Source organism: Bos mutus, chromosome 14 (assembly GCF_027580195.1).
Source record: "Bos mutus isolate GX-2022 chromosome 14, NWIPB_WYAK_1.1, whole genome shotgun sequence".
Taxonomy (NCBI): Eukaryota; Metazoa; Chordata; class Mammalia; order Artiodactyla; family Bovidae; genus Bos; species Bos mutus.
In genome coordinates this window covers 46,333,536-46,405,624 of record NC_091630.1, presented here as the reverse complement: position 1 = coordinate 46,405,624, position 72,089 = coordinate 46,333,536, and positions in this window count along the sequence as shown.

Below are 72,089 nucleotides of genomic sequence, written 5' to 3'. Positions count from 1 at the left end.
CAATTTGAATAAAATTATATGTAAAAATGAAGTTTTTATATCATCCAATTCATGATGGGAACTAGGTCAGATGCTGTCTATGGGGTTGCACAGAGTCGGACACGACCGAAGTGACTTAGCAGCAGCAACATCAAATATAAAATGAGAACTTACATTCCTTAGAGTTGAAACACAAACTAGCCTTTGAAGTATTACTTAGTATTATCATTATGTTAATTTCTTATATCAGAAAACTTGAGTCACCTAACATCTGAAATGTTAGGACATTTAAAAATCTTAAAGTTATAAGATAGTGAATAAAAATCATGCTTACCTTTATTCATGGAAATTGATGTCTTGTACCTGATGTTACCCAGGTAAAGAGCTGTTCCTTTTCTCACAGAGTCCGTAGGTTGCACCCGCTTTTATAGTCATATATAATTACACAAGGGGTGGTTCATTCTAGGAGTCAATATTGTGTCTTTTTATTGGACTACCTTATATAAATGATGAGTGAACACAAAGTTTTCATACTTTGAGCTTTGAAATTTGATTACTGGCTACTGAAAAGGAGTCACCTGATTTATTATTGCTTAAAGTTTATCTCACTTACTCTTATAATGTAATATCACAAATCAAACTAGTTAAAAGTGGTACCCTCAGGAGAGTTGTTTAGCTTCTGTGGGAAACTAATCACCATCCTTCTAGTGAATAAAAGATGGATCACCAAGAAAAGTATATAAAAGTTTGCAGCATTGTCATTCACATATAAAATGTGCTATATACCAGTAAAATGGGGACAAAACTGAGTTGTTCAAGAGAAAATTATCCAAAATAGAATATGACAAATGCCTCATGCCATAAGCATATATTTGAGTCTGCCATTATTTTAAGAAAAATAAATTTCTTAAGAAAGTAATTAACAAGATACTTTGTGAAAGCTGTAATATCTTTTAAGTTACACTAGCTTTGTACATCAAATATGACAACTTGATTGGAGATGGTCCATCTGATATGTCCTTTGTTTTCTGTTTCTAATGCATTTTCATTGTCAGTCAATTATTAACTTAGAAACATTTTTTTGAGCAGAAATTATATACTAGGTAGTATATTAAGATATCCTAAGGAGCTGAGATCTCCTCAAGAAAATTGGAGATATCAAGGGAACATTTCATGCAAGGATGGGCACAATAAAGGACAGAAACAGTAAGGACTTAACAGAGATTAAGAAGAGATGACAAGAATACACAGAAGAAATATTTTTTAAAAAGGTCTTAATGACCAGGATAATCATGATGGTGTGGTCACTCACCTAGAGCCAGACTCCTGGAATCTGAAGTCAGGTGGGCCTTTGGAAGCATTACTATGAACAAAGCTAGTAGAAGTGATGGAATTCCAACTGAGCTAAAAATTGTAAGATGATGCTTTTAAAGTGCTGCATTAATATGTCAGCAAATCTGGAAAACTCAGCAGTGGCCACAGGACTGGAAAATGTCAGTTTTCATTCCAATCCCAAACAAGGGCAATGCCAAAGAATGTTCAAACTACCACACAATTGCACTTCTTTCACAGGTTAGCAAGGTTATGCTCAAAATCCTTCAAACTTTGCTTCAGCACTACATGAACCAAGAACTTCCAGATGTTCAAGCTGGATTTAGAAAAGGCAGAGGAACCAGAGATCAAATTGCCACATCTGTTGGATCTAGAGAAGCAAGGAAATTCCAGAAGTATATCTACTTCTGTTTCACTGACTACGCTAAAGCCTTTGACTGTGTGGATCATAACAAACTATAGAACATTCTTAAAGAGATGGGAATACCAGACCGCCTTACCTGTCTCCTGAGAAACCTGTATACAGGTCAAGAAGCAACAGGTAGAACCAGACATGGAACAACAATGGTTCCAATTTGAGAAAAGAGTAAGACAAGGCTGTGTGTATATTGTCACCCTGTTTATTTAACTTATATGCAGAGTACATCATATGAAATCCTGGCCTGGATAAATCACAAGCTGGAAGCAAAATTGCCTGGAGAAATATCAACAACCTCAGATATGCAGATGATACCACTTTGATAGCAGAAAGCAAAGAGAAACTAAAGAGCCTTTTGATGAGGGTGAAAGAAGAGAGTGAAAAAGTTGGTTTAAAACTCGACATCCAGAAAACTAAGATTGTTGCTTCCGGTCCCATCATTTCATGGCAAATAGAAGGATGAAAAGTGGCAGTGACAAATTTTATTTTCTTGAGCTCCAAAATCACTGCAGGTGATAACTGCAGCTATGAAATTAAGATGCTTGCTCCTTGGAATAAAAGGTATCATAAACCCTGAGAGCATATCTGTGTAGTTAATGCTATGGTTTTTCCAGTAGTCATGTATGGATGTGGAGAAGGCAATGGCACCCCACTCCAGTACTCTTGCCTGGAAAATCCCATGGACAGAGGAGCCTGGTAGGCTGCAGTCCATGGAGTCGCTAAGAGTTGGACACAACTGAGTGACTTCACTTTCACTTTTCACTTTTATCCATTGGAGAAGGAAATAGCAACCCACTCCATGGGGTCACGAAGAGTTGGACATGACTTAGCGACTTCACTTTCACTTTTCACTTTCATTCATTGGAGAAGGAAATGGCAACCCACTCCAGTGTTCTTGACTGGAGAATCCCAGGGACGGCAGAGCCTGGTGGGCTGCCATCTATGGGGTCTCACAGAGTCGGACACGACTGAAGTGACTTAGCAGCAGCAGCAGCAGCAGCATGTATGGATGTGAGAGTTGGACCATAAGGAAGTTTGAGCAATGAAAAATTGATGCTTTCGAATTGTGGTGTTGGAGAAGACTCTTGAGAGTCCCTTGGACTGCAAGAAGATCAAGCCAGTCAATCCTAAAGGAAATCAATCCTGAATGTTCACTGAAAAGACTGATGCTGAAGTTTAAACTCCAATACTTTGGCCACCTGATGCGAGACATCCACTCATTAGAAAAGACCCTGATGGTGGGAAAGATTGATGGCAAAAGAAGAAGAGGATGACAGAGAATGAGATGGTTAGATGGCATCACTGACGCAATGGACATGAATTTGAGCAAACTGTGGGAGATAGTTAAGGACAAAGAAGCTTGGCATGCTGCAGTCCATGGGGTCACAAAGTCAGACATGACTTAGAGATTGAACAACAATTACAGAGGGGAAGAAAAGAAGTAACTGTTTTTCACATTTAATTGTTTTGGTGTTGTTTTTCTGTGGACTTTCCAGGGATGAAATGAATATAGTAATTTCATTTTAGAAATTAAAACAACTATAGACCAATATAGTTGTTGTTGTTCAGTCACTAAGTCATGTCTGACTCTTTGAGACCATATACAGAACATTACAAAGGTTGGTCTATGGCCCCAGTAGGAAATAAGCAAACTCATGGCCAAAATGCCATCCACCCATAGAAGATCCCCCACATGCTCTATTAATCCAGGCTTTTCCAGGCCAGAAGATCAAAGGTCATGCAATGACATGGAAGTTGAAGTAAGAAAACCAAAGTCTGAGTCCCAGCATGCCATCTGGCAATTCCGTAATCCTCGGTTGGTAATTTGTCTGATTTTCTGACTTCTTATGAATAGAAGTAAAGCGAGCCCCACTAGCATTCTGTTGAAAGCAAATTAGACAGTGTATGAGAAAATGTTCTCAAACTACACAATTCTGTGCAGCCTAATCTGCGTTTTATGAGCAGCATTACAAAAATGCTTATTTATTATGCTGATCATCTTTTTAGTAATAGGAGAAAGCATTAGGAGTTCAATACAAGGCAGACCATTATGAACCTTTCAGATGGAGAAACATTTAATCTTGAACTCCTCTGGACTCTTCTAAAGTCAAAGGTGCTTTATTGAGGTTCTTGGGAATAAGATAAACCATTGAGGGAAATGACTATAATATTTTTAATTGAATCACTCTAACAAAAGGGAAGCAATACCTTATGCTTTTTATTCCAGAGTCACAAGTTATTTATCACAATTACCAGATGGTCTACACTAGATGGATGGCTAACATTTATTGATGATCACAATGAGCCAGATTTCATACTTATTATCTCATTTCAGTACTTTAGATTTATTATGTCATTGAATTCTCATGACTGCTTATGAAAATAGGTCCTTAATTTTTTCCCATTTTACAAATGAGAAAGCTTAGGCATAGAACGGGAGACTGCCTTTCCCAAAGTCCATAAGATGTTATGGAAAAAAACAAACAAACTTTCTGGCCAATCCAATATATGACTTTTAAGGACTATTAGGGACAGAGATGGGCTTCCCAGGTGGCGCTAGTGGTAAAGAACCTGCCTCTCAAAGGAGGAGATGTAAGGGACACAGGTTCTATCCCTGGGTAGGGAAGATCCCCAGGAGGAGGGCATGGCAACCCACTCCAGTATTCTTGTCCAGAGAATCCCATGGACGGAGGAGACTGGCGGGAGAGGAGTCCATATGGTCTCAAAGAATGAGATACAGCTGAAGCAACTTAGCATGCATGCACGCAGGGATAGATATTCCTTGGCATCCTTACTGCCAACTCCAACATTTAATAATCTCCACGCATCAACAAGTTGCCTCACCACCTCCTTTCATCCCACTAATCATGCAATTGTTATTTTCAGCTGTAAACACTGAAATTTCGTAGTCTGATTCATCTTGACTCAGCTCAATAAAAACTTCCCAGACAAATTGCTTGCCCAAGAGCCAATCCTTCCAGATATAAATTTCCTGTGTTGTGGTTTAAGAAAATGAAACAAAGTAAAATTACGTTCTTGCTTGGGAAGGCACAGAATCAATCCAAGTTAGGGTTAATATTGGACAAATTGTGTACCATCCTCGTTGGGAGGGTTCAAGCACAGACCCAAGGGAGATAACCAGTTAATCTCTAAAAAATATCAAAATAAGAGTCAAGGTGAACATCATTACCCTCTTTCCTTATAAATCACTTAATAGATGAACAACGAGGTCCTACTGTATACAGCAGAGGACTTCCTTGGTGGCTCAGGCAGTAAAGAATCTGCCTGCAATGCAGTAGACCACCTGCAGTGCAGGAGACCTGGGTTCGATCCCTGGGTCAGAAGATCCCTGAAGAAGGAAATGGCAATCCAATCGAGTATTCTTGCCTGGAGAATCCCATGGACAAAGGAACCTGGTGGGCTGCAGGCCATAGATTTGCAAAAAGTCAGACACAACTGGAGCAACTGACTATGCATGCACGCAACAGGCAGGGGATCATGAGTCTGATTGGGGGCAGTAGAACCGCAAATGGCGGCCCTGTTCATCTCTTCTTATCCCCCAATTGCTTCCCAGTACTATCTTCCTTTCACTTTCTCTCCTGCACCCTGCGTTTCTAGATTTATATGTTTTGTTTTTTTTTTTCCCTCTTGAGAGAGCATTGTTTAATGAGAATTTCATTCACCTTCATGGGAATAATCTGATCCAGTTCCATCCATCTGTTCCAACAAGCAAAACTCTGCTCCCCTATGGACTGCAGTCCCACAAAATGCTGGCCAATCTGGCACCAAGGATGCACTGCATACCTCCGACGTTGATGCTCCCTGTTTGAACTACTAATTTTCTTTCTGTGCAGATGTTAATCTTCCATTAGGATTAATAGAGCAGGTGTTTATATTACCAAATGTTGCCTGCTTATCTGTAAAGTTGCCTCATCACTATTTCACAGGGTTGCTGCCTAAGCCACAAGGGTGTCTAGACACATGAAAAAAATTTAAACATCAGAAAAGCTATCTTAGCAAATGAAATACATATCTGGGGAGAAGATAAGCTCAGATGTGTTTGTTCCGGAATAGTAACCAAGATAAAATCTCCAACTCCACTTGTTGATTTTTCCTTCTTTCAGTGGATTTTTGGGCTATTTTTTGAGTTCTTTGATACATTTTTACAGTGTTGTTTTGATGTCTAGAAAACTTCTTGGTGACTTGGTGTCTGAAGATGAAATATCATCAGAGGTAAATATTTTAATTATTTTTTATGATAGTAATGAAATTGCGTTCATCTATTAGTACTCCTTCCTATCCATTCTTTGTAGTGCTGTAGGATTGAAAATGTCTGCTCAAATATTATCTACCTCTCAACTCATGCTTGACCTAGAACAAGTTTACTAAAGTGACATGACTCATAAACCTTCCATAAAACAGATAGACAAATAAAGTATACTGTTGTGTCTGTGCATGAAAAGTTTTAATAAAAAAGTTGTTTTTGGTTTTCTTTCTTTTCATGTTGGTTTTTGTTGTTCTACATCTGGTGTATAACATATGTTGACACATGCAAGGTTGGAAACCTCGTGTGAGGACTTTGTTCAAAATGGTGCATTGAAGAAAACCATGATGCAACCCAGGACATTCCATTCCATCTTCTTCTTTGATAATACTGAGTTTTGTTTGATAAGCCCCAGAGACTAAACCATAATTGGTCTAATTATGACTATTCTTTGGAAAGACTGATGCTGAAGCTGAAACTCTAATACTCTGGCCACCTTGATACGAAGAACTGACTCATTAGAAAATCCCCTGATGCTGGGAAAGATTGAAGGCAGGAGGACAAGGGGACAACAGAGGATGAGATGGTTGGATGGCATCACCAACTCGATGGACATGAGTTTAAGCAAGCTCCGGGAGTTGGTGACGGACAGGGAAACTTGACATGCTGCAATCCATGGGGTCACAAAGAGTCGGACACGACTGAGTGACTGAACTGAACTGAACAGATAATCCTGTTCTACTTTGCCAGTGATTGGTTTGGGTATGAACAACTAGAACTTGAGACATGAGAAGGTTGGCTGGGGGTGGTGGGCTTCTGAGAATAACTTTACTCTTTGTTTGAAGAAGGACCATATGAAAGGCCCTTTTCTTTCTGCCTACCTCCTTTTGTTAGCTTGGGACATGAATAGTCCAAAGGATGAACAGAATCTGTGTCTGTGACATGATCATTGAGCTACTGAAGCAACTTTGAAATTGGTCTACTCTGTACTTTTTGTTAGTATAACAATAAAGACCTTTTCCCTTGCAGTTAAAAACAGTACTTCTCTTTAGATTCTTGGATCCAGTATCAATGTTGGCAGAAGAGGTTTCTGAACACTAACAAACAGCTCTCCAGACACCATTGGGGTGCCCTACAAGTCAATCTACTGGGAGTAGCACGAGACTCCACGGGCTGGGCACTCAGTCCCACAGTACCCCTCCACCCCCATTTCAGATGCCAGTAGCAAGCCTGGGCTGTCACTGGTGCTTCTGACCCACTGGCTACAGATTGGAGGTCCCAATGACCCTCTTGTTGGACTTCAGATGACAGTTACAAGTCCAGCTTGTTACCTGTCCTTCCATCTGGCTATAAATCAGAGGTTCTTACTACCTCCTCCTTGGGTTCAATTAATTTGTTAGAGTGGCTCACAGAACTCAGAGAAAAAATTTACTTACTGGATGACCAGTTTATTATCAAAGGATATAAGTCAGGAACATCTGGATGAAGACAGGCAAAGCCAAGGTTATGGGGAAAGGGCATGAAGCTTCTATGCGCTCTCTAGATTCTCCACAGATCTTTATGTGTACACCAGTATGGAAGTACTCCAAACCCTCTCCTTTGGGGTTTTAATGGAAACTCCATCACATAAGTATGATTGATGAAATCACTGGCTACTGGCCATTGAACTTGACCTCCCCTCCTCTTCCTAAGGGTCAGTGGGTGGAACTGAAAGTTTTAACGCTCTAATAATGTGGTTGTCTCCAATGAACACCATCCCCCATCCTTAAGTTACCTACCCACTTCCCCAAAACCACATTAACAATACAAAAGATACCTCTGTGGGTCTCAACATGTAGGGAATTCCAATGGTTTTAGGAGCTCTCTGCCAGAAAAGAGGACAAAGACCAAATATACATATATAATATACATATATATATAATAAATCATAGTATCACATCTCCCAATACATAGCATCTCCCAATTTCTCACAAAAGACACAGGAAGAATACTAGTAACTCATTCTAAAAACAAAAGAACAGCATCAAAAAGCCCTTATCATTATCATCCCCCCGTATTAAAAATGACACAAATTTAGAAGATGCCTCTTGGGTGCTGGAAGAAGAAGAATTAAAATTTTAAAAGAGATTAGCTCCCAAATTTTGACTTCATTTTTTATTTGGGACAGGAGAACTCACCCATATTGTCAAGAATAAAATCAACCGGCTGGAGTTTCTTCCATGCCCTACTTATTTTTTGCCGGGGCCAATTACGATGAGGGAAGAGTCAGTATTGACAACTCTGCCAAAGCACTCTTCTGCTTTTGTCACCACAAAAGTTTACTCATGGAAACATTATCTAGCAAAGCATCACTGTATTTCCAGGGCTTAGACCAGCTTCCTTATTGATGACTCAGAGCTCCCAATATCAAGACCTGTGGAGTAAATACAGGTCATGGTAATATAAATACCTTTTGCCATCATTAAGGAGAGTATATTTGGTGTAAACATCCTGTACTCAAGAACCACCATAATTCCTTTATACAAATGTCCAAAGCACAGCAATAAACATGTCCCATGTATTATTATATGTCACTTGAATCCACAAAGCTAACTTGCAGGCAGAGTCTTTACCATCTGAGCCACCAGGGAAGCCCTATAATTTTCTACAGAAAGCAAAAATTTCATTTTCTGCCTTGATTATCCTCTGAACCCTCTTCTAATTGTAAGTTCAAATATTGATTTTTAAAAAGCAATTTCTTCTAATTTATTTGCTCACATGCATCATTCTGAAAAACAGAATATTGTAAAAGATAGTTAACAAAACTATAAAAGTCTATCATAGAGACCCATAGGAAAGGGGGATATTTTTAACATAGAGTTTGAATATGTGTATTTATGTGTGTGTGGGTTTGTGTATCTAATATTCAGGAAACATTGTCATTTATTCATCAAACAAACCATTAGTAACAACTAAGCTTGCTTTTAGGTATATAGATGATGGTGCATGCATGCTAAGTCACTTCAGTCATGTCTGACTCTTTGTGACCTGCTGTAGCCCACCAGGCTCTGTCCATGGCATTCTCCAGGCAAGAATATTGGAGTGGATTGCATTCTCTTCTCCAGGGGATCTTCCTGGACCAGGGATCAAACCCGTGTCCTTTATGCCTGCTACATTGGCAGGCGAGTTCTTTACCACTAGCATCACCTGGAAAGCCCCATAGATGATGGTAGGGTTGAACTAATAGATGGAAAAAAAAAAAAAATCAGGAAAACAATGTGAGAATCAGATCCCATTTGAAATGGACTTCATTCAAGAAGAGTGAATTTCAAGTACGATGAACTTCTCTAGCTCTAAAACGAATTGTGTATATGCCCTGTTTGAAAACTTGAATGCTGATTTTTTTTATAATATCAAGGAATTATTGCCAATTTTTCAGTATGATAATGTTACCATAACTCTGTTTTTATTTTTTTAATTTAAATTTATTTATTTTATTAGAGGCTAATTACTTTACAATATTGTATTGGCTTTTCCATACATCAACATGAATCTGCCACAGGTGTACACGTGTTCCCAATCCTGAACCCCTCTCCCACCTTCCTCCCCATACCATCCCTCTGGGTCATCCCTGTGCACCAGCCCCAAGCTTCCTGTATCCTGCATTGAACCTGGACTGGTGATTCATTTCTTATATGATATTATACATGTTTCAATGCCATTCATCCCAAATCATCCCCCCCCTGCTCCCACAGAGTCCAAAAGACTGTTCTATACATCTGTGTCTCTTTTGCTGTCTCGCATACAGGGTTATTGTTACCATCTTTCTAAATTTCATATATATGTGTTAGTATACTGTATTGGTGTTTTTCTTTCTGGATTACTTCACTCTGTATAATCAGCTCCAGTTTCATCCACCTCATTAGAACTGATTCGAATGTATTCTTTTTAATAGCTGAGTAATACTCCATTGTGTATATGTACCACAGCTTTCTTATCCATTCATCTGCTGATGGACATCTAGGTTGCTTCCATGTCCTGGCTATTATAAACAGTGCTTCGATGAACATTGGGGTACACTTGTCTCTTTCAATTCTGGTTTCCTCGGTGTGTATGCCCAGCAGTGGGATTGCTGGGTCATATGGCAGTTCTATTTCCAGTTTTTTAAGGAATCTCCACACTGTTCTCCATAGTGGCTGTACTAGTTTGCATTCCCACCAACAGTGTAAGAGGGTTCTCTTTTCTCCACATCCTCTCCAGCATTTCAGCTCTGTTTTTAAAAGAGTCATGTGATTTAGAGATATTAACTAAAATATTTACAGATGAAATAAATGATATAATGTCTGGAATTAGCTTCAAAGCAATATGGGAAGTGGGAAGTAGGAGTATCTTTGAAACAAAATTAATCATAAACTGATCATTGTAGCTGAGTATGATTACATGGATACATGATGGTTCATTATACTGTTTGGTCTACTCTTAAAAAACTTGGTAAGGGAAATCTCATTTTCCTTGACTTGAACACACTTGAGAAACTGGCATCCAAAAGGAAAAACACAATATTACCAGAACCTCAGGAGACCCCACTTGGGTCTCTTTTTACTATTGGAACACCTCTCCCCATGCCCACTCTCCCAAGGGTGATCACCATCCTGGCTTCTCACATCGTATCTTTGCTAATTTATGTAATTTATATAAATGGAACACTTCTATGTACCTTGGTTTTTAATTCAATATTAGGAGGATTTTTCAATATTTGGGAATTAATTTGGAATTTTTTAAGTAGTTGTAAATCACTCATTCTCATGGCTGTACAAATACATTCCAATGTGTGAGCATACCAACATTTACTAATCCATTCTACTATTGAGTGACATTTGAAATTTTCAGGTTTTTTACTGTTACAAACTAGTGCCACTGTGATAGTTCTATGCCAAGTCCTCTGAGGAACGTATATTCATATTTTTGTTGTTGATTGTATTTGTTGTTGTTGAGAAGGATTGGGCTATAGGATGTGTATCGTTCATTTATAACAGATAGCACTAGATGGCCTACCAAAGGGATTATACCAACTGATATTCACACCTGCATTGTCTAAGTATTCCACTTTATCCACATTTTTGCCAACACTTGATATTTTCTGTCTTTCTTCACTTTTTATTTCTGATGGGAATATTGTGATATATTGTGGTTGAATTTGCAATTCCTTAAAAACAATGCAGTTGAGGGTCTTATTATATGTTTATTGCTTATTTGGATATCCTCTTTTTGTGATGTATATGTTAAAATATTTTATAAATATTTTTGTATGTCTATGTTTTTCTTATTGATTGATAAGAGCTCTTTGTATGTTCTGGTATAAAGTTTTTTTTTTTCCAGGTATATATCTTCCCCCACTCTATGGGTTGTTTTTACACTCTTTTGGAGGTGTTGTTTGGGATTCCCAGGTGGCTCCGTGGTAAAGAATCCACCTGCTAATGCAGGAGACGCTAGAGACATAGGTTCAACCCCTGGGTTGGGAAGATCTCCTGGAGAAAAGCATGGCAGCCCACTCCAGAATTCTTGCTGGGAAAGTCCCATGGGCAGAGGAGTCTGGCAGGCTACAGTCCATGGGGTCCCAAAGAAGTTGGACACAATTTAGCTACTAAACAACAACAACAACAGGATTAGAAGGCACTCTAGGAGTCAAGAGATGTTCTCTTGGGATGGGTTTAAAAAAGCAGGAAGCTGGAGGCCAGGTCTGCACCTGTGACCCTATCGTCGTATCCAGAGACTCTCAGTGTTCTGGCTTGTTCAAACTACAAAGGTCATTTGGATAAGGATGTCTTCATCTTACATGATTACAGAATCCTTCTGGGAATGCTTCTTATGAAAGTTAATATTTTTTCTCCTAAAGCATTGGAACAGGATTGAATATATCAAGAAGGGACTTCTGCTTCTAGCGTCTTAGAAGTTTGGGTTTGCCTCAAATGACACGATGTACCAATAGTGGCTCACAGTGAGCTCCATTAGCCGGGATTTGTCGATTAACTTCTGAGGACCTTGGGCAATCTCCTCTCCTTTATCAATGATGTTGAACTCTGTTAGGAGAACCCTTTACATTTTGCTGCTGTTGTTGTTTACTTGCTAAGTTGTATTCAACTCTTTTGTGATCCCGTGGACTGTACCCCCAGGCTCATCTGTCTACGGGATTCTCCAGGTAAGAATACTGGAGTGGGTTGCCATTCCCTTCACTGCTGCATCAGTTTCCAATTACTGAAGCTCTTCGCCTACTGCTCCCCACCACTCTCAAGTATCTACATTATTACAGTTCAACAGGTCAACGGGGTTGAGGTTTTCCTCAGCACTTCTCTGAACAAGAAACTTCAATTCACTATAAGAAGGTTAATAATATTAAAACTGTGCTCTCAGAGAGCACTATTCATTTTCCAGAGGCTTAATGCTGCCCATCAGGGTTCTCACTAGATGGAGATGAGGTTTTTAAAACTCATTAGCTTTCCAACAGCATACCCTGCTTTCTTGGGTTCAGATCATTTGCACACTTTTCCTCTGGGAGTGGCACCCGTTACCAGGGAATCAGCTATCAGCTGAGTTCCTGAAATGAAGCCCATTAGAAAAAATGTTCTCTCAGTCCACTTTGATCTCAGGTCCAACTCTTTACAGAAATTTCCATTTAAGCTTTTCTCAGATAAAATTTCTATCAATTTTTAGTTAGAAAGGCACGTCATCGAGACGTTCAGTCACACAAATTAGGTTATATTGGAGAGCAATGAGAATAAAAGGGTTTGGGGGGTAGAAGTTAATAATATATTTTTAGGATCCAGAATTTATGACTGTCTTATTGGAGGAGATAAGTTTATATTTGAGGTTTCTTTGGGGCTCAGATGGTAAAGAATAAAAGATCTGCCTGCAATGCCGGAGACCTAGGTTTGATCCCTGGGTTGGGAAGATCCTCTGAGAAGGAAATGGCAACCCACTCCAGTATTCTTGCCTGGAGAAGCCCATGGACAGAGGGTAGCCTAGTGGGCTACAATCCATGGGGTCACATAGAGATGGACATGACTGAGTGACTAACACACAAATTTATATTTTAAACAGTGTAACTAAGGATTTTTATAAAATCTGAATTAAATGTTTTGTTTTGACTTCCAGTTATCATTCATCTTCATATATCATGCCATTTATTGAATAGAGAAGTCATTTCATCATGCTGAATAACTGAGGAATAACATATATCAAGAGCTTCCCCCATGGCTTGATCCAGACACATTCATATAAGGGGCTCTCATTACTTTGAAAACATTCTATGCAAACCCATTTAATAACAAAACAGTGGATTCTAATGAACAGATTCAGATTGAATAATCTTTCCATCAAAATCTTAATAATTTTTGCTCTCTACTTCTATAATTGCATTTGACATCTCTTTGCATTAATAAAGCAAATTATTTCCTGCCATAGTTTCATTAGCATTTAAGTCCAGAAGCCCCTTCTAACTGGAGTTAAATGATGCTGTTGAAATAGAGGGCTGTTTTGGAGCATAAAAAGAAGCCCTTTTATCTGGCAAGATCAAATATCACAAATGGGAAGTTTTTATCACCCGGGTGCCTCTTGAACCCAGAAGAGTAGCTATGACTTCTAAAGTGTTTCATAAAACATCTTCCAGAAAGTCACTGAAAAAATAGAAGAAAACAAGTAGGAAAATGACTATTTCATAATAAAACTATCCCTAAATAAATGAATAAATATTCTTCCACATATATATGGAGGCAAGTTCCCAGGTGGCTCAGTGGTTGAAGAATCCACCTGCCAATGCAGGAGACACAGGAGATGCAGGTTTGATACCTGGGTTGGGAAGATACCCTGGCCCTTCATCAATGGAAGAGGTATACGTAAATGAGTTATTTTAATTGTACAATAATAAATTAACTTTATTATCATTATGTTTCCAGGGGATAGGGCTTCACTGGGCAGGAAGTAGGGACCCCAGGGAATGGACCTCTATATGGGGAGGAGGAGGACAGAACTGCTGTGGTTGGGTCTGCCAAAACCTGGAGGTATAAAACCCATCATAAATTCAAAGGAGGCAGCCCATGACTTGGCTCTGTGATTCAGGGTCTTTTTTTCCATTCAGCATATTATTAAAGAAAAGCTTCAAATATGATGTATGTGTCCCCTTAATGTCCAGCTCAGTAGTTAATTATTAATATATGTATTGTCCCCAAATGCCTCCCAGTGAGCCCTGTACATAATAGTTGCTCAAGAGACAGTTGTTTAATTTCCTGGATCTGATTCGTGGCACCCCCAGTGGGAATGTAGTTAAAATGTCTCTCCATGAGACACACCATTTAATTGACCAACCCCCTGGCCCACAGAATCTTGAAAATGAATATCTTTAATAGTGCTTAGAACATACTACAGCAACAGCAAGAAGCATTGAGAGTGACTGATCCCATTCATGGAATAAGATTGATGGACAGTTTTCTATGCAGTTATCTACATTATAGAAGGAGATTAGGTAGACAGGTAGGCATGCGTGTGTAGAAATAAAACAATAAAAATTAATGAAAGCCTAATTACCTACTCTTTTTCCTTCTCTCCACCTATCCTGTTCTAGGAATACAATCATTGTAAGTTCAATACAGCAGTGTTCCAGTGTTAGTCAGTCACTCAGTTGTGTCCGACTCTTCGTGACCCAATGGACTTGAGCCCACCAGCTCCTCTGTCCACGGGATTCTCCAGACAAAAACACTGGAATAGGTTGTTATTCCCTTTTCCAGGGGCTCTTCCCGACCCAGGGATTGGATCCAGATCTCCCACATTGTAGGCAGATTCTTTACTGTCTGAACCACCAGAGAAGCCTGGTAATGAGTTTTAATTCTTCTTAAGGAACTGGCTCAATGGTTCTAGTAGTTTGCTAGGGCTACCATAGCAAAGTACCACAAACCGTGTGACCTAAACAGCAGAAATGTATTGCCTCACAGTTCTGGAGGTTAGTAGTCCAAGATGAAGTGTTCAGCAGGGTTGGTTCCCTCTGAAGGTTGTGATGGAGAATCTGCCTCAGGTCTCTGTCATGGTTCCTGGTGGTTTGCCTGCAATCTTTGGTGTTCCTTGGCTGATAGAAGCCTTGTCCCCATCTCTGCTTCCCTTGTCACATGGTGTTCTCCCTGCATGCATCTGTCTCCGGGTCCCAACTTCCCCTTTTGATAAGGACACCAGTCATTGAATTAGGGACCCATCCTACTCATCGTAACTACGTAATTATTGGGTTGGCCAAAACGTTCGTTTGGGTTTTTCTGTAAGATGTTATGATATCTCTTACAAAGTGAAAAGAAAGTGAAGTCGCTCAGTCGTGTCCGACTCTTTGCGACCCCATGGACTGTAGCCTATCAGGCTCCTCTGTCCATGGGATTTTCCAGGCAAGAGTGCTGGAGTGGATTGTCATTTCCTTCTCCAGGGGATCTTCCTGACCCAGGAATCGAACCTGGGTCTCCCGCATTGCAGGCAGACGCTTTACCGTCTGAGCCATCTCTTATAAGCAGAATTGAAAAAGAAATGATATAAATGAACTTATTTACAAAACAGAAACAGACAAACAGACTTAGAGAATTAACTTAGGGTTACCAGAAGGGAAGGGTGGGGGAAAAGGGATAGTTAGGGAGTTTGGAATGAACATATACACACTGCTATATTTAAAATGGAAAACCAGCAAGGACCTGCTCTATAGCTTATGAACTCTGCTCAACGTATGTGGCAGCCTAGATGGAAGGGGAGTTTGGGGGAGAATGGATACATGTATATGTATGGCTGAGTTGCTCTGCTGTGCACTTGAAACCGTCACAACATTGTTGATCAGCTATACTCCAAAAAACAAAAAAAAAGTTTAAAAAGGTTATTTATCAATAAATAACCTTTGGATATAATTTTTTCCTGACTAAAGTCTGTATTTAGCAACTTACTTTAAAAGCTATTTGTCTTTAACTTCTGTTGAAAATATGTTCATCTGTATAAAAAAAAGTCTTGTTCTGATTTTGTTATTGCCATTACCATAGACTCTGTCAAAAAATATGACGATTTGTCCCTACACTAAAAAGTCACTAAAATTGCCCCAAATTTTTCTTTTGGAATCTCACATGAGAGTCTGGTTTTTTAAACAATCTTTATTGGAATATAGCTGATTTACAACGTCGTGTTAGTTTCAGGTATACAGCTAAGTGAATCAGTTACACATATACGTATTTCTTGTTATTGTTTTTAGTCACTTAGTCATATCCGACTCTTTGTAGCCCCATGGACTGTAGCCCACCTGGCTCCTCTGTCCATGAAATTCTCTAGGCAAGAATACTGGAATGGGTTGCCTTTTCCCTCTCTAGGGATCTTCTTGACCCAGGGATCCAACCAGTGTCTCCTACATTGGCAGGTGGATTGGATTGTTTACCACTAAACTACCTGGGAAGCCAACATATATGTAGAGCCACGCTTTTTCTCCCTCCCCCCCCTTTTTTCATATAGGCCACTACAGAGTACTGAACAGAGTTCCCTGGGCTGTACAGCAGGTTCTTATTATTTATCTATTTTATATCTAGTAGTGTGTAATGTCAATCCCAATCTCCCAATTTATCCCTCCCCCTGCTTATTCCCTGGTAACCGCAACTTTGTTTTCCACATCTGTGACTACTTCTGTTTTATAAATAAATTCACTTGTACCCTTTTTTAAGCTTCCACATATAAGTAATACTATATGATATTCATCTTTCTCTGATTTACTTCATTCAGTATGACAATTTCTAGTTGCATCCATGTTGCTGCAAATAGCATTATTTTATTCTTTTTAATGGCTGAGTAATATTCCATTGTATATATGTACCACATCTTCTTTATCCACTCCTCTGTTGATGAACATGTAGTTTTCTTCCATAACCTAAATGTAAGGCCAGACACTATAAAATGCTTAGAGGAAAACATAGGCAGAACACTGTTTGACATAAATCACAGAAGGACCCTTTTTGAGCCACCTCCTGCTGCTGCTGCTGCTAAGTCACTTCAGTCGTGGCCGACTCTGTGTGACCCCATAGACAGCAGCCCACCAGGCTCCCCCGTCCCTGGGATTCTCCAGGCAAGAACACTGGAGTGGGTTGCCATTTCCTTCTCCAATGCATGCAAGTGAAAAGTGAAAGTTAAGATGCTCAGTCGTATCCGACCCTCAGCAACCCCATGGACTGCAGCCTTCCAGGCTCCTCCATCCATGGGACTTTCCAGGCTAGAGTACTGGAGTGGGGTGCCATTGCCTTCTCCGAGCCACCTCCTAGAGTAGTGAAAATAAAACCAAAGAAAACAACAACAACAACAATGGGATCTAATTAAACTTAAAAACTTTTGCACAGCAAACGAAACTATAAGCCAAACAAAAAGACAACCCTCAGAATGGGAGAAAATATTTACAAATGAATCGACCAACATGGGATTAATCTCCAAAATACACAAACAGCTCATGCTGCTCAAGATCAAAACGCAAATCATCCAATTAAAAAACGGGCAGAAGATCTAACAGATATTTATCCAAAGACATACAGGTGGCTAAAAAGCACATGAAAAGATGCTCAATATCATAATTCTTTAGAGAAAGTAAAATCAAAACTATAATGAGGTATCACCTCACACCAGTCAGAATGGCCATCATCAAAAAATAATCTACAAACAGTAAATGCTGGAGAGAGTGTGGAGAAAAGGGAACCCTCCTATACTGTTGGTGTGAATGTAAATTGGTACAGCCACTATGGAGGACAGTATGGAGGTTCCTTAAAAAACTAAAAACAGAACTACCATATGACCCAGCAATCCCACTCCTGGGCATAAACCCAGAGAAACTCATAGTTCCAAAAGATGCATATAGCCTAGCATTCATTGCAGCACTATTTACAATGGCCAGGACATGGAAGAATCTCATTTTTTTCTGCCTTTTTCCTAGACGTTGTATCTTTGCATATATCCTTACTAACCTATTCTTGCTTTGTACATACTTTAACTATTTTGCTTCTTTTAATCTCCTGTAGAAACCAGGCACTCACACTTCTTTGATTCCTCTGCAAATAAGCAGAAATGGGACTAAACACCACAGGTGAAATATTCATGAGTACTGGTGTTTGGATGCTGTGACACTTATTTGGGTTTCTTAGATTCTCTCAGTACTTTTTCTCAGCTTATTTTGTGTCTGTTAGTTGTGTCCCCAGAAATTTGAGGTTTCCAAACATCTCAGTTGTCCGTAGGCAAGGCACCATCCTATGAATCAACAATAACAAGTGCACTTTAACTTACATGATCACTTTTTCTCTGAATCCAGCTCTTATGTCAGGCTTTCCTAAGAATACTGTCTCTAATTCCAAACAGTTCAGTCTTGTTGAACTACATAAGGCACCCTAATGAAAAATACTGAGAACATTTACAAAGAAGTAGACATTTCAAGACCATAATAGAATGTTTCAGTTGGGTTCAGTTGCTCAGTAACGTCCGACTCTTTGCGACCCCAAGAATCGCAGCAAATCACAGCACGCCAGGCCTCCCTGTCCATCACCAACTCACGTAGTTCACTCAAACTCATATCCATGGAGTTGGTGATGCCATCCAGCCATCTCATCCTCTGTCATCCCCTTCTCCTCCTGCCCCCAATCCCTCCCAGCATCAGAGTTTTTTCCCAATGAGTCAACTCTTCGCGTGAGGTGGCCAAAGTATTGGAGTTTCAGCTTTAGCATCAGTCCTTCCAATGAACACCCAGGATTGATCTCCTTTAGAATGGACTGGTTGGATCTCCTTGCAATCCAAGGGACACTCAAGAGTCTTCTCCAACACCACAGCTCAAAAGCATCAATTCTTCGGCTCTCAGCTTTCTTCACAGTCCAACTCTCACATCCATACATGACCACCGGAAAAACCATAGCCTTGACTAGATGGACTTTTGTTGGCAAAGTAATGTCTCTGCTTTTTAACATGCTATCTAGTTTGGTCATAACTTTCCTTCCAATGAATAAGCGTCTTTTAATTTCATGGCTGCAATCACCATCTTCAGTGATTTTGGAGCCCAAAAAATGTTTACAGGGTATTAAATAGGGTGGCACATGGGTGAAATTAACCAGGAAAGAAGTACCTGTCCCCAGGGAACTGAAGAGAAAGCAAGATGAGAGCCCTCTCTGGGGAGCAGGGAATCAGATGAAATTATGTAAATGAAAAGAGCTCTTGGTAGTGGGCCAGGAGGAATGAAAGCAGAGAGCCTAAGACTGAGTCCTAAGAAATGCACCTTGGTAAGGGTTGGGGAGAATATTAGGGGAGGAACCACAGCGCCTGAAGTATAATACTGTATCATTAATTGCTTCTCAATAAAGAGTCTATGGAAACTTCCCTGACAGTCCAGTGGTTAAGACTTCGCTTTCCAATGCAGGGTGTGCAGGTTCGATCCCTGGTCAGGGAGCTAAGATCCCAAGTGGCTCATGGCCAAAAAACCAGAACACAAACATCAGAAGCAATATTATAACAAATTCAGTGAAGAGTTTTAAAATGGCCCACATTAAAAAAATGTTTTAAAAATGTGTATTTTGTAACAGATATGTATACCATTATATAATTGATAAACAACAAGGGCCTACTGGGTAGCACAGAGAACTATATTCACTATCTTGTAATAACCTATAATGGAAAAGAATTGGAAAAAAAGATATATAGATATAAATATATAACTGAATCAATTTGCCATATACCTGAAGTTAACACCTTGTATAAATCAACTAGAGTTCAATTAAAAAAAAAAAAAAGAATCTCTCTGTTTATATTCATTCTCCTAGTAGTGTTTTTTCCCAAACATAGCAGAGTTTCAGTTGCACTTTCATCTCCTCCCCATCATGCTTAGCAGGGGCTACAGTTAATTCTAGTGCTGCTGCTGCTGCTGCTAAGTCGCTTCAGTCATGTCCAACTCTGTGCGACCCCATAGACGGCAGCCCACCAGGCTCCCCTGTCACTGGGATTCTCCAGGCAAGAACACTGGAGTGGGTTGCCATGTCCTTCTCCAATGCATGAAAGTGAAAAGTGAAAGTGAAGTCGCTCAGTCGTGTCTGACTCTTAGCGACCCCATGGACTGCAGCCCACCAGGCTCCTCCATCCATGGGATTTTCCAGGCAAGAGTACTGGAGTGGGTTGCCATTGTCTTCTAGTGCAAGTGGATGCAAATCAGGCAGTGCCCTAAGCCGCCCTGTGTACTCCCTCTCGGCTTCATCTCTCTTCTCATCCCTCCATTCCCACTATCATGGCGTTTAGTTTCCCTGGAGGTTCCCCTGTGGTCAGGGTTCTGCTCCCCTAACCTACACGTCCAGCCTAACACTTCTCAGTTTGTTACTAAGGATACTTCATCACTAAGAATGGTGATATTTCTGCATCCTTGGTGCCCGTGTACCACATTTGGGTAGAACTAGCACTTGGATTTCCCTAGCGGTTCAGACGGTAAAGCGTCTGCCTACAATGTGAGAGACCCAGGTTCAATCCCTGGGTCAGGAAGATCTCCTGGAGAAGGAAATGGCAACCCACTCCAGTATTCTTGCATGGACAATTCCAAGACGGAGAAGCCTGGTAGGCTACAGTCCATGGGGTTGCAAAGAGTCGGACACAACTGAGTGACTTCACTTTCTTTCCTTCATCTTCCCTGGTGGCTCAAATGGTAAAGCATCTGCCTACAAAGTGGGAGACCTGGGTTCAATCCCTGGGTTGGGACGATGCTCCTGAGAAGGAAATGGCAACCCACTCCAGTACTCTTGCCTGGAAAATCCCATGGATGGAGGAACATCGTAGGCTACAGTCCATGGGGTCGCAAAGTGTCGGACACAACTGAGTGACTTTGCTTTCACTTTCAGCACTTGATACCCACAAGCAGAAAGCAGAACTATCTGACCCATCCATATCAACTTTGCAATATTCAATCCATTTAGACCTATAATATCTCTCATAAAGTTCACTTTCACATTTTTATTCCTACTCCCTGTGAAAGAAACTACTGTATACTGCTCTACTGGGCCTCTGGTTTGTGGTTCTGTAGACACACTCATGGAGAAGGCAATGGCACCTGACTCCAGTACTCTTGCCTGGAGAATCCCATGGACGGAGGAGCCTGGTGGGCTACAGTCCATGGGGTTGATAAGAGTTGGACACAACTGAGCGACTTCCCTTTCACTTTTCACTTTCATGCATTGGAGAAGGAAATGGCAACCCACTCCAGTGTTCTTGCCTGGAGAATCCCAGGGATGGGGGAGCCTGGTGAGCTGCTGTCTAGGGGGTCGCACAGAGTCGGACACGACTGACGCGACTTAGCAGCAGCAGACATACTCATCCAAGAAAGAGTTCATGGGGTGATGTTGTTGCACAATTCAATTTCTTTCTAACCTTATTCCAAGTTTATCAGATTTTATTTACCCTTGGAAAAAATGCTTGTTCTTTCTCAACAGATGTATTTTCCTTTTTGCCTCTAACAACTGTGTTTAGTGCTGTAGCAGTGAGAGCATTAAGATTTACAAAATTAAGAAAGCCATTGGCTACATGATCACATTTCATCAGCTGTGTGCTTAACAGATCTTTTGCCAAAATTTCCTTTGAGGATACAATATTTCAACCTGAATTATGAAAAATTCTTTCCTACTTTGGAAATCAACAAGTTACAGCTCTTACTTAATGGAGATTTACAAATAGGATTAATGAAATCCATGTTGTACCTACATCTGTTTCCTTTCAAGCAGATCGCCTCTTTTAAATGTGAAAATGTTGAAATACATTTCTCTTAGACATCATCCAAGGAACGAATTTCAAAAAGTTCAAGTCAGAATTTTTGAATTGAAAATGAGATGAGAAGCTATCTATTCCAACTTTTGGATTTTTTTAGAAAATGAAACAGACAAGTAAATTTAGAAACTTGCACAAAGTACATCACTAGTTGGTAGAAGCACAGGGATTGTTATCCAGATTTCTTAAGTCCAAGTCATATTTACTGCTGGGTTTAATGAGCAAAAGACCGAGTCATGGAAAAACAAGAATGATCAGCACTTAGAGTGCTTAGGGATCATTACGACCACTGACTTGCACACCAGGCAGATACCACATAGAGAAATGAAAGCTTCCTGTGTTCTCTTTCCTTTTCCAGAATTCATGGGAGTTGATATTTACTGGAAAGTCTGAGTTCATCTGCTGCCAATTGAAGCTGTTATTTAATTAGTTACCTGGAATGGCAAGTAAACAAAGGTGTCTCGTAATGGTAGGTGGCAGAAGCAACTAGACTGTAGTCAAGGATATTGAAATTTACTGTTCCAGGTGGGATTCCTGTGGGAGCAAGAATGTTGTGTTTGCAGAGGAATAAAACAAATGGCACCCCCTTGTCAGGAATGGCATTGTTCAGCCACCCAAGCAGAGAATTGCAATGTGTATTTTGACTGAACGGAAGGGGGCAACATCTGGAAAAAGTGTTCCTTGCTTGCCTCTGTAGAGGCTCAGAGATTCCTGGAGTTCACTGGATTTTGAGTGCACACCAGCTTAGTCCCAGGCTGTCTGCTGAGCGTGAATGTATCCAATCTAAATAAGAATATGAAGCTCTAAGTCACTATGGAGATAGGAAGAACTTGGGGATTTCAGCATATTAACCTCTAGGATTCTTCTCTTTCCATCCATAGGGTGGTTAGTTAGAACTGGTTTCCTAGGATTGGGTAGAACCTGAATTTAACCCTATAGGAGCCTGGACTGGCTCAGGTTCAAGGGTTTGATCTTGATCTGGCATATACAGTTGAAATGCATAGTGATCCTAAAAAGGGACACTTGTTGCTAAGTATAAAGAAAGAAGCTGCCATACTTATGTGGGTCTGATTGCTTTTCCATTACTGAAATATAAACTGTTGTTTCACTTTCTCTTCCTCTTGGACTTGAGAAACTGCCACAAATATCATGTGAATAAAATGTTTGTGTGTGTGTGCTCACTCATTCAGTCAGGTCCGATGCTTTGCAACCCCATGGACTGCAGCGTGCCAGGCTCCCCTGTTCATGGAATTTTGGTTTTACAAAGAGCTTGACTGACAACTTGAAACTATCATGTAACTATATGCTATTCAGTTCAGTTCAGTTGCTCAGTCGTGTCCGACTCTTTGCAACCCTATGAATCACAGCACGCCAGGACTCCCTGTCCATCACCAACTCCTGGAGTTCACTCAGACTCACGTCCATCAAGTCAGTGATGCCATCCATCCTCTGTCATCCCCTTCTCCACCTGCCCCCAATCCCTCCCAGCATCAGAGTCTTTTCCAATGAGTCAACTCTTTGCATGAGGTGGCCAAAGTATTGGAGTTTCAGCTTTAGCATCATTCCTTCCAAAGAACACCCAGAGCTGATCTCCTGGTTGGATTTCCTTGCAGTCCAAGGGACTCTCAAGAGTATTCTCCAGCACCACAGTTCAAAAGCATCAATTCTTTGGTGCTCAGCTTTCTTCACAGTCCAACTCTCACATCCATACATGACCACTGGAAAAACCATAGCCTTGACTAGATGGACCTTTGTTGGCACTTAAAACAAAGTAAAAACTTAATTTAAAAAGATTTGAGGGACTTCCCCTCTGGTCCAGTGGTTAAGAATCCACCTGTCAATGCAGGGGACATGAGTTTGACCCCTGGTCTGGAAAGATCCCACATGCCTAGGGAGCCACTAAGCTCCTGTGCCACAACTACCAAGCCTATGTGCCCTGGAGCCTTGCTCTGCAACAAGAGGAGTCACTCCAATGAGAAGTCCACACACTGCAACAATGAGTAGCTCCCACTTGCCACAACTAGAGAAAGCCTGCACAGGGCCATCAAGATCTAGAACAGCCAAAAATAAGCAGATAAATAAATACATTAGAGAATTTGATTAAAAACTTTTCAGCGGAGGAAATTAGCTGCCATTATTTTTTCACATAAAGCAAGCTGAGCACTGAAGAATTGATGCTTTTGAAAAGTGGTGTTGGAGAAGACTCTTGAGAGTCCCTTGGAGTGCAAGGAGGTCCAACCAGTCCATCCTAAAGGAGATCAGTCCTGGGTGTTCATTGGAAGGACTGATGCTGAAGCTGAAACTCCAACACTCTGGCCACCTGATGCAAAGAACTAACTCATTTGAAAAGACCCTGATGCTGGGAAAGATTGAGGTGGGAGGAGAAGGGGAGGCAGAGGATGAGATGGTTGGATGGCATCACCGATTCAATGGACATGAGTTTGAGTAAACTCTGGGAGTTGGTGATGGACAAGGAAGCCTGGCGTGCTGCAGTCCATGGGGTTGCAAAGAGTTGGACGCGACTGAGTGACTGAACTGAACTGAACTGATTCTTTTCCATGTTGCTTGATCAACATGACAAATTCTGCTTGTTGCTTCCCAAACACATTCACCCCTTGGTGCTTTGTAATAAGGCCCCAGTATTAACTGGGCACAGATAAATAACCTTACTGAAAATATACTTGGTAGAAGCAACCGTTCTCTACAAATTGGGAACTTACACCTTTTCTCTAGTGTTTAGCGGTGTACCTCACTCACTCTTTCACTTGGAAAGAGAATAGCTGATCTCATTGGTGAGCTTAGGGAAAAAGGACAGCAGGCACAGGTCTCTTTTAGGCAAGGCAGTTCCAGCTCTTCCTGAGGTCTGTTTACCATGGTTAACTCTGCCCACAGCAGGAGAGCAATACAGTCACCAAGGGAAAGTCAGTCTCAGCAAGGAAATTATTTGGCAGCCTCCCCTGGTCTTGTATCTCCCATCTAGCTTCATCAATATGTAAACTGATGTTTTTCACCTCCAGTAGTTTGTTTTAGGGCTTCCTGTGGCTCAGCGGTTAAAGCATCTGCCTGGATTTCGGGAGACCCGGGTTTGATCCCTGGGTCAGGAAGATCCCCTGGAGAAGGAAATGGCAACCCACTCCAGTACTCTTGCCTAGAGAATCCCATGGAGGGAGGAGTTTGTTTTATTTCTTAATCAGCTTTAATTTGGGGCAACGGGGCTGACTCACGTCTAGGAATGCTTACTTACCACTCTCAAACTCTAAGAACAAAGGTCAATAAGAGGCTGAGGGGTGGCCCATCACGTTTTGTTAAGATATTTTAGCAGTTCATGTTTATTAACAGCATCATGCTGCAAAGATAACATAACTACATAACTACTACTGGATTACTCCTGACAAAGAGAAAATTCATATTTCTAATTCTTTAAATCGTTTTTAAACAAACTGTTCCATCAGTATTTCATATAATTTCTTTTTATGGTATGGAAAATATTCACCAAAATTTTAAGGATACTTTATAGACATATTGCTTAGTTCCAAAATTATATAGACATAACTTCCAGGGAAAGAATCACAAAGTTTGAAATCATCTAGACCTATTGTGGAAGAACCGCAACCTGGCATAAAAATTGTCTGCATAAATATCCTGTGAGCTGTAACACGGGGTTGTTCACCAAATAATTGTGGACAACTTGGATTTCAAAACATTTTACCACATTCTCTTTTCAAGATACAAAGTTGAAACCATTGGATCTTTCATTAAAAATGAAAAAATGATAAATTTATCAAAATCCACACTCGAAGCTCTTTATTATATTTAAGGACCATTATTCTATTAAAAGAAAATTTCTTATAAATAGTCATCTAAGTTAATTAAATATCCTTATGATAAAGTTGAACATTTTGTATAATTTTTTCTTCAAGTTTGAGATACTGAATACTAATGACTTTCCACTTAATGAATCTTCCGTTTTGTTTGAGGGCTAAGGATTGGGTTTTGATATAAGTGTTATGTTTGCTTTGTTAGGCTGAATTGTGAATTTTACCACTTCATATGTTCCGAAACAATTTAATGGCACATAAATTTTCTAGGAAATATTTAAATAATTCACTTGTAAAAATTGAAAGTATTTTATGTAGGCAATTTGATAAATGTTTAAATTTGATCCTTATTAGTCCATTCATATTAAATACTTCATACTGAAGCAATTTGGTAGTTTTCCAGAAAATATTTATCTTACTGTATTTCCAAATTTTTTAGCATACCAATGGGCACGATATTTTGTAATAGTAGTAACCATAGTAGTGACCTTATTTACATATTTGTCATGCTCTCTTTGTTTTTTTCCATCTTTTCACCATTAGATTTTCCAAAGTTTGCCTGCTTTTTCTCCCCCCAAACCATATTCCATTACTTTCTAAATAATGGGCTCCTAGATTAAGTAATTCCATGATTCTTCCACTACAGTAATTTTTTGGAAATAACCATAAATGTCTGTATTTACATAGGTAGCAATGGCACCCCACTCCAGTACTCTTGCCTGGAAAATCCCATGGACGAAGGAGCCTGGTGGCCTGCAGTCCATGGGGCCGCTAAGAGTCGGGCACGACTGAGCGACTTCACTTTCACTTTTCACCTTCATGCATTGGAGAAGGAAATGGCAACCCACTCCAGTGTTCTTGCCTGGAGAATCCCAGGGATGGGGGAGCCTGGTGAGCTGCTGTCTAGGGGGTCGCACAGAGTTGGACACGACTGAAGCAACTTAGCAGCAGCAGCAGCAGATGTTTTTAAAAAGTTTTCAATAATGTGTACAAGGCAAAGTATTTTACTGTAATATTGTTTTTGTTTGGAGTCTTCAGTGAATCATTAAACTCCCAAACCTCCTCTTTAAAGCAATTCTCAGTCTGAAAGGGAAGACAGACATATAAGCAAAACACTATAATACAGACACAGATAATTAACATATTCACTAATAAATATATTCCCAGATAGATACAGAGGGGATTATAAGAAATTTGGATCTGAGTTCAGTTATTCATGTAGGACTGGGGGAATTAGGGAAATTCCTCCAGTTAGGGAAATTTCCTCCAAGAATTTGAGCTTGATGTTAATAATGTGTAGGAAAATTCAGACAAATCTGGGAAAGGAGAATGTTAAGGCATTCCAGGGAGAGAAGAGAGTATGAACAAAAGCACAGAAATGAGAAAAGGCATGGTGTGTGCTGTGAACTGATGCAGTTGGGGACTGCTAGTGAGAGAGAAGGTCAGCGAGGGAGGCAACCCTAATTCTCTGCTTAGGAGTTGGACTCTATCCTAAGTGACTAGAGGTTTAACCACAAGGAGATTTGAAGTTGGGCAAATTTCCCTTTGGGCTCCATGGAGGATTATTTGAAAGACACAAGGGTGGGAAACAGATTAAGGGGAGCTGAAGAGTGAATGAGAGATGAGAAAGTGTTGATCATGGTTTCAAGAAGTTTGGGGATTGTAAAGAGAGGAGTAAATTGGATGGTGGCTGGTGGGAACAAAGGTTGGGCGGATTTTGTATTTTAGAATGGAAATGTATTTCTCTTCCGACATGCTGAGGAGATGGAACTGACAGTAAAGGGGAGTTTGAAAAGAAAAGAGTTGTTCTTCCCAGATGGCTTCTCCTAGAGTGGAAAGTGGTCCATCCTCTTATCTCCTGTTTGGACTGTGCTTATTCTAGCCCCGCCCCCCACATTCATTCAAGACTTTGAAGCCGGTGCTGTATGTAAGCTTTCTGTAAGTTATGTTTAAAATCAGTCATTCCCAGGATGAAAGTAGATTTATCCTGAAGATATCGATATTTAGATTGTGCTTCTTGCTTCGTGTCAGAAAGAGAAATGGTTAATGAAGGTTGATCATAAACCAGCCTCTTTCAATTGGGGTCATGGAAAGCATGCTTGTAGCTGCAGCACTGATGCCCCCTGCTGGACACCTTCAGAACAAAGCTTTTCCTTTTGCTTTTGTTTTCCTTCTGTCCTTCTGAGCAATAAGATTCAAAATTTAATGTCAGACGCACACACTCACAAAAACACAATTAGACTTTTAGAGTCCCCTGTTTGTTAACCAGGCAGTAACTATTTACCACACAGCCTCATGATTCGGTCATCCAGACTGGCCAGCATCTTCTACTTGGCCAGCATCTCCTGGGTAATGGTTTGATTATTAAAAATAGTATCAATATAATAGCAAATAAGCTATTTAGTGAACTCTTACCTTTTCCTCTAATCCATTACCATAATAAATATTAATTTCCTTATAATACTTTGGTTGTTACTGTTTGCTTCTCAGTAGAAGTTAGCATTACTGCTCTCCAATACGAGGGATGATTTATAAAAAAGCACAAATTTAAGAACATATTTAAAATGTTTGAACTACTTCCCCCCCACCAGTGGAACAGTATTTGGGGGTTCTCTTGACCTCTTATTTTATATTTTGAAAATTTAAACAGTTTAGATCATTGTTTGAATTAGAGATTGTGATTTTTTTTTTCTAAAAGCAAAGTAGCCTTGACACACAATAGGCATCTACTGTTTTATTTGGCAATTTTTGAGAAAGTAAATGCAAAATTTCAAACGCTTAGACTTAGTTCATTTTTCCTAACCCCCAGGTGATGGCAGTGCATCCAGAGTTTATTGTATCGGAACACGGAAGGGAAAAGAACTCACATCCACTTATTCAGTATGGCTAAATACTGTATTTAGTTCCATGTAATTCCGATCTTAAAGGTTTCTAATCCTAATACTGTATTGCTTTGTATTTTGAACAAAGGACTACACAATCACTGTAACCACATCTACAGTTTTTCTACTAGTGAATGGCATTTTGATTAGCACCTGGCTCCTTCCTTGGGCAGTAACAGGCCAAGGAGTCATTTCTAGGTAAGTACCATCCAATGGAACTTTCAACCATTGTGGTACTATTATACCTTGCGGGCTCATTCCCTAAGTCGTGTCTGATTCTTTGTAACCCCATGGATTATTCTTACCCCTGGCAAGAATACTGGAGTGGGTTGCCATTTCCTCCTACAGGGGATCTTTCTGACCCAGGTCTCGAACCCACATCTCCTGTGTCTCCTGCATGGGCAGGTTGGCTCTTTACCACTGAGCCACCTGGGAACCTACTCTGTCCAAAACATGTGGCCTTTGAGCACTTTAAATGCGTTGATGCTGTTCATACCACTAGTAGGTAGCACTCCGGGTAAGTGTGTGATGCTGCTGAGGGACTCAATTTTTAATTTGATTTACTACGAATTAATTTTTATGGTAGTAGCTACCCTCCTGGAGAATACAGTTCTAGATGGCACAAGTGAGTTGATCAAATGATCAAAACTTTTCTCCTGACATCAAACTGACCAATGTTACTTTGAGGTTTAAAGCTTGCTCATGGCAGTCTGTCCAGTATTCTTGCCCAGAGAATCCCATAAACTAAGAGCCTGGTGGGCTATAGTCCATGGGGTTGCAAAAAGCTGGACATGACTGAAGCGACTTAGCAGCAGCAGCAACTATCTTCAGTTCAATTAGTCAGAAAAGACTGCCTCAGAGTTAAACTTTTTTACAATATTCTTTTTTTTAATTGAAGTATAGTTGATTTACAATATTGTGTTAGTTTCAGGTATGTAGCACATTGATTCAGTTATATATAGATATATATTCTTTTTCAAATTCTTTTCCTTTATAGGTTATTACAGAATTTTGAGTATAGTTCCCTGTGATTACAGTAGGCCCTTGTTGGTTATCTAGTCAGTATATAGTAGTGTGTATATATTAAGCCCAAATTCCTAATTTATTCTCCCCACTCTTCTTTGGTAACCTTAGTTTTTTTCAATGTCTGTGAATCTATTTCTGTTTTGTAAATAATTCATTTGTGTCATTTCTTTTAGATTCCACGTATAAGTGATATTATTTGGTATTCGTCTTTCTCCTGACTTACTTAGTATGACATTCTCTAGGTCCATCCCTATTGCAGCATATGGCATCATTTCATTCTCTTTTATGGCTGAGTAATATTTCACTGTAATATACTGCATTCTTTATTTGGGCTTCCCAGCTGGCACTAGTGGTAAGGAACCCTCCCTGCCAATTCAGGAGACATAAGTTCAATCCCTGGGTCAGGAAGATCCCCTGGAGGAGGGCATGGTGACTCACTCCAGTGTTGTAGTCCATTGGGTTGCAGAGTCGTATACAACTGAAGTGACTGGGCATGCCTGCATGTGGGTGTTTAGGTTACTTCCATATCCTGGCTGTTGTAAATAGTGTTGCAGTGAACACTAGGGTGCATGTGTCTTTTCAAATTAGAGTTTTCTCTAGATATATTCCCGGGATTCCCTCTGGTTCTTTCTAAAGCTCACCACCATCATCCCCCAATCCCTGCCTTCCTCCTTGTCTATACTGATGGATTTTCTCTGTTGTTGTTATTGCTGTTTGGTCATTCCATCCATTTGCTGCTTCTGACCATTGACCACTGTGTTCTACACATTCTCCCTGGGCTTTAATTCCCATTTCTCTGCTGTTGATTTCTTAATCTGTAGCAGCATCCCTGACCTGGCTATGCCACTCAGCACAAATCTGATTGCCTAGTGCTATAGTCTCCAGCCTTTTTGGCACCAGGGACTGGTTTCATGGAAGACAATTTTTCCACAGACCAGTGGTGGGAGGGGGTATGGTTTCAGAATGATTCAGGCACATTAGGGTGTGGCTGTAAATATAGATGAAGTTTCCCTCTCTGGCCTACTGCTCACCTCCTGCTCTAGGGCTTGGTTCCTAACAGATCATGAACCAGGATCGGTCCATAGCCTGGTGATTAGGGACCCCTGGCTAGTGGATATCTCTACTTGATGAGCTCTGATAAAGTACTCAAGGCTAAATTTATATTCCACTAAGTGGGCTCTTCAAATAGACTGTATTACAGCCAACCAGTTACCACGGCAGGTACTGGGCTCCTTCACTCTGTTCCATAATGTAATCAATCCCCACGTTCTATTAATTTTAGCTCCTGATAATTTGCAAGCCCAACTCCCTTCTCTCCATCTTTGTAATTACTGCCCTGTTCAATCTTTCATCATCTCTCTCGCACAGCAGCAACCTTCTCAATGGTTTCCTTATTTTGTTCACTTGCAGCGCTTCCTCCACATAACCATGTCTTTTAAAAGACAGCTCTCCATTTTATACTCTCCAGTGTCTCCCGAGTTGCCTAAGGATCAACGCTAAGCCTCTTGCATTGCTCCGTGACCCACTCCACTAACTATCCAGCCCTGACTCCTCTCCTTCTGGCCTCACACTTTGTCCTGCCATGATTGCAATGCTTGTTCCTCCCTGAACACCTTACTGCATTTCCTTTCAAACCTCTCAGGATTTATTCATATTGTTCCCACTCTTGGGACCTTGGTCTGCCACTCCTACCCCCAAACACACATCCCACTTCCTGACTATTTCCTCCTTATTCAGGCACAACTCAGGCACCCTTTCCTCTAAGACACTTCTGTTTTTAATTCCCAGGTTATAACACATCACCCTACTCAGGCTCTTTGTATATCTTTGTCTTCGCAATTGCAATTGTTGGTTTGCTCACTCAGCTGCTTAAAAGCAAGGAATTTATCTTATTCAATGACTGTACCCAGTAGATGCTCAAAAGTTTTATGAAATTAAAAAATATATATTTATTTATTTGGCTGCAACGGGTCCTAGTCAAGGCACATAGGATCCTTGATTTTTGCTGCGTCATGGGGAATCTTTAGTTGTAGCACATGATCCCTTAGTTGCGGCATGTGGGATCCAGTTCCCAGATCAGGGATTGAACCTAGTCATTTAGTTCAGTTGTTCAGTCGTGTCCTACTTTTTGCAACACCATGGACTGCAGCACGCCAGGTTTCCCTGTCCATCACCAACTCCTGGAGCTTGCTCAAACTCATGTCCATTGAGTCAGTGATGCCATCCAACCATCTCATCCTCTGTCAGCCCCTTCTCCTCCTGCCTTTAATCTTTCCCACCATCAGAGTCTTTTCCAATGAGTCAGTTCTTCGCATCAGGTGGCCAAATATTGGAGTTTCAGCTTCAGCATCAGTCCTTCCAATGAATATTCAGGACTGATCTCCTTTAGAATGGACTGGTTGGATCTCCTTGCAGTCCAAGGGACTCTCAGGAGTCTTCTCCAACACCACAGTTCAAAAACTTCAATTCCTCGGTGCTCAGATTGAACCTAGGCCCCCTGTATTGCAAGTGTGAAGTCCCACTGGACCACAAGGGAAGTCCATTTACAAAACTTTTGAATGAAACTCATGATCAAATTATAAGAACTGGTTCTCTCATCATAGCATATAGAAAATAGAGGGTAAGCTTATATGGAAGAAAATTATATGGCAGCTCTGGATAGGACTTTCCTATATTCAGATTGTCCCAACCTCTCTGCCCAACTGCCCAGTCATGACAGATTTCTTTACAAAATCATCCCAAGTGACCTGTAGCTCATCTCAAGTGTCTGCTGTGACAATCAACAGTAAAATCAGTTCTGCCAGATAGTGATGGCAAGGGAGCATCACAGACACTCCCTAGGAGAGAGGAATTGCCAGTGCACGAGACCTAAGAGACCTGGGCTCAATCCCTGGGTCAGGAAATCCCCTGGAGGAGGGCATGGCAACCCAGTCCAGTGTTCTTGCCTGAAGAATCCCATGGACAGAGGAGCCTCTCGGGCTACTGCCCATGGGGTCACAAAGACTCGGATACGGCTGAGCAAATGAGCTCACCCTCATGGCTGCATCTGTAGAGACAGTTCAGTGGTACTCTTGCTATAGATGCCCCCTTTAAGTGATTTGTACAGGGTGGCAAGACAAGGGTTGACATAGCACAATAAGGGTTTATCATGTACAACAAGAAATAAATTAAAGTGTGAGTCCCAGGCCAATCCTTCTCTCATGCAAGAATAATCAAAGAAAGAGAAAAAAAAATTAAGTCTTGTTTAAATGAGGGCTGCTTTCTAAATCACAGCAGATGGTAAACCAAGGGGAAGATGTGACTCATTGTATCTATTTAGAGAAAACCAGTGAACAGACTGTTACCCATCTACTTATGACTTTGTTTGCCTGTGAACTAGCCTCAGATATTTACCAAATTTATCAAACTGTCCCATTGTAAAAATGGCTTAGTAAAGAAAAAGGGCAGGAAATGACTGTTGACCAGTCATTATATTACAGAAAAACATAAGCCCCCACCCCCCACCCCACAAACCAAGACCCATAAAGGAACATATCCACAGATGGGTTCTTTTGCATATTACAAGATGCCCAAGTGCCCTTATGGACCTCAGTTGTCTACAGTGCCCTCATCCACAAAGCCTTATGATTTCCACACCGCGTCAGTCACGGAATTACGCCTCTTCTTTAGTTTCTACCACCGCTCCCAGTACCCTAAGCATTTATGAGATTTATGAATCACACTCAAGACCTGTTGCCCTAAATTTCCTCTTGGACCACTCCCTTTCCAATCCCCCACTTCTTACGCTGTGATGCATCCTGCATCGCAGCTCACCTCCCCATCCGGTGGATGCCAGCAGACCTTGCATTTTGTTTCCCTCCTCACAATTCTGAGGCAGCTATAATGCAGAGCAATTCATCTGTCCCAAGCTCTACTTCAAACTTCCATCACCCGCCAAAGCTTTTAGCATTCTAGTTAGAATACCCACCCTTTTGGGGAATGATTCAATTATTAAACATATTTTTGTGTGTCACTGACATACATTGACATACACAGAGGATTTCTTCATACTGTTTAGTGAGAAACACTGTTAAAATCCACATAGTTGAAATCTGTTTCAAAAAGGTCAGTTTACATTTTTAACCCTACACGGGCTTCCCAGGTGGCTCAGCTGGTAAAGAACCCATCTGCCAATGCAGGAGATGCAAGAGACGTGGGTTCAATCCTGAGGTCAGGAAGATCCTCTGGAGAAGGAAATGGCAACCCACTCCAGTATCCTTGCTGGAGAATTCCACAGACAGATGAGCCTATACAGTTCAGGGAGTAGCAGAGTCGGACATGACTGAATATGCAGTCTCACACACACACATAGATAGAAACTAAGATTTCACATATATACTATTAATCAAAAAATCTTCAAACCTAAAATTGTGTTTTTGTACATCACAGTGGGAAGGATACATACTTGGAGATGAAGATAAGATAAAACTGGAAGAAAATTATATCCTTTTAGGTAACAGAACCTAGAGATGAATGAAAAATAAGACAGGCAAATAGTCTGGAGATTAATCTGATTAAAATAAATATAATTTGGTGTACATAAAGCTTTGTACATAAGGCAGATCTGCTTTGTATATAAGACAAAATATAACAAGCCTTGCACCCAGATAGGTCCCTGGGATACCAACCCCCTATTATGTTTTCTGCTCATTTGAAAATAATACAGAAGTTGCTGAATTCTTTAGCGCCTCAAAACCTGCAAACAAAGCTACACATATAAAGCTCACACATTGTATGCAGTCACCATGCCTCTTTAGATGATATTCTTTGATCTGCAATGGTTCCAGTCTTTCTTTGACTTGATAATTTTGTAGAATCCCTCCTCCATATGAGCTTTAGCTGATGTTTCCTCATCATTTGATGCTAATATACATATTTGCCAGGAAAGTTCAGAAGAGAGTTGTACTGTTTTCAGGGCATTTTAACAAGAGACTCATGATGTGTGACATTACAGGGAAGGTTAACTTTGATTTCTCAGTTAGGGTGGCATCTGCACTTTTGACATGTGCCCATCATTCGATCCCTGGGTTGGGAAAATCCCCTGGAGGAGGGCATAGCAACCCACTCTGCCGGGTCCAGCCCCGGCTGATTCAGGGAGTTCAAAGCGGGGACGGTGTCAGTGAATACACTGGCTTTAATTAAATATTAATTAGAGATATAAAGAGTACTAGAATGAGGATAGCTCAGTAGGAACATTCAGTGGAGAAAAGAGACTGAGTAGCTTGGTTTACACAGGAAACCAATAAAACTTCAAGACAAGAAGCTTGCACCACTTACGTAGGCCACAGGCATCCTTCCGTTCTCCCGAAGGAGAGGAGACACTGAGGCCTCCCCGGTCAGATCTTAGAAGCCCAGGCATAATTAGTAAGCATGGTGGGCTCTGCGCTCCAGATGGAGACTCAGCCAGAGTTTGAGAGAGAGAACAACATGGGGAGACCAGTATTTCGAGGAATTGATCCCAATTCTTTATTTTCCAGAGTCTGTTTTTATACACTGAGGTGTTATACAAAAGTCACGTGGGGACAGCAGTCCTGACTTTTATTAATGTCAGGTGCTTCATACAAATGTATACAGAGGTCTTAGGGGTGTTACATCATCTTCTGGCCAGGGGGGCCTGCTGACAATTTATGACCCTCTCCTTGTGACAGCGGTCAGTCAACACTTATTTCTCCAGGGGTGATTATTCTTAAAACAGACGCCACCCAAATAAAGTTACATTCCTATAGGGTGAGGGTGTAGTGGGTTTTAGTTAAGGAAAGAATTTACTTAGCCTAAGGTCTAACGTGATTTATATCAAAGGTTAATACTTATTTCTTCTATATATTCATTAATGTGTATAAGGGCAGGGGATGTGGAGACTTAGCAGTAAACATTGGCTCAACAAATGAAAAACCCTTCACCAATACAACTTCTAATCAGCCCACTATACTTATACTAATAGTTTTCTAACTTCTCTAAAGAACCTGTTTTTAGAAGGTTTAAAGCATCTCGTGCCTCTCACGGTTGGGAGGCTGTGAGCAATCACATGTGGCCAGACAAGCCTGTCAGGCAGGCTAGAGAACCTTCAGAGGAGTTTGTAAGTTTGAAACACTCCTGTCACACCCAGGAATTATTATTAACTGGAGCTCTAAGTTAACTCCTTCTCTGAAAGAGGTGGTGGGGGACAGCCCCCCATAAAGTCAGAGGTATAGGTGAGAGCACAAAGTAGTAAAGTAGGCAGGCTCTGGTTATGGGGGCAGACGCTCGAGGATTTCCAGGGGGACTCCTGAGGCTTGATCCTGCCTTTGCATATGTCGAGCCTCCTTCCTCATGACCTTTGCCATGGGCGGAGTGCCTCCCACCGGCTCCTGCACCACTCCAGTATTCTCGCCTGGAGAATCCCCATGGACAAAGGAGCCTTGTGGGCTACAGTTCATGGGGTTGCAAAGAGTCAGACGTGACTGAAGTGGCTTAGTATGCACGCACATCATTCTTGAAGATCTTCCTTAATTTCAAGTCCAGTGAGAAATTCCAAGCTCCTCTTGTCCCTTCTCTGCTTCAGTCCCTTAATCAACGACTTTTCTAATAGTGTTTTATAGTGACAAATTGTTTTAAGTTGCCAAGATCTGAGCTTTATGTGCACTCATTGCTACTGGAACCACTCAACCTCTCAATCTCTCTTGAATCTTGCTTCAAGAACTCAGAAGAAAGAGCTAGAAATAAATTATGCATATACACATACATTTCTATGTCTCTGTCCATAACCACCAGTTTATACTGATACCTCTAAATTCCAAACCAATTCCACAAAGTTCCTTCTAGCCGCCCCCCTTTCTGTATTTTTAAATTTTTTATTTATTTTTTATTGAAGAATAATTGCTTTACAGAATCTTGCTGCTTTCTGTCAAACCTCAATGTGAATCAGCCATAGGTATACATATATCCCCTCCCTTTGAACCTCCCTCCCATCTCCGTCCCCATCCCATCCCTCTAGGTTGATACAGAGCCCCTGTTTGAGCTTCCTGAGCCATACAGCAAATTCCCATTGGCTATCTCTTACATATGATAATGTAAGTTTCCATGTTACTCTTTCCATACATCTAACCCTCTCCTCCCCTCTCTCTGTGTCCATAAGTCTGTTTCTCCATTGTTGCTCTGTAAATAAATTCTTCACTATCATTTTTCTAGATTCCAAATATATACATTAGAATATGGTATTTATTTTTCTCTTTCTGACTCACTTCACTCTGTACAATAGGTTCTAGGTCATCCCCTCATTAGAACTGACTCCAATGCATTCCTTTTTATGGCTGAGCAATATTCCATTGTGTATATATACCACAACTTCTTTATCCATTCATCTGTCGATGGACATCCAGGTTGCTTCCATGTTCTAGCTATTGTTAATAGTGCTACACTGAATAATGGGATACGTGTTTCTCTTTCAATTTTGGTTTCCTCAGGGTATATATACACGTAGGAGTGGGATTGCAGGGTCATATGGTGGTTTTATTCCTAGTTTTTCAAGGAATCTCCATACCATCTTCCATAGTGGCTGTGTCAATTTACATTCCCACCAACAGTGCAAGAGCGTTCCCTTTTCTCCACACCCTCTCCAGCATTTATTGTTTGTAGACATTTTGATGAGGGCCATTCTGACCAGTGTGAGGTGATAACTCATTGTAATTTTGATTTGCATTTCTCTAATAATGAGTGATGTTGAGCATGTTTTCATGTGTTTGTTAGCCATCTGTATGTCTTCTTCGGAGAAATGTCTGTTTATGTCTTTTTCCCATTTTTGATTGAGTTGTTTGTTTGTCTGGCATTGAGTTGTATGAGCTGCTTGTATATTTTGGAAATCAATCCTTTGTCAGTTGTTTCACTTGCTATTATTTTCTCCCAGTTTGAGAGTTGTCTTTTCACCTTGCTTATAGTTTCCTTTACAATGCAAAAGCTTTTAAGTTTAATCAGGTCCCACTTGTTTACTTTTGTTTTTATTTCCGTTACTCTAGGAGATGGGTCATAGATGATCTTTCTTTGATTTATGTTATCAAGTGTTCTGCCTATGTTTTCCTCTAAGAGTTTTATAGTTTCTGGTCTTACATTTAGGTCTATCCATTTTGAGTTTATCTTTGTGTATGGTATTAGGAAGTGTTCTAATTTCATTCTTTTGCATGTAGCTGTCCAGTTTTCCCAGCACCATTTATTGAAGAGGCTGTCTTTGCCCCATTGTATATTCTTGCCTCCTTTGTCAAAAATAAGTTACCCATAGGTGCATGGGTTTATTTCTGGGCTTTCTATCTTGTTCCATTGGCCTGTATTTCTGTTTTTGTGCCAGTACCATACTGTCTTGATGACTGTAGCTTTGTATAATCTGAAGTCAGGAAGGCTGATTCCTCTAACTCCATTCTTCTTTCTCAAGACTGCTTTGGCTATTCAGGAATTGTGAAATTTTTTGTTCTTGTCCTGTGAAAAATGCCATTGGTAATTTGATGGGGATTGCATTAAATCTGTAGATTGCATTTGGTAGTATAGTCATTTCCACAATATTGATTCTTTCTACCTAGGAACATGGAATATCTCTCCATCTGTTTATGTCATCTTTGATTTCTTTCATCAGTGTCTTATAATTTTCTGTGTATAGATCTTTTGTCTCCTTAGGTAAGTTTATTCCTAGATATTTAACTCCTTTTGTTGCAATGGTGAATGGGATTGATTCCTTAATTTCTCTTTCTGACTTTTCATTGTTAGTATATAGAAAAGCAAGTGATTTCTGTGTATTGATTTTGTATCCTGCAACTTTGCTAAATTCACTGATTAGCTCTAGTAATTTTTTGATACTATCTTTAGGGTTTTCTATGTAAAGTATCATATCATCTGCAAACAGTGACAGCTTTACTTCTTGTTTTCTGATCTGGATTCCTTTTATTTCTTTTTCTTCTCTGATTTCTGTAGCTAGGACTTCCAGAACTGTGTTGAATAATAGTGGTAAAAGTGAAGACGCCCTTGTCGTGTTCCTGCTCTTAGGGGGAATGCTTTCAGTTTTTCAGCACTGAGAATAATGTTTGCTGTAGGCTTATCATGTATGGCCTTTACTACATTGAGATAGGTTCCTTCTATGCACATTTTTTCAAGAGTTTTAATCATAGATGGGTGCTGAATTTTGTCAAAGGCTTTTTCTGCATCTATTGAGATTATCATATGGTTTTTATCTTTCAATTTGTTAATATGGTGTATCACATTGATTGATTGGCATATATTGAAGAATCCTTGCATCCCTGGAATAAACCCAACTTGATCATAGTGTATGAGCTGCTTTTTGATATGTTGCTGAATTCCCTTTCTGTATTTTAACCCCCTTTTCCAACAATGAGAATTCTGGTGTCCATTTTTATCAGCGCATTTGCTTATTTGCTCAATCACAGAAAAAAGTAAAAGCAGTTTCAATACCACTAATGCACACCATAGGGAAAACAAACCTACCAGGTTAATATTGTTTTAATAACCATAATAGCTCTTGTCTTTAAGGATCTATAGACAAAACTGTTTTCTGTTCAAAATTGCATTTTCCTCCTTCTGGGCAGCTATGTTATTCATCTGAAATAAAATTAGATACATTAGTTTTTGTTTATATTACACTTTCATTCTCTCCTTCATCTTTGATGCTTTTCTTTTGTTATTTTTAGTCTGAAAAACATTAATATGGCTTCAAAAGTCAAACTACACAAAAAGGTCATTACTTCTACATCAAGTCCATCCCATTAACACCTCCCCTGTAGGTAACAAGTCTCATTACTTTTTATTCTTCCTGTTTCCTTTTGCTAATGTAAATACACGCAAGTATTTCTTGTTTCCTTTCACAAAGGACAGTATTTACATGATCCTAGGAGTAGATACCTCCTGGAGTTTTGTGAGCTAGATGTCTCACTTGACTTATCACAGTCCCCATCTTGCCTACTAAGGAAGAAAAAAAAAAAAAAAACAACTCATGCCTGGTTTACAGATGAATGTGTGAAGCATCCAGTAGCCACCAGAAGTGGATACCACAGCCTTGTAATACCACTCAGATGAGGGCCTGAAAGATGGGGCCTAAAAAAATACAAGTTTTGACTTAAACAGTTAGTATTAGTTACTGGGCTTCCCAAGTGGTGCAGTGGTAAAGAATCTGCCTACAATGCAGGAGATGCAGGAGAGACTGGTTCGATCCCTGAGTCAGGAATTTCCCCTGGAGGAGGAAATGGCAACCCACTCCAGTATTCTTGCCTGAAAAATCCCATGGACAGAGGCGCCTGGTGGACTACAGCCCAAAGGGTCACAGAGTCGGACACGACTGACTGACTGAGTAGTACAAGTCAAAGACAGAGAAAACACAGAAGGTGGACAACAGGGGTCCTCCGCTCTAGAGCTGATCTGAATGCCGCATCACTGGCTGCCCAGCTTGCTGGTAGCAGAAACAAATACCACCGTCACCGGAGGCTGATTACTGTGGATCCCTCCTACCTTCCAGGGAACAGTTGCATGCCCTCACTAGATGCTCATTCTGGATAGAGGTTTGCATTTTTGCCCACTACACTTGTCCTAACATCTTCATGTATGGTGCCATGCTTACCGTCCTGTTTTTCCATACAGCATGGCTTCAGAACAAAGAAACTCATTTTATGAAAAGAGAAGAGACACAATGATGCCACAGTCAAATTCTTTATTGCTCTTACCATTCTAGATGAAAGTGAAAGTTTCTCAGTGGTGTCTGACTCCTTGTGACCCCATGGATTATATAGTCCATGAAATTCGCCAGGCCAGAATACTGGAGTAAGTAGCCTTTCCCTTCTTTAGGGGATCTTCCCAACCCAGGAATCGAACATAGGTCTTCCACATTGCAGGTGGATTCTTTACCAGCTGAGCCACAAGGGAAACCCAAGAATACTTACGTGGGTAGCCTATCCCTTCTCCAGCAGATCTTCCTGACCCAGGAATCGAACCAGGATCTCCTGCATTGTAGGCAGATTCTTTACCAACTGAGCTCTCAGAGATAGAATTGGCCTACTGAAACCTCAGCTATAGAGCTAATTTTCTGCAGTTTCTCCACAGTGCCCAATAGGATGTGGTGTGTACATAAAATTGGCAACAACCATTTGATTGTTTCCTCCCACAGTAAGACCAAGCATGAAAACAGGAAGGGTTTATCTAATATACCTAATAACTTAGTCACAAAATTTTTACTTCCCACCTTCATAGCTTTGAACTCTGATACATCCCCTGAGGATGTAACAATTATTTTCCAGTTGGAAACTGGGACGGCCACTTAGTCATTTGTGTGTTATCATTCTGTAGAACAAACAAACAAAGAAAAGAGGAGCTTCCCTGGTGGTCCAGTGTCTAAGACTCTGTGTTTCCAATGCAGGGGGCCAAGGTTCGACCCTGGTCAGGAAACTAATCCACATGCCACAACTGAGAGTTTGCATGCCACAAGGAAGATCAAAGACCCTGCTTGCTTTAACTGAGATCCCACACTGCCAGATAAGTAAAAGAAAAAAAACATTCAATAAAAACAAACAAAAAACACCACACATAGACTTAGAAATGAGATCGCTGTGGTAGCTAATGTTATAGATCCCAAATAGCACGATGAAATTTGTTTGTTGCTGTATAAGGACAGAAAGGGAGGGGTGTGTCTGAAGTCTAGAGGATTCTATGGGATACCCTCTGATATATCCATGACAAGTAAAGAAGACAGTGGCAATTCAATTAAGGTAAAATTATTGAGAACTTAGATCCTTTCCTAGTGGCTCAGATGGTAAAGAATTTGCCTCCAGTGCAGGAGACCTGGGTTCCATCCCTGGGTCGGGAAGATCCCCTGGAGAAGGAAATGGCAACCCACTCCAGCATTTTTGCCTGGAGAATCCCATGAACAGAGAAGCCTGGCGGGCTACAGTTCACGGGGTTGCAAAAAGTCGGACACAACTGAGTGACTAACACTTTCACTTTCACTTAGATCCTTTAAGAATGAAAGTTTGGGGTATTTAGGTAATCCTAACCAGCTGAAGTGTTAACTGGATGCAAATATAACCCAGTGAGTAGTAAGGAAAAGGAAGTTATAAACGTAAAGCTGAAGTTATAGACGTGATTTTTTAGAATTTGCTCATCCACCCTGTCTTAGGGTACCTACCCAGAGGCTTCCCCGGTGGTTCAGATGGTAAAGGAGGATCCCCTGGAGAAGGGAATAGCTACCCACTCCAGTATTCTTGCCTGGAGAATTCCATGGACAGAGGAGTGGTGAGCTACAGTCCATGAGGCCACAGAGTTGGACACGACTGAGAGATTAACATGTTATCCTTCAGTCACTGGTAAGCTTTACTTTTCCTCCCAGCCCTTAGCTCTCTCTGAAATAATATTGTCTATATACTCTTATTTTTTACCGTCTTTCTGTCACTGGGTATAAACTCCATGAGGCCAAGAGATCTGTCTTTGTTCACTGCCCTCTGTCTTATACCAAGAATAGTGAGTGCTTGGCACTTAGTGATAACCTGAGATATGCAGAGGACACCACCCTTATGGCAGAAAGTCAAGAGGAACTAAAAAGCCTCTTGATGAAAGTGAAAGAGGAGAGTGAAAAAGTTGGCTTAAAGCTCAACATTCAGAAAACTAAGATCATGGCATCTGGTCCCATCACTTCATGGGAAATAGATGGAGGAACAGTGGAAACAGTGTCAGACTATTTATTTGGGCTCCAAAATCACTGCAGATGGTGATTGCAGCCACGAAATTAAAAGATGCTTACTCCTTTTAAGCAAAGTTATGACCAATCTAGATAGCATATTCAAAAGCAGAGACATTACTTTGCCAACAAAGGTCCATCTAGTCAAGGCTATGGTTTTTCCTGTGGTCATGTATGGATGTGAGAGTTGGACTGTGAAGAAAGCTGAGCACCGAAGAATTGATGCTTTTGAACTGTGGTGTTGGAGAAGACTCTTGAAAGTCCCTTGGACTGCAAGGAGATCCAACCAGTCCATTCTGGAGGAGATCAGTCCTGGGTGTTCACTGGAAGGACTGATGCTAAAGCTGAAACTCCAGTACTTTGGCCACCTCATGCGAAGAGTTGACTCATTGGAAAAGACCCTGATTCTGGAAGGGATTGGGGGCAGGAGGAGAAGGGGACGACAGAGGATGAGATGGCTGGATGGCATCACCGACTCGATGGATATGAGTTTAAGTGAACTCCGGGAGTTGGTGATGGGCAAGGAGGCCTGGCGTGCTGCGATTCATGGGGTCGCAAAGAGTCGGACACGACTGAGCAACTGAACTGAACCGGCACTTAGTGAGTCTCAGGAAACATTTATTAAATCAATGTGTTGGTTCATATCTTTTCCTTATCATGTCTTCCGTATTTTTATCTCTGCAATTTTTAGGTTTAATGTAGAACAAAAAGGCTGACTCTCTCCTAGACAACAGGAGTTCTTCCTGCCTGATTGCTGATTGTCTTTCAGCTGAGACACTTTTTTTTTTTTTTTTCCCCCTGCATTCGAACTTGAACTTAAACATCAGCTCTTTGTTGATCTCGAGCCTGCTGGCCTTTGACTGGAACTTCACTTTTGACTCACCTGAGACACCAACATGCTGACTGCAGTTCCGTGATCATCATGTGAGGCTATTTTTATAACATATATATATATATAACGAAAAAAAAGTATAATGTATATATATGAAAACAAACACATCTTATTGATCTTAAACGTATCTTAAACACATCTTAAAACCACTAGACCATCAGGTATGACCTACATCAAATCCCTTATGATTATACAGTGGGGGTGACAAACAGATTCAAGGGGTTAGATCTGATAGACAGAGTCCCTGAAGATCTGTGGATGGAGGTTCATAACATTATACAGGAGGTGGTAACCAAAACCATGCCAAGGAAAAAGAAACGCAAGAAGGCAAATGGTTGCCTGAGAAGGCCTTCCAAATAGCTGAGAAAAGAAGACTCATACCCAGAGGCTCACAATTCTTTTCTGTAAATGACATGGAGATAAACACTATGCAGGTCAACAGACTATCTCATAAGGGAGTGGTTGGTCAATATCCGCAGAGGATGATTACAGATGTTTTTATTCTAGTTACTCCTGCTGTTAAGACATGTACCTCAAAGATCCTATGAATCTTGGCTCACTACATCCATTCACATGTGGAAACAAAGGTCAATCCACTCAAGTTAAACTGAATAGCATTTCAATAGTACTTTGCAAACCAAGTACCTTCTGTCACGCATCCCCATTTGATAGACTCTCAGTGTAAACGCTGTCAGCCCCGAGGATACCTTTCTTTACACATGTTGCCATTGCAATTACAGTGTTTATCATTCCATCTTTGAACTGTATTTTCTAAAAATGAGTTGGTTTTGCTTTGATGAGTTAGTTTCAATAAAGAATAAATTTCTCTCTCATGTTTGAATTACTTAAGTCATTTTTCCCCACTAAAAATTTCTAGATAGTATGCATGTTTAACATTTCAAAACAGTTTTGATGATGTTTAAAGGAGTTTCAGTTGTAGAATATTGAGAAATTGACACAAGAAACAATTTTGTGGGATTTTTTTTTTGTTTTCTTATACCTAAGAGGATTCTAAAATATTAATACATATTCTTTTCTCTGTACTAACTAGATGTTTATTGGAAGATGAGAGAATAAATTATAACTCGGTTTCTTCCAGCTGCCTTGTATTTTATTTATACAGTTTTATTGATTGTAAGTCTGAATTTCAAAGAGAGAGAAAAGCCCGACAAAGTTAATGTCAATTAAAAGTTCTTTCTGTTCTGCCTTTGCCACTCTCCTTTGGCATCACTCTTTATATCTATTTTCTTCTGATAATAGAGACTAATCTCAGCCTTTTTCACATCTCAGTGTTTGCTGGCACAAAGTAAGTGCTCAATAATGATTTTTGATGATCACAATTACGTTTTACTTAAGTTACATAAGAACTGCACGTGTCAATGTCTTATAAAAAGGTAATCAATCAATCATCAATATGGATTTTACTTGCCTGCCAAAATTGATACTATTCTGAGTAATTCTCCTTGTTTTGTGCCTAGAGATTTTGGTGACTTTTGTTTGTGTGTTTGCTGAAAAGGTAGTGTCCTCGCTCTCCTGGTTAGACACCTGTATTTTTACATTAGTATTTTTTATCTCATTCAGAGGGATTGACAGTTTACTTGCCAGTGTGTGAATTCATCCACATGACTCTCCTGCAGAAAAAGATATAGTAGATTGACTATTTTCTAACAATATTTGAGAGAAACTAATCTTTGCATGCATGCTAAGTCACTTCAGTCATGTCTGACTCTTTGTGACCCTATGGACTGTAGCCCACGAGGCTTCTCCGTCCATTGGAAACCAATACAATATTGTAAAGTTAAAAAAAAAAAAAAAGAATACTGGAGCATTTTGCCAGGGAATCTTTCTGAGTCAGGGATTGAACCCATGTCTCCTACGGCTCCTGCATTATAGGCAGATTCTTTACCACTGAGCCCTCAATAACTTATCTTTATCTCCTCTTTAAAAAGTTTCTTAACTACTCCCATTACCCTTGAACTGGTTTTCTATATAACATATAACTTCCAAGATCTGCATGCAGCCCTGTCACGTGTCCTGGTCTCCCTCTAAGCTTCATCACCTGAATGTGGGGATCAATGGTGACCGGTGCTCCTCCCAAGAGTTGATTCATTGGAACCATCAGCTCAAGCAGATGGGTGTCTTCTGCTTTTATAGTTCAGAGAGGAAACATCATAAAAGGAATTTGAAAGATTTGTTAGATTGAATAATGAAATGTGAAAGATAACTTTTATCATCGTAAAATATCTGATTAATGTTAAGGAAGAGTGAAATTAATCATATAGAATTACAATTTAATCATCTAACTGTAGTAAATGCCAAAGAATAGAAAAGAAATATTTTGTATAATCATGAGCACAACAATGCAAAGATAAAACATGCCAAACAATGATAATATATGTATATATCAATAAAGATTTGTTAGAATGTTAATGTTTTAAAGGACTTAATTTTATTGTAATTCAGTATTATAAAGGATTTAAATTTTGGTGGTTCATGGTAATAAAAATTTGATTATGATCATAATACTAATTTTTTGGAGGCATGGTCTTCCTTTCAAAACACCAAATTCTCCCACTAGATGGCAGCAATGGTTCAATAACCAGAGGACTTTTGAGACAAGCAACACGCACTCTTGAAAGTTCCATTTAATCAAGGGATAAGCAAAAATCAAATATATGAATAGATAACTATTAAACTGCAATACTCTACTTAAGTTAGTCATGACACAAAGTATATAATTTCACCAAACTATATAGTGCAGAGAAATGAATGGCTTTTTAAAAATTGCATTGCCTTTTGTCTAATATTTTATTGGTAATACTGATAGTCGTTTCTATATTAGAACAAGAAAACCCTTTCAAATGGCATCATATGCACAAATGGAATAACTGCCAACAGACACAAAATCAGCTCCAAAGACATGTCAAGCCACTTCTTTTATCCAGAAAAAAATGTTAAATTAATCATTTATTTTGAACTATTCTCCAGAAGGAGTAATATCATAATCATCTGTGTGTCCCCCTTACCTAAAACATTGGCTGGTACCTGTGGATATTCAGTAAAAATTTATTGAACAAAAACAAACTCAATGTATATTCAATTATATATGGATATGCAAATTATGTAAAATTCCCTTCCAATCATTCCTGGCTTTCCATCCTTGCAAGTGTTGTAAAGGAATGCCAGAATTTATTTATTCACTACAAGTAAGTATTGAAGACTTGCCATGTATCAGTCATTTGTTAGGTGCTGAGAGTTTAAGCATGGATAATACCAGGTTCTTGCCCTCAGGGAATTAACACTCTAATGGAGAGGAGACTTGTAAACAAATAATTTTAGAAGCCTCTAGAAATACTTACAGATACACACATATACAAACTGCTGTGGGAGAAGAAAGAACGGAACAATATATTCTAATAACAGACAGGTCTCTTAAGTCTTTAAAAAGCAGAACCACTGAGATGTTTTGCAAGCTGTTCACCTCACCTAAAACTCATGGGTCAGCAGCATAAAATATCAGAACCATGGCACCCCTGCCCCCCACCACTATCCCAGAGAAAATACTGGATTAGAATGCTTTTAGCTTCTATTAAAATTGAGGCTAAGAAAATTGAGATTCAAAGCAGAGATTCTGTCAATAAAGAAGATACACACCCCTCTACACACACACAATGAAATACTATTTAGCCATAAAAAAGAATGAAATAATGTCATTTGAAGCAACATGGATGCAACTAGAGATTATTGTACTAAAAGTCAGAACTAGAAAGACAAATACCATATGATACTACTTACATGTAAAACCTAAAACATGACAGAAATGAACCCTCTATGAAACAAAAACACACTCACAGACAGAGAACAGATGTGGTTTCCAAGGGGGAAGGGCTGGGGGAGAGATGGATTGGAACTTCAGGGTTAGCAGATGCAAATTAGTATAAATAGAATGGGTGAACACCAAGGTCCTACTGTATAGCACAGGGAACTATATTCAATATCTTTTGATAAACCATAATGGAAAAGAATACTATAAAAGAATATATATGTATACATATAAGTGAGTCGCCTGCTGTACAACAGAAATTAACACAGCATTGTAAATCAACTATACTTCAGTTACAAAAAAAAAAAGAAGAGCAAAGCAGAGATTTTCAAGTATATGAAAGACATTATCTGCAACTTATTTAGATAACAGGAAGGTTTGGGCCAGATGCAGAATGTGTTTTTGCCTCCCTATGTCCCTCTAAATCTTGGTCTAAAGCTGCAGGAGTAGGGTGCCCTTCATCCCAAAAGGGTCATTAAGAAGAGTGCTTGTGGAAGGTGCTCCTTCTTGGGGACCCTCTGTTTTTAACCCTTTCTTGGTTCTCCTCTGGCATCAAGGCTTCTTTCACCTAGTATGATAATCTTTAGTTGCATCCACATTGCTACAAATGTCATTATTTGATTTTTTATGGCTGACTAGTATTCCACCGTGTACTACATCTTTATCAATTCTGTAGATGCTTTTCATGAAATTGAGGAAGTTGATCCCTCCTGTTGCCTCTTCTTACATTCATTTGCCCTGCACCTATTTGTCAATAGTCCTACCTTCATCTATAAACTGTGCAATGATGTTCTCAGAGACAGCCTCTGAGACGGCTTCCAGTGGTCCTCGCCTCCCAGTACTCTACCCTTGTGCAGTCCCCTCCCACACAGACTCAAGCTAACATGTATAACTCTAGGATACGGTGAAAATGGCAGAGTGTCACTTACAAGCATAGGGCCTAAGAGACACTGGAGTTTTCTGCAGAAGAGCCCTCACAGATAGGCATCATCCCCACAGGACTTCTGCCAGCAGACAGGAGATGTCGCCCCTCAACTCCCTCTGATGCAATTTGTTGTTGTTTTTTAGTCACTAAGTCATCTCTGACCCTATGTAACCCCATGGACTGCAGCACGCCAGGCTTCCCTGTCCTTCACTGTCTCCCAGAGTTTGCTCAAATACATGTCCATTGAGTTGGTAATGCTATCTAACCATCTCATCCTCTGTCACCACCTTCTCCTTTTGCCCTCAATCTTTCCCAGCATCAGGTCTTTTCCAATGAGTCAGCTCTTTGCATCAAGTGGCCAAAGTATTGGAGCTTTAGCTTCAGCAACAGTCCTTCCAATGAGTATTCAGAGTTGATGTCCTTTAGGATTGATTGGTTTGATCTCCTTGCAGTCCAAGGGACTCTCACGGTTTATGGACATGGTTTACGCGGAACTGAACAGTCGGTAGAGTTCAATGGTCTTCTTTTCTAATTCATTTCCATTTCCTCACACAGCAGATTTCAGTGGCTTGACTTCTGTGAATACGATTTCCTGTCAGACACTTATTTTGTTTACTTAGTCCTATTTGGTAAACACTGAAAACACTTGCACAGTCATCCGCCGGAGCTAGAACTGTCAGCTAATAGGAGCTAAAAATAAAGGGGAGTCACAACCATTTCCACAAATACTAACATTTAAACAGAATCCCTCTTCCTTTGTTTCAAGAATTAAAAAATAACATCCAGGCAATTATTTTTCACATACTTAACACACTTCAGTAAAAATAATGCTATGTTTTAATAGCTATAAGTTAGAATTCTCACCCAAGCAAAAATGTTCTGACTACTTCAGTTCAGTTCAGTCCCTCAGTCGTGTCTGACTCTTTGCAACCCATGGACTGCAGCATGCCAGGCTTCCCTGTCCATCATCAACTCCTGGAGTTTACTCAAACTCATGTCCATCGTGTCGGTGATGCCATCCAACCATCTCATCCTCTGTCATCCCCTTCTCCTCCCACCTTCAATCTTTCCCAACATCAGGGTCTTTTCCAATGAGGTGGTTCTTCACATCAGGTGGCCAAAGTATTGGAGTTTCAGCTTCAGCATCAGTCCTTCCAATGAATATTCAGGACTGATTTCCTTTAGAACTTCTTAGGGCACCATTATGATATATATCCCTTAGGGAGATTGGTCCATAGATATAGCAAGACTTGACTTTAAATGTGTGTTAAGTGTTAGTTGCTTAGTTGTGTCCAACTCTTTTCCGCCCTATGGACTGTAACCCACCAGGCTCCTCTGTCCATGGGATTCTCCAGGCAAGATACTGGAAGGGGTACCATTCCTTCTCCAGGGGATCCTACCGATCCAGGGATCAAACCTGAGTTTCCTCCATTGTAGGCAGATTCTTTACCATCTGAGCCACCAGGGAAGCCCCTTAAATATGAATCCCCCTTAATGAAAAACATATTTTCATTGCCAATAACATTCTTTCAACCCCTCAGTGATCTTCCCCTCTCCATATAAGTCCTTATTAGAACAAGTAGGAAGGAAAACTGACCTAGTTTAGTCTCTGTTAGGTTATGATTGTCTGAGAAGCAATTTGTACACATTCCCTCCTCCAGGTTGTATAAACCATCCTCTTATGGAGACATTATTATCTCATTTCCCTGTGGAGAAAATAGATTTGAGGGATTAAATAACACTTCAAAGATCACTTAGCTAGAAAAGTGTTGATGCTTGGATATGAGCCATGGTTGATATGATTTTAAATGGATACTTCCAGATTTGTAAAATTTAGTTTATTCTTGACACATGTATGGAATAGTAGACTCTTTTCCTCTAGTTTTGAGAGGAAAAACTAGAGAATCCTTGGATTCTCTAGCCAAGAATACTGGAGTGGGTTGCCGTGTCCTCCTCCAGGGAATCTTCCTCTTTTTCTTCTAGTTTTCCTCTTTTCCTCTGGTTTTGAGAGACAAAATTAGAGTAAGAGATAATTTTCTGTAATGTGTAATAATTGACTCTTTTGAACTGTGGTGCTGAAGAAGACTGTTGAGAGTCCCTCTGAGAGCAAGGAGATCAAACCAGTAAAACCTAAAGGAAATCAACCCTGAATATTCATTGGAAGTGATGAAAGTGAAAGAGGAGAGTGAAAAAGTTGGCTTAAAGCTCAACATTCAGAAAACTAAGATCATGGCATCGGTCCCATCACTTCATGGCAAATAGATGGGGAAACAGTGGCTGACTTTATTTTTCTGGGCTCCAAAATCACTGCAGATGGTGACTGCAGCAATGAAATTAAAAGACACTTACTCTTTGGAAGGAAAGTTATGACCAACCTAAGCAGCATATTAAAAAGCAGAGACATTACTTTGCCAACAAAGGTTCATTTAATCAAGGCTATGGTTTTTCCAGTGGTCATGTATGGATGTGAGAGTTGGACTATAAAGAAAGCTGAGCGCTGAAGAATTGATAATTTTGAACTGTGGTGTTGGAGAAGACTCTTGAGAGTCCCTTGGACTGCAAGGAGATCCAACCAGTCCATTCTAAAGGAAATCAGTCCTGGGTGTTCATTGGAAGGACTGATGTTGAAGCTGAAACTCCAGTACTTTGGCCACCTCATGCGAAGAGTTGACTCACTGGAAAAGACCCTGATTCTGGGAGGGATTGGGGGCTGGAGGAGAAGGGGATGACAGAGGATGAGATGGCTGGATGGCATCACCGACTCGATGGACATGAGTTTCAGTAAACTCCAGGAGTTGGTGATGGACAAGGAGGCCTGGCATGCTGCAGTTCATGGGCTTGCAAAGAGTCAGACGTGACTGAGAAACTGAACTGAACTGATGCTAAAGCTGAAGCTGCAATACTTTGGCCACCTGATGTGAAGAGCTGACTGATTGGAAGAGATCCTGATGCTGTGAAAAATTGAGGGCAAGAGGAGAAGGAGGCGAAGGAGGATGAGATGGTTGGATGGCATCGCTGACCCAATGGACACAAGTCTGAGCAAACTCAGGGAGATAGTGAAGGACAGAGAAGCCTGGTGTGCTGCAGTTCATGGGGTCACAAAGAGTCAGACATGACTTAGCGACTGAACAACAACATATGTACAAGATCATGTACATCCAGCATCACATCAAATAATTAAATGTGGTTTATTTGTACATAAAGTTATGTTTTGGTACAGGTGAGACTCACAATTCAAGAGCAACAATGAGAATGAATCAGTATTTAGATGACAAAACCTGGCCTATATATCATATCTTCTTTGCATGTGTGCATGCTAAGTCACTTCAGTCATGTCTGACTCTGCAACCCTATGGACTGTAGCCCGCCTGGCTCCTCTGTCCTTGGGATTCTCTAGGCAAGAATACTGGAGTGGGTTGCCATGTCCTCCTCCAGGGAATCTTTCCAACCCAGGGAGCCACCCCACGTCTCCTGTGGCTCCTGCATTGCAGGCAGATTCTTTACCCTTGAGCCACCATATCTTCTTTACTCTCATTGAATATATTGAGATAAAACCACTGCAGTATAAATGACTTAATGGTGAAGTAATGGAATATCTTCTGGTTGTTGGTGTGTGTTTGGGTCTTCCTGGTGTTCCAACTATATTCTAGGTCAGGTGATTGCAGTCTCTTCCCAAGACTGTACAGACAGATTTGATTATTACCTTCCCTTAAGTGACCTGCCAATCAAGAAGATCAGTAGTGGCCTTCATTTTTCATATAGGAGGGCAGAAGATTCCAGGCCTTTCCTTGTTCAACAACTTCTCTGCATTGGCCTTAAGGCTTTAGTATCTCTGTCTCACTTGGTAAGGATTTTGTTGTGGCTTGAGGTCACTCCTTGAGATGCAAGAAAGTAACTCTTACCTTCAAGTTCTGACTCCATTTGTGATCTCTTTGTTTTCATCCTGGCTGGTCTGACATCTTAATTTTGGTACCAGATCAGTCCTTCCCTAAGACCCCATCTAAAAGCAGGCCTTGTTCTTCATCTTAAATTTACTATTATATTTGCCTTAAACACCTCTGATTTGGAAGAAACTGTTTCCAGGTACATGTGGTCATTGGTAGAGTTTAGTTCCCCAGTGACTATTGGGTGGAAGGGCTCAGTTTGTAGCTGTTGACCAGAGGCTAACACTGACTTCCACTCGACAGAGGAAAACTCACTTCCAAGATTATTCAGGTTGTTTGAAGAATCCAGTTCTTTGTGGCTGTAGGACTGAGGTCTGTGTTCCCTTGTGGGCCATCACTTGAAGACTGGTCTTTGCTCCTAGAAGCCACCTGGATTACTCATCACATAGTCCCCTCCATCTACAAAGTCAGCAATGAACTGGTGAATCCTTTTCATGCTTCAGGTTTCTCTTACTTCCCCTTTTGCCATCAGCTAGAAGAAGATCATTGTTTTTAAAGACTGATGTGATTAGATTAGGATGAGAGGATGAGACAGAGGATGAGATGGTTGGATTGCATCACTGACTCAATAGACATGAGTTTGAGCAAGCTCCAGGAGTTGGTGATGCACAGGGAAGCCTGGCATGCTGTAGTCCATGGGGTCACAAAGAGTTGGACACGACTGAGAGACTAAACTGAACCAATTAGATTAGACCCACCCAGATATCTTACAGTCAAGTGTGCCATGTAACATGACATAATAATGAGAGTGATATCTGATTATATTCATAGGTTCTGGGGATTTGAACTCAACATCTTTTAGGGGCCAGTTTAGAAATTCTGCCACCAGAGGCAATTTGATTCATTAAAGTGTGGTAGCCAAGTAAGCCAGAGAAGGCAATGGCACCCCACTCCACTACTCTTGCCTGGAGAGTCCCATGCATGGAGGAGCCTGGTGGGCTGCAGTCCATGGGGTCGCTAGGAGTCGGACACGACTGAGCGACTTCACTTTCACTTTTCACTTTCATGCATTGGAGAAGGAAATGGCAACCCACTCCAGTGTTCTTGCCTGGAGAATCTCAGGGACAGGGGAGCCTGGTGGCTGCCGTCTATGGGGTCACACAGAGTTGGACACGACTGAAGTGACTTAGCATAGCATAGCATAGCATAGCCAAGTAAGCAATACAGCCTGCCTGGAAGATGCAAGTCCCAGTGGTGTGTGAACAGCAGGAGGTGGTGATCATTGGGGCCCATCATACCATGGTCTGCCTGCCACACCATCTAATATTCCTATCTTCTCTGCAAAGTAGGATGCTGAGAGTTAGCAGGAGTTGCTATGAACAGAGGTTTAGGATGAGAGGGGAAATTTTCTAATAGTCACAGTGGAGAATAGTGAAACACACAGACTAGGAAAACTCGCAAGGATTGCTGGGCAGTATCAGGAGATGCCTTAATGGTTGATGGTTAGGAATTTCTCTTATGCTTCTAATGTTCATAAATCTCAGCTCTAATTTATATCACATAGATACCAGATAGCATATTTAATTCATTTAAATTAGTCTCTCATTAGTCTGAATGAGAGACTAATTCAGTTATAGCAACCAGGCCTTTTTTGCAAGGCCATCTGATACGGAGCGATGGCCCCAAGGAGATATTCCACCCAAAGTCCACAGATTTACAGTCACATACATGTTTATTTTAGGGGGAAATAACCCCAAATTTAGTCCATATGATAGTATAATTAAAATTTGAAATTACTATCAAGAAATGCAAGGTATAATTGGATAAATGTTTAGTGTTAAAACAATTGAGCTAACAACATTGAGTTGGCAACTGTATTATTGTATTTCAAGGTTTTCATTAGGAACCAGTCTTGCATAGTTTGAACAACTGTGCATAGAACAAGGCTGTTGCATGAAAATAGCATTCAATAAGCAGATGAAAAGTATGTAACTTCATTTGTTGTTGTTCAGTCACCAGGTCTTGTTCAACTCTTTGCAACCCCATGGACTGCAGCGTGCTCGGCTTCCCTGTCCTTCAGTACCTCCCAGAGTTTGCTCAAACTATGTAACTTCATGGCTCTTATGTTTATTGCTTGCCAGCAAAATTATGTTCTGACCCTAGACAAATTACTTAACATCTCTGAGCTTTAGTTTCTTGATCTGAAAAATTGGAAAAGTAATATACCTCTCACAGATTAAATGTAAGTATTAAATGAGACAGCATACATAATTATTATAGAGTGAACAATATATACATTTTTATTATAAATGCATTTTATTGCTCAATTTACTCAAAAAAGAATTATTAATCCAAATGTTGTCACGCTAACCTAACCATGGTTTTACATGTTGATGTAAAACCGAATCAGTCCCCAAGGTCTTTTCAAGACCTGAAAGGAACTGAAAGCAAAGTCTTGGAATTTTTTTCTTGCTGGGAGGGGAGTCTAAAAACAAACTCAACCCCTTTTCCATAATGACACTTTATCTTAATTTTCTCCTTGTTCAAAAGGCTGATTTACAATCACTTATTACATTCTGATGTTGGCAAAGAACCCAATTATTTCTCTAATGGAGTTGACCTATAAAAGTTCATATTTCAAAAAGCTTAGTAAATAAATATTAATCAGAGAATCTCACAAGAACTATGAATGAAAAATGCACATATGAATTCAACCAAGAAAGAAATGAATATAATCAGACTGCTACTCAATTTTGAAATCGGAGAAGAAAGTAAATGGCTAATTCTATGACAAATGGGAATTTACTCATTGCCAAAATACAATGGATGATTTGTTGTAGGCTCAAAAATGTATGTAAGATATTAATTGAATTTTAATTATATTGGCCTTTCCAGTGGCCTTTTTTGTTCACATAAAACTTGAACTTTGCAATTCAATTTAACTGAAATTTGGGGGGGAGTGAAGTGTATTTCAATTTACTATTTGCTCTTTTTAAATTAAACCATCACTGATAATCAAGAATATTCCAAGCCACATTTATTGCCTCATTCATACTACTTTAATGGTATATATGTAAAATTACGGAGAAGGCAATAGCACCCCACTCCAGTACTCTTGCCTGGAAAATCCCATGGACGCAGGAGCCTGGTAGGCTGCAGTCCATGGGGTCACTAAGAGTCGGACACGACTGAGCGACTTCACTTTCACTTTTCACTTTCATGCATTGGAGAAGGAAATGGCAACCCACTCCAGTGTTGTTGCCTGGAGAATCCCAGGAACAGGCTGGTGGGCTGCCGTCTATGGGGTCACACAGAGTCGGACAAGGCTGAAGTGACTTAGCATAGCGTAGCATGTAAAATTAAAAGCTGGAGGGATCATTTAAAACTTCCGATCACTTGATTGTACTCTGCTCAAGAAGCAACATTTGCTGTAATATAATTCTCACAATTAATTTACTTGGATGAATTAGAACCATGTTCCATGTTTATATTAGATGTAACATGGAACTACAAAGGCCAACACCAAACTCAAGATCACACACACACATGCACACAACTTAACTATGATTTGTACATGGAGAAGGCGATGGCACCCCACTCCAGCACTCTTGCCTGGAAAACCCCATGGACGGAGGAGCCTGGTAGGCTGCAGTCCATGGGATCTCGAAGAGTCAGACACAACTGAGCGACTTCACTTTCACTTTTCACTTTCATGCATTGGAGAAGGAAATGGCAACCCACTCCAGTGTTCTTGTCTGGAGAATCCCAGGGACGGGGGAGCCTGGTGGGCTGCCGTCTATGGGGTCGCACAGAGTCGGACACGACTGAAGCGACTTAGCAGCAGCAGCAGCAGCAGCAGCAGTGACTATATAATCAAGTATCGAGGGTTAGTCACTCAGTTGTGTCCAACTCTTTGTAAACCCATGAATTGTAGCCCACAAGGCTCCTCTGTCCATGGAATTCTCCAAGCAAGAATACTGGAGTGGATTACCATCCCCTTCTCCAGAGGATCTTCCCAACCCAGGGATCACACCTGGGTCTCCTGCATTGCAGATTCTTTACTGCCTGAGCCACGAGGGATTCATTAATTCAACAAGCAAACAAAATTGAGCTCCACAACTTCGTGTTAGGTATTGACCTAAGTTTTATAGATGTAATATTAAACAAGAAGTAGTATAGTTGATGTCCTCAAAAAACTCACAGATCAGTCAGACCATGAATGAAACAGGAGATAGCAATATTCTGTCCTAAGGTTCCAAATAGTAGAAAGTATATAGTCTCACAGAGAAAAGCCAATTCCTATGCTCCTAACCTAACCAGCAGACCACTTCCAGGAGGAGATAAAAAAGATGGCTGATTCCATCCATTGGCATAAATGGCCCCAGAATACCTAGTTGATCCTTGTGTCCTACTACCTATGGGATTCTAGTCTTCACTATATTTGAATTACAACACATTGTTTTTAGACATCCAGCTTCACCCATCCTCTCCCTGTGTAGCTAGAATGAACAAATGAACAAAAAATGTAATTTCTGATGTTTAAATACATACTGAGAAAACAAGGTAAAAGGGTTAAAAATCATAAACTCTAGTGACAAAGGAGGAGAGTTAGTTTAGAGATTTCTCTACACAGAGGTGACGACAATGATGATGATGCAGATGGTAATGACATGACGATAATACAGAGGAAGACAAATAAGGTGGCTGAAGGTTAAGCCCAAAGCTGCTAGACACTGAGTGCAGCTTTGTAATTTCTCTACTACATAGAGCTGATTCCTCAGAACAAGTTGTCTCCTGTATCTAATTTGTTAGATGCTTGAATGAGAGATTCTGTAAGAATGTGAGAACAGCACCATTAGTACCATTCCTGGTTCTGTGACATCTTGTTCTTTTCCCAAATTGCTTGTTTACTCTTTTGAAAATAGTATTTATACTTTCTAGGATGGATCACAATGTATCTTAAGATCATCACCATCACTATTTCTTATTGAATCAAAAATTTCACAATTCTCAAGGAAAATAAATAGCAAATTCTCATTTTAATGAAGACTTCGACCTAAAGCAAATTAAGCATGTCTAATCTATTTTCAGCGATCGAGTAAGTTCCCAGCAAGAGCTCAGCCAAAGAAATTCCGAGTAATGATTTTCTTTGACATTAATGTTATTATTTCTTCATCCTCACTCCTATCACCAGACCCCACTCCAGCCCTAAAAGAACTTTTAATGATGTGAGTCCTTTTCAGTATAACCCTGACACTTCCAAGCAAGGAGCAGAGTATATGTACAAAGTAAGCAATTCTCTTACTTACTTCAAGAAAAATACAATTTTCCATTCCATTATAAGTCATGTTATACCACTACATCAAGATTAAAGGAAAAAAACACCATTGCAAATCTATTCAGTTCTTCTTCCTAAATCCTTTCTGTATCCAATAATCCCAACCATCTTTCTTCCCTTTATACCAAAAATAGACCCAATGATAAGGATTTTTTCCAACTAACAATCATTTTCATAAGACTCAAAAATTCATGTTCATTTAAAAGGTAGACTTCCTAGAAGTAAATTAACTATTTACTGATCTAGACTAATGTTTTTTGTGCTTCCCTGGTGGCTCAGTGGTAAAGAATCTGCCTACAATGCAGGAGACATAGGTTCAATCCCTGGGTCAGGAAGATCCCCCGGAAAAGGGAATGGCAACCCACTCCAGTATTCTTGCCTGGGAAATCCCAGAGGAGCCTGGGAGGCTATAGTCCATGGGGTCACAAAGAGTCAGACATGACCCAGCGACTGAGCATGCACACACAGAAAACTAACAGAGCCTTAAGAAACCACTTCCCCTGCACTCCATTTCCCCTCTTCTTCAAGTCTCTGGAGTCTCAGATAACAGCAGCACACCTTTCTGACCATGTTGCAGTCCATTTTTTGCTGTTTAATTTCCTCTGGAAAATGGCAGATTATCACTGAAGGAGAAAGATGCCTTTGTGTGCCCTTGTCTCTGACTACATTGCATTTGTCCTAGGCCATAAAATGGTACTCTCTGGTCACTTCCCTTCTGTGAAGAAATAATTGCTTCCATGTGAAGTCACATCAATCTTTCATTACTTTATTCTTTTAGAAGGCAAGGATACCTTCAAAATGTCATTATCAACTTTCAAAACTCTTGGTAGTCTATTATAAAACATAAAGTCTATTATAAAACTCAAAGTCCAGAGAGAAAATGGTCCATTAGATGAACCTTTTTTCTTTTAAGTCTGCCTCTTAGCATTGGTTTTCTATGCAAGAACTTGGGGAAAATCATTTAATGTTTCTGTATCTCAGTTTAATAATGTTGACTTACCTTACAGGGATTTCCTGAAGATTAAGCAAGGTTGAATTAGTAAACAGTTTAGAATAATAAGGATAAATGTAAAGGTTAAAAAAAAAAGGACCCTTTAAGGGCACTCTCCATCCCCCTTCTGATGTCTATGTTAGAAGCTTTCTCTGTCCCTTTTTAATACTTCAGTAAAACTGCTACACAAAAGCTCTTGAGTGATCAAGCCTGGTCCCTGGTCCCTAAGTCAAATCTTCTTTGGAGATCACGAATCCGACACTGTTCACCATAAGCTATCACTTTGGGAGCTCATCTGGGATCTCCAGGACAAGGTGAGAACATTCAAGAGCTCTGGCCTCTCTGCCTTCTCAGTATACACATTTTCTGCTTTAATTTACTAACTCTACAGTGTGCTTGTTTAAATTAATGACACGCCCTGTGCGAAGCAAGTGATGAGCCCTACTCTGCAGTTTTGGGGCGCCTCATAATGACTGAAGGTAGTCTCCAAAATGGAGCCTTGTTGGGGGTTTATATCGACCTGCTAATGCCAAGAGACACCCAACATCCCTGCGAGGGGAGCAGCCAGAGATGGGGAAAGCATGTGGACCGAACTTTCCTTTCTCGGTCACCTTTTCCTGGTCTCTTTGACCATTTTATAACTGCATGAAGAATTTGAACTACTAACCAATCTGCTGGATCATAGGCTTTCAAGGGACTTGTGATTCATGCCATTACTGTGTACTTTTACTTAGACTCCATGTGTGGAAGCACCTAGCCTTGCTAGGACCTGAAAGTTACAAGAGCATGTTTGGGAGTGAGGTGGAGCTCTAACTCCAGGAACGTCTCTCAGGCTAGAGGTCACTTTCTTGGTTGCCTGCCTCAGGGGCCAGTGACCTGAAAGTGAGTCTTTGTCATGATTGTGCCTCTGATCTATGTGGATAGAAGCACTGCTGGTGATCATGACGTTTTTGAGGACACAGATTGGGAATTGCAGGATCTGGTCAGATTGGAAGTGCAATGGGCTTCTTCTTTTGGTAGTACTAGCTCTTAGCAGACCAGAGAAGGCTCTCTGATGGCTTTTGTCTCCACTCCTTAGATACTCCTTTTGTGGAATCTGTGGAAATGAACTGGAAGGATTGGTCCTAGTAGCTTGAGGGCAAAAATCACTTTATCCTCACTGACCGACCCTCCACCACCTCTTTTGCTATCACATATACTGGCGTGGGGACACTCAGGAAGGACATCTTGGTTGCTGTGCATCCCTTTATGACTCACTATTTCGACTGTGGTCAGGACTGTACTCAGGAATGTGCACAAGCACACGTAAGATGGATGCTTCCCTTAGGAGTCCTAGCTTGGGAAACATTCCTGGAAAGCTACTCTGTTCCACCCCGAGAGGCGTCAGAGGAAAAGGGGAAATGAAAAAAAGGTCTTGGTGGTATGGAACTCGAAATAAATCTGGGATGCCATCAGGTCTACCCCTGGTGCATCTCCACCCCACCTCAGGGGTAGACCCAGAAGGGACAAGTACTGCACCTGTGTCTGTAAGGGACAGACTAAGTCCGACCAGGGAAGGAAAGCTTTGGTGGAAAGTCTGTCTATACCCCCCTCCCCCTGCGCTCCCCCCCTCCCCCCCATCTAGAGCAGGGAAGGACACTTCCAATGGAAAGAAGCCATGGCTGTGGATGCTGCATTTTTCTGTCTTACAGATGGGAGCTAGCAGTTCCAGAACCACTCCTTTAAAATGTATTTTAAAAACTGGGACAAGTTTGATCCCCTGAGTTTAAAAAAAAAAAAAAAAAAAGCCCAATCTTTTTCTGTGATACTGAATGGCCACAGTATCCTTTGGAAGATGGGGAACACTGGCTGGTTGAAGGGTCTCAATTGTAATACTGTTTTACAATTAGATCGGTTCTGTAGAAAACAAGAGAAATGGGTAGAAGTACCATATATGTTGCTCTTTATCTCTCTGTGAGACATGCCAGACTTGTGTCTTAAGGGTGCAGATTTGGGTGTGAAATCTTCAGCTCCCTCCTGCTCCCTTACTTTGCTCCTGTATTCAGGGCTCCCAACTGAACAGGCTGAGAATCAGGGCACCCTTCCAGAAGGGGTTGCCTCAGTCTCAGTAGAAATTCTCACAGTCTCAGTTGTGGTTGAGACTAGAGAATCGAAAAAGTACACAGAAGACTTTACGAGACCAACTTTACTTTATGACCTTACTTGAAGAGATGTAATGTATGTCTTGGTATCAGACACTGACTCCTGACTCAAAAACATGAGTTTTGGGGGAAGCTTGTACTTCTGGAGACGAATGGCTTGAGCGTGAGACAAGGGGAAAGAGGAAACACAAAATAGCCCTCCTCCCTACTGGGAGCCAAGCAGTTCACACAACAGAGCCAGACTGGGACTATAACATGGCTAAAAGAAGGTGGGATCAGAACCACTTTGCCAGATGTATTCTTGAAGGACTCAAGCAAATGCATACTAAGACTTTAGACTATGCTAAGTTGGCTGACTTAGAAGAGAGAGGAGGAAACTCCTGATAAATTCCTAGATAGATTGTGGGAGACTCTCCGCGAGTTTACTCATGTTGATCCTGAAAGTCCAGAAGGAGGAATGACCTTAAAGGATAGATTTCTCACTCAGTTGGCTCCAGGTATCTGCCATTAAGTTACAAAAATAGGCATTTGGACCAAATCAGTCTTTAGAAAACTGTTGCAGCTGGCTCAGACTGTATATTACGGTAGAGAATACAAGGAGAAAAAAAGAGAGAAAAAAGACCAGGGAAAGACTGAAGTCCCAACAATGGCTATTATATCTGCTCTGAAACAGCCTGAGGAAAAATGCCCGGAGGGACACAGGTGAAAATGGATGGATTTGTTATTACTGTGAAAGGAGGGGCATCTCAAGCGGGATTGCCTCAGGCATCTAAGCCGGCCGCCCTATGGTCTGCAAAGGACCATACTCGAGAAGAGACTGCCCTCCAAGGTGTAGGCCCCAGGGTCAGATTCTCAAGACAATTGCGACCGAAGGTGCCTGGGGTCCCTAAAAAGCTCCCATCCTAATTACACCTGAGGAACCCTGGGTTCCTCAGACTCTACACATGGACATCACCAGATGGTCAACACCGAAATCAGATTGATTATATTCTTTGCAGCCAAAGATAAAGAAGCTCTATACAGTCAGCAAAAACAAGACTGGGAACTGACTGTGGCTCAGATCATGAACTCCTTATTGCCAAATTCAGACTGAAATTGAAGAAAGTAGGGAAAACCACTAGACCATTCAGGTAAGACCTAAATCAAATCCCTTATGATTATACAGTGGAAGTTAGAAATAAATTTAAAGGCCTAGATCTGATAGATAGAGTGCCTGATGAACTATGGACAGAAGTTCGTGACATTGTACAGGAAACAGGGAGCAAGACCATCCCCATGGAAAAGAAATGCAAAAAAGCAAAATGGCTGTCTGAGGAGGCCTTACAAATAGCTGTGAAAGAAGAGAAGTGAAAAGCAAAGGAGAAAAGGAAAGATATAAGCATCTGAATGCAGAGTTCCAAAGAATAGCAAGGAGAGATAAGAAAGCCTTCTTCAGCGATCAATGCAAAGAAATAGACGAAAACAACGGAATGGGAAAGACTAGAGATCTCTTCAAGAAAATTAGAGATACCAAGGGAACATTTCATGCAAAGATGGGCTCAAAAAAGGATAGAAATGGGATGGACCTAACAGAAGCAGAAGATATGAAGAAGAGGTGGCAAGAATACACAGAAGAACTGTACAAAAAAGATCTTCATGTCCCAGATAATCACGATGGTGTGATCACTCACCTAGAGCCAGATATCTTGGATGTGGAGTCAAGTGGACCTTAGGAAGCATCACTACGAACAAAGCTACTGGAGGTGATGGAATTCCAGTTGAGCTATTTCAAATCCTAAAAAATGATGCTGTGAAAGTGCCAATATGCCAGCAAATTTGGAAAACTCAGCAGTGGCCACAGGACTGGAAAAGGTCAGTTTTCATTCCAATCCCAAAGAAAGGCAATGCCAAAGAATGCTCAAACTACCACACAATTGCACTCAACTCACACGCTAGCAAACTAATGCTAAAACTTCTCCAAGCCAGGCTTCAACGGTATGTGAACTGTGAACTTACAGATGTTCAAGCTGGATTTCAAAAAGGCAGAGGAATCAGAGATCAAATTGCCAACATCTGTTGGGTCATCAAAAAAGCAAGAGAGTTCCAGAAAAACATCTACTTCCCCTTTATTGACTATGCCAAAGCCTTTGACTATGTGGATTAAAACAAACTGGAAAATTTTAAAAGAGATGGGAATACCACCACCTGACCTGCCTCTTGAGAAACTTGTACGTAGGTCAGGAAGCAACAGTTAGAACTGGACATGGAACAACAGACTGGTTCCAAATTGGGAAAGGAGTATGTCAAGGCTGTATATTGTTACCATGCTTATTTAACTTTATATGCAGAGTACGTCATGTGAAATGCCAGACTGCATGAAGCACAAGCTGGAATCAAGATTGCCTGGAGAAATAGCAGTATCATCAGATATGCTGATGACACCACCCTTATGGCAGAAAGCGAAGAAGAACTAAAGAGCCTCTTGATGAAAGTGAAAGAGGAGAATAAAAAAGTTGGTTTAAAACTCAACATTCAGAATTGAAAGAGACACGTGTACCCCAATGTTCATCTCAGCACTGTTTATAATAGCCAGGACATGGAAGCAACCTAGATGTCCATCAGCAGATGAATGGATAAGAAAACTGTGGTACATATACACAATGGAGTATTACTCAGCCATTAAAAAGAATACATTTGAATCAGTTTTAAAGAGGTGGATAAAACTGGAGCCTATTATACAGAGTGAAGTAATCCAGAAAGAAAAACACCAATACAGTATACTAACGCATACTATACCATACTAATACTATACGTATACTAATATATGGAATTTAGAAAGATGGTAATGATAACCCTGTATGTGAGACAGCAAAGTAGACACAGATGTATAGAACAGTCTTTTGGACTCTGTGGGAGAGGGCAAGGGTGGGATGATTTGGGAGAATGGCATTGAAACATGTATAATATCATATGTGAAATGAATCACCAGTCCAGGTTCGATGCATGATACAGGACGCTTAGGGCTGGTGCACTGGGATGACCCAGAGGGATGGTATAGGGAGGGAGGTGGGAGGGGGGTTCAGGATGGGAAACACGTGTACACCTGTGGCAGATTCATGTTGGTGTATGGCAAAACCATTACAATATTGTAAAGTAACTAGCCTCCAATTAAAATAAATAAATTTATATTAAAAAAACCCTCAACGTTCAGAAAACTAAGATCATGGCATCCGGTCCCATCAGTTCATGGCAAATAGAGGGGGAAACAATGGAAACAGTGGCAGACTTTATTTTGGGGGGCTCCAAAGTTACTGAAGATGGTGACTGTAGCCATGAAATTGGAAGATGCTTGCTCCTTGGAAGGAAAGCTATGATCAACCTAGACAGCATGTTAAAAAGCAGAGACATTACTTTGCCAACAAAGTCCATCTTGTCAAAGATACAGTTTTTACAGTAGTCATGTATGGATGTGAAATTTGGACTATAAGGAAAGCTGAGCACCAAAGAATTGATGCTTTTGAACTGTGGTGTTGGAGAAGACTCTTGAGAGTCCCTTGGACTACAAGGAAATCCAACCAGTCTATCCTGAAGGAAATCAATCCTGAATATCCATTGGAAGGACTGATGCTGAAGCTGAAACTCCAATACTTTGGCCGCCTTATGTGAAGAGCTGACTCCTTTTAAAAGACCCTGATGCTGGGAAAGATTGAAGGAGAGAGGAGAAGGGGACAACAGGATGAGGTGGTTTGATGGCATCACTGACTCGATGGACATTTGTTTGAGTAAGCTCTGGGGTTGGTGATGGACAGGGAAGCCTGGTGTGCTGCAGTCCTTGGGTTCCAAAGAGTTGGACATGACTGAGCAACTGAACTGAACTGACTCCCCAGCCATAGTCCATACTCAAGGGAATTTTCTTGAAAAAAAAAGAAAAAACAGACTGTTTATTGTATTAGGAGCAATAGAAAGTCACCTTGCAAGGCAGGATTGATATATCTTTTCCTGATTTCAAGTTATTCACATTTCAGTCATGTATTAACAGTGCGTGGGTGCTAAGTCACCTCAGTTGTGTCCAAGTGTTATCCAACTCTTTAGGACTCTATGGACTGTAGCCCACCAGGCTCCTCTGGCCATGGGATTTCCCAGGCAAGAATACTGGAGTGAGTTGCATGCCCTCTTCCAGGGGATCTTCCCAACCCAGGGATCGAACCTGTGTGTCATGTCTCCTGCATTGGTAGGTGAATTCTTTACCACTAGCATCCCTTGGGAAGCCCATATTAACAGTAATAGGAGGATAAAAAAATATTTCTGCTTTCATGTATTTCATACTCACATTACTTATTTCTGCAGTATTTCTTAGAGAAGGAACTTCTATAATTTATCATAATCTTAAGTCATAATATATTATAGCTCCTAACGTCATAGACAGACTCTGTGTTTATAGTAGCTGAGATATCTCCTTTGTTAGAATTTTGTGGACATTAAAACATTTGGAGAAGAGGATGGGTCATTATAATTCATTTCACATTCTAATTTAAATGGCTTTAAATTGTTTATCTTCAAGAGTGTGCAGATCAGGCCATCAAGATCCTGCCAGATAATGGAAGCGCTAAGCCAGGTTCTTTTGTTATTTCATTTCATGAGTGGTTTGTTCTCTGATGCTCCATTCTGTGCCCTGGTTGAACACAGTCACTTTATTGTATTGAAACACAAAGATTAATTTTTATGTGCTAACTTATTTTATTGGCTAATTTATATAATTGTAATATTGTCAGATTTCTCCTTCAAGGACCTGGGGCTCAGGACACTGAGCAATGGTGAATAAGCTGGTGTTCCATTCTCCCTATCATCATGCAGAGATGGCTGTAATACTCACTCTTTGTAGGGTTAAGGAAGAATAGTGTGGAGCCTCATTCAATGATGGGCATGGGATGAACTTGTGGAACCTAGATGCCTGGTCACTCCTTTGAGCTTCTGTGCTTCCTATTGGCTTAAAGGCTGTCTCTAGATTCTTGTGCCCTTTTACGATTGCCCCATAGAGACTGTTGCTTGTTAAGTTCTGGACGAGATGTGTGACCTGACCCCGATCTGTAGTTGACAAGAAAGAGTGGTCACCTCTTTTGAAAACAATCTGACTGGAGGTGCAAGGTCAACCTGTCCCAAACTTGTAGCTGTAAATGGACTCCCCAACTCACATCACATCCTCTCCCTAAGTTCAGTTCAGTCTTTCAGTCGTGTCTGACCTTGCAACCCCATGAACCGCAGCATGCCAGGCCTCCCTGTCTATCACCAACTCTTGGAGTTTACCCAAACTCATGTCCATCGAGTCAGTGATGCCATCCAACCATCTCATCCTCTTTTGTCCCCTTCTCCTCTCGCCTTCAATCTTTCCCAGCATCAGGGTCTTTCCAAATGAGTCAGCTCTTCACATCAGGTGGCCAAAGTATTGGAGTTTCAGCTTCAACATCAGTCCTTCCAATGAACACCCAGGACTGATCTCCTTTAAGATAGACTGGTTGGATCTCCTTGCAGTCCAAGGGACTCTCAAGAGTCTTCTCCAACACCACAGTTCAAAAACATCAATTCTTCAGCGCTCAGCTTTCTTTATAGTCCAACTGTCACATCCATACATAACTACTGGAAAACCTCTCACTAAAGCTGAGAATAAACTTCCTGTAAGGTGCTGCTATCCCCTGAAAATACACTCTTTTCTTTCTTACACTTTCTAAACCTTGATAAAGAGGACTTGAGCCCTATTTTAGAACTCTAATCAGTGTGAATTTATAGGAAAGAGCCCCAGAAGTCAATCATTTTAATAGTGGTTACACTTTCTCCTTGGTAATGTTCATCTATACAACTTGATGAACCAGCCTTTTGGCTCCAAACCTATAAATAGAATCTCCTCATCTTTTCTTTAAATTTATGGTAAAAATTTTAAATAAGAGCTCCAACCACTACCAAATATTAACTAAACTGATTCTCAAAATGTAGTGCACTTAAGAATTTCTAGGGGTACTTGTTTAAAATGTAGAGCTCCTGCCCAGGTAATATTAATGCAGGTATGAAGTTTATGCAGGTATGTGGTAGCTTGCTTCCAAGATGGCTGCATCAGCTCCTTCCCTCCTTGTCTGAGGATACCTTTCTTCCAGCAAGAGATGGAGTCTTTTATTCTACCCCTTTGAATTAGGCTGGCCTGTGGCTTTGATCAGAAGAGTACTGCAGAAATTACAATGTGGGAGTTTTGAGCTGGAGATTCCACCTAGTTTTCTTGAAATTCTCACTCCAGAAGAAGTTAGCTGCCATTGAGACATCCAATCACCCTGAGACCACCATACTGTAAGGAAGCCCAAACCAGCCACTCTGGAGGCTGTATGGGACACACGCCTGTCCAGTTCCAGGTGTCTCAGCCATCTGAGCACAGAGGCCACATATGTGAGGGCAGTCTTCAAATAACTCTGTCACCAGTCACCATCAAACTAACTGCATAGGAGACCACAGATGAGGAACATCCTCCCCACCCCACCACCACCACAGCTGAACTCTATTAACTCCAGAACCATGGAACACAATAATAAATTAATAATGTTTTTTAAGCACCAGACTTTGGGACTATGCAGCCATAGGTAGATTTTCATGCAGGTCTCAATGTACAAACTTAGAGAAGTATCATTTTGATTATCAGTCAAAGACAATGGAGCACCAAATGTTCCCAGACTGTGGATAACAAAAAAGGACACAAAAACTTCAGTCAGTACTCCACTATCTAGAGCATTTCTAGCATTTTATTATCTCTGTGGTGTGTTCTAGCTACCATCCAGTGTCTTATCATGCTCTAGTTCTTGGCTTTGTCCTTATAGGAGATACGGAATTTTGGTAGCTTCTGGCTTCCATAGTTGGCTTGATTGTCTATTTGATATAAGATCCATACTGGATTATATTCTGGCAAATAAAGCAGATAACAGCATGTGCAGACACTTCTGCCATAGGTTTCCTTCCCCTACCAAGAAAGACACCAATTGTAAAAGATATATTATGTCCAGAGACAATGGCATGCTAACTCAAAGTCTCCCTTGCCTGAGGTTTCTCATGGAAATTTCTCTGGAATCCTAACTGTAATAAGCTCTCACTACAATGCATATATATTGCTATCTTTTGGCAATATCCAGCCTCAAACAATGTATGCCACCAGTTTCTAGAGGGCTGATATCAGAATTTCTTCCTACCCTCCCTCTGACTTTTGCTAGTGTTCCAAGAACAAGTATAGCTTTACCCATGTGGTAGGTGCTGTAGTTTAGCTCCATGGTTCCAGAAGATGTTCTTCGGGATCAATCTAGAGAAGCAATTTACTCACAGATGCAAATGGGGTCTTTTTCAGAATTAAAATTGTCCCAGGATGAGCTGCTGCAATGTAACCCAGATAGATGGCACACCTTCTTCATCCACTCATCCACTGATGGGCACTTAGATTGTTTCCATATCTTAGCAACTGTAAATAATGCTGCAATAAACATAGGGGTGCACACTAACCCTTGGAATTTGTGCTTTTGTTTTCTTCAGAAAAATACCCAGAAGTGGACTTGCTGGATCATATGATAGTTCTTGGCTTCCCTGATAGCTCAGTTGGTAAAGAATTCGCCTGCAATGCAGGAGACCCCAGTTGGATTCCTGGGTTGGGAAGATCCTCTGGAGACGGGATAGGCCACCCACTCCAGTATTCTTGGACTTCCCTTGTGGCTCAGCTGGTAAAGAATCCGCCTGCAATGCAGGAGACCTGGGTCTTGAGGTGGAAATTTGCACATGGTAAGCTGTGGTTGCAGGCCTGAAATTGCAATTCTCTGCTGATTCCAATGGAGAGGGAAATGGCAACCCACTCCAGTATTCTTGCCTGGAGAATGGACAGGGGAGCCTCCTAGGCTACAGTCCATGGGGTCACAAGGAGTTGGACACGACTGAAGCGACTTAGCACACACGTACCCACACTGATTCCAAATAAACTCATCTTTGCTAGAGAAACACCTAGTAGTCGACTTTTTTAGGTCTGCACATATAACTGTAAGTAGAGAGGAAATCCCTGATACTCAGAAAATTTTAAAAAAAGCCATATAGAAAAGCAGATAATCAATTTCAATGTACAGATTTTCTGTATTAAATATGTACCCAAAGAATTAATTTTACTAGTACCCGGCACTTCTGAAAGCATTCTTTTAGAAGACAGGAGGCCTTTTAAAAGACAGAAACATGGTTTGTAAGGCATTCTCTTTGAAGACAGATGAATGCCCATGTTTTTACCAAAGCTCAAAAATGAAAAACAAACCAAGCCAAAATGTGTCACCAAAACATCATTTTGGGTGTAGTAAAAGGAATAAAGAGTAGCTTATGACTGAATTATAGAGTGAACTTTCTTTCCAATATTTCTAGTTGTTAGTCCCTGAACAATGTGAATAGACACTGAATAGTGTATAAATCGGCAGGGGGTGGAGGGGGGAAGACTGGATAAGAAAGGAGAGTAGATTTACCTCAATATATATTTTAAATCTAGGCATCCTTAGAGGCAGTAATGATCTTCTCTGGAGAAAAATTCATTAAATTATGCTCAGAAAGTCTTCTAGGAACACTTGGCCTTAACTCCCTTCTCTGCTGACATTTGCTATGTTATCTATTCTTTGAAGGAAGTTTTTTTCCTTCCTTCTCTCCCTGTGTATGTGATCTCTTTATCTGTTAGGTTTAACCATTTTGATCTACAAACACCAATAATTTCATATATCACAACCTAGCAATTTATCAGGAACCATGTTACATATGTAACATTGTATATGTGTATTTCTAAACTTGCTTCATTTCTTTCAATTTAAATTCTTGTAGAAGAGTTGTTTGTAAATTGCATTACAAATTTTAATAAATAAGCAAGTTTATTCATGTTATTTAGGATCCAGTTAACTGACCAGGCAGACATAGAATACCACTGGGAGGGGGGTGGGTTACTCAAGCGTTTTTGCTTCTTCAGTTATAAGAAAAATTACCTAGAGTAATCATGACATAATCACCTGCAGAAGGAACTGGAAACCTTATACATTTCATACATAGACGGAAAGCTATAATCCAACAAAAACTCATATTTTAGCTTATAATAATCTTCAAAACAAAAGATCGATTCAATCTTAATATCTGGACTCAGTCAACACACAACAGAATCCTTGGTAATAAATCTGGAAAAGAGAAGCCACTTTCCTTTCCTTCCTTCCTTCATTTATTCATTCAGTTGACATTTGTTATTTGCCTTTCTTGGGCTTCCCAGGTGGTGCTAGTGGTAAAGAACTCTCTCGCCAATGAAAGAGACATGGGAGACATGGGTTTGATCCCTGGGTCAGAAGGATTCCCTGGAGGAGGGCACGGCAACCCACTCCAGTATTCTTGCCTGGAGAGTCCCATGGACAGAGGATCCTGGCAGGCTACAGTCCATGGGGGTCACAAAAGAGTGGAACACGACTGAAGTGACTGCCTTTCTCATGCCTGGCACTATTCTATCAGTTGGGTTTACACTCATATATAAGACAGGACTGTTCCCTTCTCTAACTGAATTCACATTCTCTCTAACTATATGGCCACTAGGAAGAGCGAGAATATTCTAAATACACATACAAATGCCTGCATAATGCCCTGTTGCAGGTCTTTTTCAAATTTGTGTTGGGATGATCCCCTGGAGAAGGGAACGACTACCCACTCCAGTGTCCTGGCCTGGAGAATTCCATGGGCTGTATAGTGCCTGGGGTCACAAAGAGTAGGTCATGACAGAGCGACTCAAAAAAAATCTTATTTACCTGACTGGAATTAGAATAGTTGTAAAAAGCATATTGAAGTTGGTATACTTTCATACAATCTGGATTCTGTAATTCATTAAAAAATTTGAAATGAAAATTCAATAGTAATGTTATTCTTTTCAGCATGACTCTTCATGTACATTCTGCCTCGTGTATATTAAAAGAACTCTGATTATTCCCAGCTCTTCTGGTTAAAAAGAAATTGGCTCAGTGATTCTCAACCAGAGGTGATTTTGCCCTACTCCACACACCACTCTTGCTTCTCTTCTTAGGCACCAAAGGACATTTGGCAATGACTGGAGACATATCTGGTGGTCACTACCAGCATCTGGTGCATACAGGTCAAGGATGCTACCAAACATCCTCCAATGCACAGTGTAGCTCACGCTTTCCTCCCTCTGAAAAAGAAACCAAAACTTTCCTCCCCAAATTATCATTACTGCTGAGGCTGAGAAATCCTGCTCTCTCCTTTATTACAGATCATTCCGTTCTCACGTTATTTTCCCTCTGTCTACATACCTCAGTTTGAAAAGTTTAATTCCATTGGCTTATCCAACCATTCATTTATTTATATCTCTCCCAAAACCACTGCTAAGACGTTGCAGGGGATACAAAGGCACAGAAAATAGGATGTCTGGTATTTGATTTCTATCTGATTGCAAGAACCTACCTTACAGCTAACTGGAGAATGACTCGGCTTTCTGAAAAGGATGAGCGACCAATTAAAACATTCCTTTGGGTGATGATAACAGGACATCTTTTGTGCACTCTGCTCATCACTCCGATGCTCTCTAGCCTGGGGTGAATGCCATTTTGCCTGGTAGAAGTCTGGTTCTAAATTCTCTAGAAAATAAAAATGCGGTTCTATTGTTCAAATTGCATGAAAGGCAGAACCACGTGGGAGTGAGGACAGAAAAATACGATCCTTTGTAATCATAATGTGGGGCTTAATAACAGGTTACAAAATAGATTTCTTAATCTAAAACGATAAAATTTCCTGAATAGTGGCAAGCTGATACCTCAGATCATGAACAAACAAGGCAATATTTATTCTCATTGTTTACCCTGGGATAGATTGAAACAGTAACCCTTCCTTGTCTGCTGTTTATCACGTTTACCCTTTGACAATACACAGATCTTCCTTATTGGCATCAAAACGGCGATGAGTCAAATCAAGAAGAGAAAATAACATAAGAAGTGTGTAATAACTGAACAGTCAAATATATGTGTTCTTTGTACTCATCTAGGAAAATATAGGGATGCAGAAAAGTTAAGTATGAAACAAAGCAAAGTTACTATGTTTTTCCATCAATAATCACAGCACACATACACTCCATGTATGAATGTATACACACATATGCATATTCAGTATTATCCAGAAACATCCATGTAGTGAAGAAGTACCCTGCTTGTCTTTTCTTTAAAGAGCTGATTAAGTGGTTCACAGTAGAGCAGTGTGCTATTTGCTGTTATCCTCAATTTTCCTGATGATTCACCTAGAATATGGCTATCTAAAAACAGCCAAAATTAACGGAACAATTTAGAAAACCCACTGAGCTAAAGTTGCACAGCATGAACTAAAAGAAGGGAGGAAGATGGGTGACTCAGGGGATTCTTAATGGAATTTTAGACCTTTCCTTTTCACGTTCCCTCAGCTTATGGATGAGGTGTCCTTGGATACTTGCAAAGTGCTTCTTTGGACAATTATTACTTCACACTGGGGGAGGTAGTTAGCAGGTATGGTGTTTCAGGAGACAGGCAGGACTTGAGACCAGATTTCTCACTCTAGGTTTTCTAGTATGTAGAAAATTGATGTGACTAAGGGGCTGGTATAGCATTTGCAGCCACTCTGCTCACTCTGGGAGGCCCGTTCCAGCGCTGACAAACTCCTCACTACATCAGCCCCATGGTCTGAAGGAGGTTCTAAAACTCCACCGAAGGATCCAATGATTCCTCCCCAAGCAGCTTGCATCCCTAGGGAAGTGTCTGAAAAATGTCCCCCCATCCCCTACCTCCGCAGTCACACAGGAAAATCTTCCAGACTGGGAACTAACCCAGTA